Source organism: Elephas maximus, chromosome 25, assembly GCF_024166365.1.
Source record: "Elephas maximus indicus isolate mEleMax1 chromosome 25, mEleMax1 primary haplotype, whole genome shotgun sequence".
Lineage (NCBI taxonomy): Eukaryota > Metazoa > Chordata > Mammalia > Proboscidea > Elephantidae > Elephas > Elephas maximus.
Genome location: NC_064843.1, coordinates 49,709,097 through 49,781,185, shown reverse-complemented (window position 1 = coordinate 49,781,185; position 72,089 = coordinate 49,709,097).

Genomic DNA, 72,089 nt, shown 5'->3' with positions numbered 1-72,089 from the left:
CTTAAAGCTGAGAAGAAACCTGTGAGCAACATTATTGTGCTTTGGTCGTCATGTATTCATCTCTCCTTCAATCTAATTTCCTTTTGGGAACTAACTTTCCCTCATTGTGTTTACTCTTAGGAGGATATGAAATTGACCAGCCCTCCCCTTCTCAAATAGTAGACATATGACCCAAGCAAGGTTTGCTGAATCACAACAATGGCCACTATTCTTCAGCCCTGCCTGTATTCACATACTTTGCAGTATAAATATGAATTTTGCAGCTCCTCTCATCAAGATGTAGAGCCTATTTCCCCATCCCTTGAATCTGAATGACCTTTTGACTTTCTTTGGCCAATAGAATGTGTTAGAAGTGACATTGTGAAGGTTCTGAGCCTGAACCTTAACAGATCTTGAACACTGCTACATTTTTGAACCCCTGCTCAACTGCCATGCGAACAAACCCTTGCTCTCTTGCTGGAGTATGAAAGGCAACATGGAACAGAAACAAGCCATCCCAGTTGGGCCAACGTAGAACAACCAGACTCTGAATGACATGGAAGCTTACTGCAGACACATGGCTGAGCCCAGCCAAGATCAGCAGAGCCTGGTCCAGACCTCCAAAACAATCCAGCTGATGGTGGGAATGAAAACAATACAACCATTTTAGAAAACAATATGGTGCTTCCTTAGAAAGGTAGAGATAGAAATACCATATGATCCAGCAATCCCACTCCTAGGAATATATCTTAGAGAAATAAGAGTTGTCACATGAATAGACATATGCATACCCATGTTCATTGCAGCATTGTTCACAATAGCAAAAAGATGGAAACAACCTAGATGCCCATCAATAGATGAATGGATAATCAAACTGTGGTACATACATACAGTGGAGTATTACCCAACAGTGAATCTGCGAGGCATCTTACAACACAGATGAACCTGCAGGGTATTACGCTGAGTGAAAAAAGTCAATCACAAAAGGACAAACATTGTATGAGACCACTACCGTAAAAACTCATGAAAAGGTTTACATACAAAAAGAAACAACCTTTGATAGTTACGAGGAGGGAAGTGGCGGGGTGGAGATGGAAAAACACTTCATAGACAATAGACAAGTGGAAACTTTGGCGAAGGGTAAGACAGTACACAATACTGGGCAAGCCAGCACAACCTGTAAGGGGCTAGGTCATGGTAGCTCTATAGACACATCCAAACTCCCTGAGGGAGTGAACTGCTGGGCTGAGGGTCGTGGGGCCCATGGTTCTAGGGAACATCTAGCTCAACTGGCATAACAGAGCTTACAAAGAATGTGTTCTACATTCTACTTTGGTGAGTAGTGTCTGGGGCCTTAAAAGCCTGTGAGCGGCCATCTAAGATACTCCAATCGTCTCACCCCTTCGGGAGCAAGGAAGAGTGAAGAAAACTAAAGATACAAGGGAAAGATTAGTCCAAAGGACTACTAGACCACATCTACCACAACCTCCATCAGACTGAGTCGAATAAAACTCGATGGTGCCTGGCTACCACCACTCACTGCTCTGACAGGGATCACAATAGAGGGTCCCAGACAGAGCTGGAGAAAAATGTAGAACAAAATTTTGACTCAAAAAGAAAGACCAGACTTCCTGGCCTGACAGAGACTATAGAAACCCTGAGAATATAGCCCCTGGACATACTTTCAGCTCAGTAATGGGGTCACTCCTGAGGTTCACCCTTCAGCCAAAGATTGAACAGGTCCATGGAAAAAAACAAGACTAAAGGGGTGCATCAGCCCTGGGGCAGGGACTGGAAGGCAGGAAGAAACAGGAAAGCTGGTAATAGGGAACCCAGGGTTGAGAAGGGAGAGAGTTGACATGTCATGGGTTGTTGACCAATGTCACAGAACAATGTGTGTACTAATTGTTTGATGAGAAACTAGTTTGTTCTGTAAAGGTTCATCTAAAGCACAATAATAAATAAATAAAAACAATCCAGCTGAGCCCAGCCCAGATCGTCAATCCGCAAAACTATGTGCTACATAAGTGGTATTGTTTTAAGCCACCAAGACTTGGGGTAGTTTGTTATACAGCAAAAGCTTACCAAGGGACAAGAATGGAAAAGATCTATGATAAATTCCAGAGACAGCCCATGGCAGGGTTTTCAACTGCCCCTTGCTGCTGGGATTCCTGGATCTTCCTTCATTCTAGCTATTTAACAGCATCTTTGGTACTGTGGGCTACCTGTATCCTTATTATAAATTCCTTTTGCTTAAGTTTGCCAGAGTTGCTGGTCATAAAAGAACTCTAACTTATCTTAAAGTCTTTGGACCAAACTTTTTATCGTGCTGATGAAAAACCGAGGCCATTGAGGACAGTTAGTTATCTGCCCAGTATCATATATACAGTAACAGAGACCAGGACCAGAAACTAGACAACCTAACATAGAGAAAAGGACTGTCATCATTAGCCAGCCATCATCCTAGGTGAAGACATAAGACAACCCAGTCTTAGTAAAGTGAGTAACGCTAGTTGCTAGAAAAGCAATCCCTAACTCTCAGTGGATTAATACAACGTTTTAATTCTCATGCCTATAATTGTCCAGTAATGGATTTTTTTTTTATGAGGTAGTCTTCTATATGTTCATTCAAGGATGAAGCCTCCTTCTATATTATGGCTCTATCCTCCTCTAGGTCTTAGGGGCCTTTGTCTCACCATTCAGCCAGCATATGAGACAAGGTAGAAAAGATGGTACATGAGAGAGTTTTATGAGCCAGGCCTGGAAATGGCACCTATCATTTCTGTTCACAGTTCATTGACCAGAACTTAGTCACATGATCACATCAGACTGTAAGGAAAATACAGTCCAGCTCTATTCCAGGGGGGAATCTGAGAGCACAGATATGGGCAAACCTTTGCCGCAGACTCTTAGTTGATTTTGTACAGAATCACATCATTGAGCCCTTTCTGTTCCTTTGTAAACCACTCCATTCCAGAAAGTTACCAGTAAAAAAACACACTTGCTTATTATTGATTGTTGAAAAAAAACATAATGAAAAAATGTTTCTAGTGCATTAAAATATCCAGAAAGTGGTATTCATACATTCACTGTGGCTTGCTAAAAAGAAAGCTCTGTTAGAGACAGGAAACTCAACTCAGAATACACCATTGTCCCGCCACAATATTCTGTACTATTTTCATTCCTTCCACAAAACAAGCCAGGAGCCATGGGGGTGAGATTCCACAAGTAATCGTTTGCTTTTCTTTGTCTGACTAATAGCAAGTTTAGCAGTTTACTGACCACTAGATTACTCTTCAGATTTTGGCATAAAATTCGAATCACTTAGATACATCTAGGCAAAAAAACATTTCTCTCCTTCCCTCCTCCCCAATGGATTTCTTTTCCTGATTTCAAAAGAAACTCCTCAGGAAAAATAGATTTATAAAAGTATCAAATTATAAATTAGGCTTACATTTTTCTTTTCCCATGATGCATTCTAAATACAAAAAAAAAAAAACCCAGACAGAAAGCAGGACCCATCCATCCACATTCCAAGACATGCTTCAGTTACCCAATCACTGCATAATATTGCCAGGATGGAGAGACCATTATTTAGACTAGAATTCAGCTATTTTCAATATATTCCAGTTCTTAGTTGACAGTGAAGACTCTGACCAGCCATTAAGTAGCCAGTGAACTTGGCCAAGGTACCTGCACAGAGGGCACTCTGTGGTGTCTTGCTGACTGTAAGTCACAGCACTTTGAGCCAAGGACCATGCCCTGGAATAGCTGAGCTTACAAAACAAAGGCCTGGCACACAGATAACTCTCATTCACTCTTTTCACATTACTCTGTCCTTTCAGACTCTTTGACTATTTTTCTTCCTCCCCGTTCACGCCCTTAACATTTTCCTAGGGCAGAGAAGAAATCTAGTTCTCATAAAACGACTGGTTTCCAAAGTATGCTGAGTATTTGGAGATTTATTAGAAACAGTTTTCGTTCTTCATTAATCTGAAGCAAATTATTATTGATATACAGCAGACAACTCATCCGATATCCTTCAGGCATTCATAAAGGATAGTCTGAGAAATGAAAAAGGTTGATGTCTTTCTGGCAACAGCCACCTAAACTCAGCCAATGACAGCCGCTTCCAACTGGATGAAAAATACCCCATTCTTACTGTGTGTTCTGCTAACTTTCATGTAAGCGTTCCAGATAGCCTGTATTCATATGCATTTATTTTCAGATTGGGTCTCATTTATCAGACAGAGCTCTAGATACTCCATTCATACCCAAGTGATTTTCAAAGTGGGAAATAACATTTGGAAACTCTGGTGGCGTAGTGGTTAAGTGCTACAGCTGCTAACCAAAGGGTCAGCAGTTCGAATCCGCCAGGTGCCCTTTGGAAACTCTATGGGGCGGTTCTACCCTGTCCTCTAGGGTCGCTATGAGTCGGAATCAACTCGACGGCACCGGGTTTGGTTTGGTTTTTGGAACCCTAAAATAAGCCAGCTGCCATCAAGTCAACTCCAATTCATGGCAAGCCCACATGTGTCCCCATAGAACTGTGCTCCATAGGATTTTCGGTGGTCAATTTTTCAGAAATAGATTGTCAGGACTTTCTTTTGAGGTTCCCCTGGATGGACTCAAACCACCAACCTTTTAGTTAGGCAGCCAGGAGCATTAACTGTGTGTATCGCTAAGGGACTTCTTGCTAATGCTGCCATTGTACTTAAAGCTGGGCATGTTTCTTCAAATCACAGCTAAATGAGGGTTTTGACTACCTTTAAGCAATTCCAGTGACAACAGGCTAAAGTTTGCAATGCACATACTGAATACAGACCAGGAGCAAAAACCCTGTACTCAAACTACCAGATTCCCTGGCTCTTCCTCTGGAGCAACTTACCTACCTTTGGCAAGCCTCTGTTTTCTCCTCTGTAAAATGGGGATGTCGAGAGCACCTACATCAAGGGCCTCTGTAAGATTTAGATGGAAGTTTTTCAAAATTTTACTATAGCACCAGGCATAGAGAAAATCCCCAATTAATAGAAGCTTTTTTTTTTTTTTTTTTTATTGCTGGTGATACGTGAATATAAACAGCTTTGTCCCCTCCCTGCTGGCTACAGAAAATTACACCTTGCCAGCTTAGCTTCTTCCTCTCCCCTGGTCTTCCTGGGGGGGTCCAACCTTGCCAGACTAGATCTCTGGGGCTCAGGTATCACAGGATCAATACAAACAAGCAAAAGAAAAAAAAAAAAGTGCAGGCCAATACAAGTTTAGGAGTTGAAATAGCAAGCGCTGAGAAAACAGGCACTGGTAGGGTACGGGAGGGAATTTGTTGGAAGCAAAAGGGAGATTGGAGGTAATGGTCTTATTTACTCCTCATGCTATTCCAAAGCGACAAGTAAAGAATTTAGATTATTTCCATTTCTTTTTGAATGCTGGAGTGTATACGTGTATGTATGCAGGTGTGTATGCACGTGTGTGCGTGTGTGTGCGTGCATTTTACTCTGAATATTATACATGGGAAAGGACATCTTGGTGAAAAAAAACTATCTGGAGATGTCATTTGGGTATAAAATGAGCTCAGTGAGTCAGTTTGGGTCAGATGTATCTAGAATCTCTCTTTCACCCAGAAGTTGGCATCCAGGGAGCTGTGGAGCAAATGGGCTTTACGGCACTTTCATTGGCCAAGGAATTAGTTTGTTTACTAATGAAATATGTGAAAAAATATTTTTCATATGTAGGTAGATCGACGCAAGTTTTTTAATTTTGCAGTGATTATTTCGGTTGAAGCAGCACCCACAGCAGCGACAGCAGAAATGGTAGAAGGATAAGCATGAAAGTTATTGTACGGACTGGGATGTTTTTGAAAGTGAAAGCAGGTGCTATTAGTGAAGAAGGATAGTACTGCCACTTTAAAGCAGAACATACGATAACCCTGAGTAAGCATAGAATAATATTGGAAGTAGTAGTCATAACGCAAGTTTATCATTTTATAATTCTTTCTGTAGTTCATATAAGAAGGAGACAAAGGGCAGGTGTCAAAGTTAGGCTGTATCAGGTTTCTCACCTGGGCACATTCCTCATAAGGTCCTGGAATTCTAATTTAATATAGCAAAGCCCCTGACGCTCCCAGAGCTTCAGACACAATAAACACCTCAGTAGCAGGAGCAATTTAATTACCCGTTGTTATAGATTGAATTGTGTCCCTCCAAAATAACGTGTATCCACTTGGCTAGTCCCTGATTCCCTGTATTGTGTGACCGACCACCATTTTGTCATCTGATGTGATTTTTCTATGTATTGTAAATCGTACCTTTGCCCTGGTGGCATAATGGTCAAGAGCTCGGCGGCTAACAAAAAGTCAGCAGTTCAAATCCACCGGCCACTCCTTGGGAACCCTCTGGGGCTGTTCTACTTTGTCCTGTAAGGTCGCTATGAGTCAGAATCAACTCGACAGCAACGGGTTTGGTTTTTTTGATTTTTTTAATGATGTCAGTGAGGTGAGATTAGAGGCAGTTATGTTAATGAAGCAGGACTCAATCTACAAGATTAGTTCTGTTTTAGGTCAAGGTCTTTTGAGATATAAAAGACAGATATGAGCAGAGAGACAGGGAGAACTCATACCACCAAGAAACAAGAGCCAGGAGAATAGCAGGTCCTTTAGACCCGGGATCCCTGCTCTGAGAAACTCCTAGACCAGAGAAGATTAATGAAAAAGACCTTCCTCCAGAGCCAACGGGGGGAAAGCTTTCCCCTGGAGCTGACACTCTGACTTCAGACTTCTAGCCTCCTAAACTGTAAGAGAATAAATTTCTCTTTGTTAAACCATCCACTTGTGGTATTTCTGTTATTGCAACACTAGATGACCAAGGTATCCATCAACCCCACATTGCTCACTTCAGTGCCTTGTGCTTTAAATATTCAGCAAGAATTATAAAGCCATAGACTGGTCAGACTAATCCACTAGGAAAAAATAAAAATAATGTCCTAATTAAGACAGTAGTATTTATAAACTTGATGTTAAATATGTTCCTTTTCCCTTCCTAGAAAGAGAAGTTTTGAAAGAAGTCAAGGGGAAGTTTTTACTTTTCACATTGAGCATCTTGGTATGCCATTCAAAGATTATTTTATTATCGGACTCTGGAGTTTAATGATTTTCCTAGAACATATATGAAGCACATGAAGATGACATGACAGAACTTAATTTCGAAGACAAGAAAGAGAGACTCCACTGTGAACCTCTGAAGGCAATTATAGTATAATATCTGTTGTTTTCTACTTGGAAATTGTTAAAAGAATATTTTTGAAAATACTCACTGCTTGGGGGACACTGAGCTTCTGTTGAGGGTGATAGGAAAATTTAGAAATGGGTAATAATGATGGTTGAACAACATGACGCACATAGCTAATGTCACTCGATTGCACACATGACGAATGTTGAAAAGACAAATTATATACACACACAAACACAGTCATATATATATATTTCTTACTAAGGAAAAAGCTGAGGACATAATGTAGACATGTTTTCAGCCAAATAGATACGTTTATAATATGTAGAAGGGAAAGGATAAACACAAAGACAGATAAATCCCATTTTTGCTAAATGAATTCACACAAGTTCAGATCACTGGTGATGCATTTTGGGGGCTGTTTCTTCTTTTCAAGGTCTCTTCCATCTTCTCTGGATATCTGAACCACATCTCTCTCTCAGTCTCTGTATAGGTTTCCAAAAACTTTCCTTGGATTCAATACTCTAAAACCACTCAACAGCATATGTTCACTACCTTGGGAGTATTTGTGGTCATGTAATTCCATAATCATATTCCTAAATGATATGTCTCAATTCATTTAAGTTGGATTTAGCACTCAGCATGAGCTCCCAAAGATGTCCGTGAGAATAGTCAAAGATGACTTCATTGTCTAAGGATGAACTCACCAGCTTTTCAACGTCTGCAGAGAGAAGGTCCATTTCGGCGGCAAACAGAGCCTCAAGGTCATAAGAAATTAAACCATCTCTAAATGTGAAAATAAGTGTACTCTTATTTTATACATGAATGTGGAACAAGAGACTTACGCTGCTTTTTTGTTTTGCGTTGTCATGGAAAAATAAGAATTGAAGCATTGCTTTCCTGAAGTTAGGATAAAATCTCCAGGGCAACACACTAAGGTGAAAGCAATGTGTGGGTGCCTGACAAAAAGTTCTAAGTTCTGATCTGTACATGACCTATTAAATATTGTTGAATCTGAGCAAGTCTTTCCATGTGTGTTCCCAATTCTATGGTCATTTTCACCTCTACTTAAATTATGCCCAAGTGGTCTATTTTGTGTCATTTCTAGGAAAGTTTTGTTAATGAGTTTTATTCTCTGATTCTGTCATTTTATTTTCTCCTATCGCACGCTCATATTGTACACTCTATTTTTAGACTTGCAATGACAATATTTGAAAGATGATTCCATTTTGCCAAATGACATTTTTCATTGCAATCTTTTTCTATCTGTAATTTATCTTCCAAAAGCTTTCAAAACCATTCTTGGGCTATTGTCATAAAAACCACATCATTTACTTGATAATTTCTGACATTACTGCATTTCACCCAGTTTAGTTAAGAACGGCAGCTGGATCATCCCATCCATGCCAATTCTATGTAAACATTGTAGACTCAAACTCTTAAGAAGTTTGGATAAGTATCTAGTTGCCTTCAGGCTGCATGTCAAAAGGGAAATAACTGCACAACATTTGACTTAGCCCTCTTTTCTACCTCCTAAAAGCTCATCCTTGCAAGATGAAGATTAAAAAAGGAAGATGAAAAAAGGTCGGCAATAAAAAGACAGCATCCAAGAGAAACAGCTCTAAGGTGATGTTGAAATATGGCTGCCTCCAATGGGAATTAGCATAAACTTCTAGGTACGCAGAAAACCCAAACTTGGGCTGGGTGGAGAAAAATAAAGATTCAGTAAGAAAAAAATGATTGTCAAAAGAAAAAAAATGTGGTACCACAGGGAGTAGGGCACTAGGAAAATTGCTTGAGGGTGTAACCACAAATGGCAGCTGAACCAAGTTAGGTGGAGACCAGAAATAAAGCAAAGCCTTTATAAGCAGACCTGCTGATATATAGATCTCATTGTTATGTAAGATGCAAGGAATGTCTCCCATGGCCCACGCCCTCCTTAGCAATCAACCTGGTCCCAGGTTAAGATGCAAGTCTTTTCGGGTTCTTTGGATTTATAAGCATATCCATGGTAGAAATAGCTGTATTGGAAGTTTGGCCAATAACTCCCACCTCCTGACACCCTCCGTGCAGTGGAAATTAAAGCAGGGTAAATATTCCTTTCAGTAATGCTTTTGATAGGAAAATTGGACACTGGACCATGAAACTTTGCTGCAGTTCCCAAAGAAAGGTCAGATGTAGGACCCACACCCTGTCCTCAGTGAACTTTCTCTAAGTAATGCTGCTTCAGGACGTGGAAGGAGAATTCTGAGGCTAGATTAGAGGATTCCAAGTGAATGGAGTGCCTAAAAGTAAACATGTTTTCCCTCCTCATGAGTTTATAGGAATTTAGCAGGTCCTGCTATTTATCGTTTGCTACATTCTGTAATAAACCATGCAGCTCCCCTAAAATATAACCACATGCATCATATTAAGATCATCTGAATTTCTGTAAAGTTTAAGGAGAATACAGTGAGGTTAGAGCAAAACTATGTTCTCCTCCTCATCTATATCCCCAGACTCCAGGAGGGTGGGGTGAGATGGATTATGAAAGCTGCAAATCAAAGGCCTTGACTTATGCAAGAAAATTCCAAAATGCATCCTAACAACAGATATTTGTTCATAAAAATAATAAGCAACAGGATTTCAGAAAGGCCCATAGGACTTCAGAGAAAGTAGGCAGACCTGGCCTGCTCCAGAGCAGTGAGGTAGCATAAAATAGAGCTCATCTTTTTTCCTTCCCATCCTTCCTTTCGACTTCCATTCCTAGAAAGCAACTGGAGTCCACTGGCTCCCTTCAAAAAAGGAGCCCTGCCATCTAAGATGCATCAATGAGTCTCAATCCACCTGGGTCAAAGGAGAGTGAAGAACACCAAGCTCACAAGGTAATTATAAGCCCAAGAGACAGAAAGGGCTACATGAACTAGAGAATACATCATCCTGAGACCAGAAGAACTAGATGGTGCCCAGCCACAACAGATGACTCCCTGACAGGGAACACAACAGAGAACTCCTGAGGGAGCAGGAGAACAGTGGGATGCAGACCCCAAATTCTCATAAAAAGACCAGACTTAATGGTCTGACTTAGACTAGAAGGACCCCAGCAGTCATGGTGCCCAAACCTTCTGTTGGCCCAGGACAGGAACCATTCCCAAAGCCAACTCATCAGACATGGATTGGACTGGACAATGGGTTGGAGAGAGATGCTGATGAGGAGTGAGCTACTTGCATCAGGTGGACACTTGAGACTATGTTGGCATCTCCAGTCTGGAAGGGAGATGGGAGGGTAGAGAGGGTTAGAAACTGGCAAAACGGTCATGAAAGGAAAGGCTGGAGGGAGGGAGAGGGCTGACTCATTAGGGGGAGAGTAAGTGGGAGTATGTAGTAAGGTGTATATAAGTTTATATGTGAGAGACTGACTTGATTTGTGAACTTTCACTTAAAAAACCAAAAAACCCAAACCCAATGCTTTCACTTAAAGCACAATAAAAATTATTTAAAAAAAAAAAAAGGGAGCCCTGGTGGGGGCAGTGATTAAAACCCTCAGCTGTGAACCAAAAGGTCAGGGGTTCATACCCATCAGCCCCCCTGCAGCAGAAAGATGTGGCAGTCTGCTCCCATAAAGATTATAGCCTTGGAAACCCTATGAGGAAGTTCTACCCTGTTCTATAGGGTCACTGTGAGTCAAAATTAATTCGAGGGCAGTGGGTTTGGTTTTTGGTTTTTTGACTTCGTTCAAAGATGTTAGGGGAGAGTGGCTCATTGCCCTTGAGCTACACAGAAAGGTATCTGTGGTAGTCTTAGGTTAGATCTCTGAAAGCAGAGCCTCATATAGGAATTCTTATGCAAATGATGTATGGAGAGAGGACTCACAGGAGAACCCGTAAGAAAGCAAAGGAAGCAGGATAGGGAATGGGGAAAAGCCAGGCAAAGGTGTGATTCCAGGAGAGTCTAGCTTCAGCCTGATCCCACAGGGAGATCGGGACAGTGAATGGCACCACATAGTTGGTCCACTTTGTTGGAGGAGGGAGAAGCTGAGAGCCTTTAGCTGGATAGAGATGGGAGCACCAACCCACTGAAGGGAGTCTGGGTGAGGCATCTCTAATATCTGGTATAGGAGTTCCGTGTGACCATTGTACAAACATGGAATATCTTTTAAGAATGTCAATTTATTAAACGATTTGAGAAGCCATGATTCAACTGGGGTTTTGTGTTTGTTTTCCTGTTGGCAAAAAAAAAAAAAATCTAATATTAGGTTAGGGAAAAGTTACATGTATTTTAAAGACAGAGCATGTAGTTTCCAACATCGAACTAATCACATCACACCTCTGACCAAAATTTTCCCAAACTGCTTCTGGGCATATTTGTGGTCTGTTCAGCATCTCTTTGGGGAAATAACCATTGGACTTAGGTAGGCCCCACGCACCCAGTTCCAGGGCTGATCATATGAGCAGTCAGTCAAAGCGCTCCATCCCCTTGGCTCCAGTGACTGGTTCAGAGAAAGGAACACGACTCCAGCACAACCGGTGAGATTTTTTCCCTGAGACTTTTAGTTGAAATATCATGAAAACATTATCCTATTTTTGCAGGCATTGCTAGATGTAAAGCCTAGACTTTTTGGTGCCATATTTGCCTATGAATGAAGCTGACCTAGAAGAACTGGAATTGAGAAACAACTGGATATAACTGTGCCTGAAGTCTGATACAACCCTAGATTTCTCAACTGACAGAGCCTGTAAATTACCTTGTAGTTACTTTTACCTGCAAGAATCTGATCAATAGAGTTACTCATAGCTGTAGTATACATTCTAAATTCCTTTGTATGAAAATCATGGCCTTCTACTGATCCACACAAATCCTGGTCTTATTAATCCTTCACCTATCCCAACTCATGCCCAAGAAATACGAACAGCTCACCATTCTACAATCACGTAATGGTTTCATTTCATGTCACCAGGCCTTTGCACAGGCTGTCCCCTTTGCCTGGAATGTTCCTTCCCTATTTTATCTATCCTTCAGACCTCCGCTATATTACTCACTCTTCTACATGCTTTTTTGATGGTTTCAGCCTCCTCATGGATTGTGTGGCAACGGCTGGCTGGCCTAATTGCCTCTTCATCAGACTCTAAATGTCTTCTAGGAGGGATATGCTTTTTCCTCCTTGTAGCCCCAGCATGAAGCAAAATGTCACATACTCAGCAGAATCCCAATATATGTTTGAGGAAAAAAGGAATTAAAAAACAGAAGGAAGGAGGAAAGAGAAATAGAGAAAGGAAGGGAACAAAGGAAGAATTCCAGAAAACTCCGAAATATTCTAAGAATCCAAAAATGCATCTTTACTTATAGAACTTGAGATACTTATAGAGAGCAATGATAGATAAACTTTGAGGTAGGAGTTTTTCTTTTCCCCCACAGAACATACTCTTGAAATACTTTGTATATTAATTACGCCTTATCTGTGAGCTATGATCTACACCATGCCAACCAAAATATTTTTATATTAATTGATTTCTACTCCATAAAAATGCCTGTAAGGCCAACAGCTAAAACTTGCTGTCACTCTCCCAAAAACTCAGAATATATTGCTTCTCACTGACATTAGCAAAATCGCCCATCATAAAGGACGAAGTCATAAACTGTGCTAGGTTGACGCTTGAGCTCCTTCATAGTCTGACCAGATACTTAAAATTACCTAATCTTCAATTTCTTCATCTATGAAATGGGAATGACATCACTTCCCTTATAAGATTGTTATAAAGAACTAAATGAGATGGTGACACAGAGTAAGGGCTTACTAAATATTGACGTTATCCTCACCTTCATAACTAGCTTCACTATCTCTTGTACCCAGAAGACTGTGCATCTATCGTAGTCTTCACTCCCCTGTTCCTCCCACTTGGAATGTCTGTCCCAGTCGTTGCTCTTCTCATCTCCTATCCATCTCTCTAAACCAATCTTAAGACCTACCTCTTTAAAGAACCTTCCTGACAATAAGTGTTGCTTCGCACAAATCATTTTTTAATCCTTGTAGAATCCATGTATAAAGAGCAGAGTAAAAAGACTTTTAAGTGACCTGTCAACAGCGATAAGTATAATATTTTGATCGATGAATTAGAGATTGGACGATTGCCTTACACCTAAAAGTAGTTACTTTCTTATCTCGGGTCCTATCCTTTAGTGTTCTGTGTGATTTTTAACATTCGTGTTGAATTCAATATGATAGGTCGTCTTTTATCCAAAAGTCAAGTCATCAAAGAATTCAAAAAACTAAATTTCCCCTTATCAACACTAGTCAATTATAATGGCTTCCCAAAGGCTTATAAAGGCCTTGGGAGAGGTCAGAGGATTTAGTTTGCCAAAATTGCATCAGTTTATTCTAAGTCTTTAATCGAGAAAATCCAGATGTGGTAACATGATGAGTCCTGGTTAACCAAATGGTTAACAATTTACCACAATGCCCTGGTTCTTCAGCCATTCCTAAATGAGATTTCCCTGTAAATCCATACCTACTTTTCACCAGGTTTAGTGAGAAAGTTATAGCACTGCAGTCAATGTGTGATAAATTCCATCCATTCACACCGGGAAATGTTAATTATCTGCCAGGTTTCTGTAACCCTTCTTCACACTCCTGGGAGAGGGGAACTTCAGAGTGACAAGTGATTGTGAGGTGTGTCCTATACTAACCCTGGGAGAAAGGGGCCCCTCTTCACTCACATCACTTCCTCTCACCCTTGGGGTAACAAAGAATGTCAGGGAGCTGTGGAGGAGATATTCCAGGCTCAGAAAATTCAGGTCAAGTCTCACTGGGAGGAATTTGCTGAAATGTTCCAACCCCTTCTTGTTGTTGCTGAATGTTTTTGCCCTGGGAATTGTTGTATACCAAAGAGAATATTGCATGGAAATCTTTTGTACAATACAAAGACTCTTAGTGTGTTGCTTTTTGGAGAGTGTAGAATGGGCCCTGTAAGAGTAAACTGGATAGCCATTCCAATTCCTGATCTTTGCTACACATCCCAGTTCTGAGACAATATTAATCAGTTGACTTTCAGGTTCCAAGTAGCTGTCTGTTTTGTCCTCAAATTCTGCCAGATGGAAATTGGTAGAAAATATTTAAGAACTACATTGTTTCTAGGCTCATATTCATAGTAAAAGATGATGATGATGATGATGACACCTATTTTGTCTATTTATTGAATACTTAAAAAAAAACTTACTATGTGTTAATTTGACTAAGAGCTCTATATGCATTACCCCTTTTAATTAATAATAAAAATAATCTTTTTTTGTTAAGCAGATTCCGATTCATAGCAATTCTATAGGACAGAATAGAACTGCCCCATAGAGTTTCCAAGGCCATAAATCTTTACAGAAGCAGACTGACACATCCTTCTCCCACAGAACAGCTGGTGGGTTTGAACAACCAGCTTTCAGTTAGCAGTCAAGCACTTTAACTACTGTACCAACAGGGCTGCTAAGAAAATTAATAATAACAACAATAATATAGCTAACACTTAGTTGGTACCTACCTACTGGGTGTACCAGACACCATGCTGCAAGATGGACATGCATTAATTCACTATCCCTGTGAGTTCAGTACTATAATTACTGAAGCCTTATTTTACCAATGAGGAAGTTGAGGCTCTGAAAAGTTTAGCAATTTGCTGAAATTTGCACAATGCAAATAATAGCAAATCACCTAAATCCAGAAAATCTTGGTCCGGAGTCCTCATTCTTAACCTCTAGGTTTTGTGGTGAGGTTCTGAAGATAAAAGCCTATGATATGATCTATGAGAATAACCACATAACTTATCATGCAAAGCAGGGCTTTTGAGAATGAAAGGGGCTGCTGCGAATAGTTAAACCAGGCCACAGATGTACATCAGAACTTTCCCAGGCAAACCAGCACTTAATAGTAACTCTACTATACGGCCTTGGTGGTCTGGCCCCTACCTGCTTCTTCAGTCCCACAATATACCCTACTCATTCTCTGGACCCCCATCCTACTGCCCTTTTTCTGCCCTTCAACATGCCAAGCTGTCCTTGGGTACATAGCCATTTCTGCACAAAACGCATGTTCTCATCCCCTCTCATTCTTCCCTACAGTTGCTCATCTTTCAGCTATCAATTCATGGAAGTCCCCCTGGACTTGTCAGGAATGCTCTTATATGCTCTATGGGACAGAATTACTATGATTTTTTTGTAAATATTGATCTCCTCTACTCCTCTAAATGTTCCACACAGACTGACTGTGTCAGTTCCCTCTCTGTATAGGTTACCCTTGCATCTGGCATAGAGTAGATGCTTAACAAATATTTGTCAAAGAAAAGTAATACAGACAAAAGAGAAAGAAGGAAGGAGGGACTTAAATGACAAGACATTGTTTTTTTTTTTTTTTCTCATTACATAGATATAAATTAATTCATTTATCAAATATATATTGAGCGCCTCATCTCTTCCAGGTACCATTATAGGTGTTGAGGGTATAGCTGGAATTAGACATGTAAAGTTTCAGAGTGTCCATTCTTGATGACAGTGAATAAACCCATACACAAGTAAATAAGCAAGATGGTTTCAGATGGTTCAGAAAGCAATCAAAAAATAAAAGAGTGATGTAATAGAAAGTGCCCAGGAGCTAGATTTAAATCTGGTAGACAAGAGAAGCTCTCAAGGAAGGTGACATTTGAGATAAGTCCTGAATGATGAAAATCCAAGAAAACATTATAGACAGAGGAAAAGTGGATGCTCACCATGTAGGATAAAAAGTCTGGTGTAGCTGAAGGGCAGAAAGACTAGGAAGGAATGGCTGAAAGGGAGGTTGAGGAGATGCAGGTGCCACTTCATATAGGACTCTTCAGCAATGGTGAAGAATTCATATTTTATTTTATGTGCAGTGGGAAGTGTTAGATTTTAAAGAGCAGAATGAACTGACTTGATTACCTTTAAAAAATATATGTATATTTTGTTATTTTGAATGGGCCATCCTTTCCGGTTTCTTCGTATGCCTTGTTGAAACCAAGACATTTAGATGTTATCATTTAGCTGTAGAAGTCAGATATTTTCCCTTCCCGGGGTTTGAATTTGTTTTTTAGTTGTTGAAGGTTGTAGTAGTCCATCTTCTCAATGACTGTCCCTATTTTTGCAACAAATGCCTCGTGGAAGTACATGGACACCAAGGACTCTGCTCCTCAGCCTATGTCTAGGTAGTGTTTCTCAAAAGAGATTTCCTTGTATTCTGGGGTGGGAGAGAAAGATACTTCTCCGAGTCTTTGCAAATTGGCTCTGCCTGGGCCTTCTTTCAATACTTAGGCTGACTTGTAGTCTACTTAGGGGTCAACCCAAGGTGAAAGCATAGTCTTCCTAGGTATTTTCTGTACATGCATTTTGCTCTGAGCATATGTGTGGCTTTCTTGATTTCCCTGCATACACAGTGCTTTGAAAAGTCACAGTCTTCAGATATTGCCCACTGCTTCCCTCCACGCCATGTGAGCTCCAAGGTAGGCCAAACAGAAAGGAGTGCCCCACTTCAGTCCTTCAGGCATCCCCTGGACAGATCAGAACAGATGCACAGTATAGGCCACCAGTAAGTTCTACTCTGTTCACTCCAGGTTCAGAGTCAGGCCCCACCTCTGAGAGTGTGGCGGGCACTGTTGCCACTTCAAGGTTGCCAAACTGTCAAGCCAGGGAGGGAAGGGGCACAGGCAGTAGAAAATCAAAGCTTGGCTACCAATTCAGAGCTGCCTTTTTTCTTGACTCAGTATTCACTTAGTTGATGCAACCCTCTGACAGCTTTCCAGAGTTCTTGCAAAGTCGAGTCTTTCAATTTCTGGTTGTTTTCCTTGGTGATCCTGAGGAGGATGGGAGCATGGAACTGCTCATGCCAGCATCTTCTAGGAAGTTCCCAAATTGAGAATCAGTTAGAGGAAGGCAAGGGCAGAAGCCGAGAAAGTATTGCAGCATTCCAGACTGGAGATGGGAGGGTGGATGAAGAGGTATTTTATAGAGGTGTGGTCTAGCAGTGCTTCTCCAACTTAAATGCACATATGAATCACCAGGATCTTGTTCAAGAGAAGATTTTTTATTCCTCAGGTCTGGGATTCTGAATTTCTAACAAACTTTCAAGTGAGGCTAATACTGCTGACCTGAAGACCACACTTGAGAAGCAGATACAATTTGCTGAATTATTGCTTTTGGAAGGTATAAAAAGAGGAGAATCAAGGGCTATTCCTGGGTTTGTTTGGTTTCTTTCTTTGAGAAATTATATAGCTGGTAGTGGCATTTATTGAGACGGGAGGTTTATCACCATGTCTGATCTCTAAGTTACCTTACCACTGTTTGGTAGGGTTAGAAAACTTTTTAGGAGAGTCGAACAGCAATTCATTTTGGCAAAATGGTCAGACTTGGGATTATGATAGTTAGAAGCAGGCTTCTGCCACAGAAGAAAACTAACACATGAATGAGGCGAATTGAAGCTCTTAACAGTAAAAAGGCAGTTTTCTGATGAGACATTTGCATTGCCAAGTTTTTGGTTAAAAAGGGTGGCTTATGGATCATTCTTTTCCAAGAGACATCAGGTGCCCTTAAAGGGTGGTAAAAAGTTGGGTCATAGAACAGCTGAACTAACTGGGACAAAGGAAATTATTCTTATATTTTTTGCACGTATTGCCCAACAGTCCTTCACTTGTTCCTAACAAGCCCACAGCCCTTATATTCTTGGCAGAGCTTATTTAACTCTGTAGACAACAATTCTTCATCATTAGACTTTATCCATGTTTTCCAGAAAATTAAGCCTGGTCATTGAATTTCTAAGCAACTGTTAAGTAGACTCACAAATGAAGCCTTTTTATATTTACAAATCTGAAAGTTTTCTTAGAATTCTCTGCCCTTGCTCAAACATATTGTGCAAAGTCGAATGAAATTCAACTGGCTTCAGATGTGCATCATAAATCGAATCTGACTTTATAAGTTATGGGCCTTCACTGGTTGCTCCTAGAAATGGAAAAACATGGCAGGTCCAAGACTCCCCATACAAGTCAGTTTCTTTTCTTCTTTGTCTTGTGCATCTCCTTCCTCTCAGGGGCTCTTCACCTGACGCCTGTTGCACGGCTCATCTCTGGGGCTGGGACGTGCAAACACATTTGGCAGAGTTTAAAGCTCCCTCAAAATGGTGTTTCCAATAGACCCTGAGTATTTCTGATTTGGAGGGGCACTTTGAGCTGGAAAATATGATTTTCTGGCTTGAAGAAAAATGTCTAAAGACTTATAAAAATTCCCATAAGACTCTTTGGATATCAACTAGCTCTTACCAAAGAACTTTGTGCAAATGGATTAGAAACATATGGATTAGGTTCCCCTGATTTAAACATGGGTTTCAAATGTTGAGGGTAGGAGGGGTTAGGGCCAGTGTGGGGAAGATTTTGATTGAAATATTTAGAAGCTTTGTTAAATCAAAACTATTTGAAAAATCCATTTTTAGGAAGAAAATTAAAAGTTACTTATATCTTAGTTCATCCAAATTTTAAATGTTAAGTTTGTTCTAGTTGAGAAAGCCATCCCTTGATCTTGTCCTTCAAAGATGACCCGATAAATCAAACAGAAAACAATTGTTTTCCTAGGCCTCTTTTATACAATTTCATTGTGTTCCATTCACCAGCTTTGATTGAGGTCAATGGCAGATTATCTCTCCTCCTCAGGAATAAATTTTAGAAAGTATTTTCCATGATCATTATCTAGTGCCATTTTCTAAACATGGCACCTTCTACTGGAGAAAATTAAGAAAAACACATCATTATTTAGCAATTGGGAAATATATTTGCACTTAAGACTCATATCCTCAGCACCCATAGAATGTTAAGAAGAGACAGTCTACTTACTTCTTGATTAGTTTTAATAGCAATTGGAGTAAAAACAAAACCAAAATAGTGACCTTGATAACTCTCCCTGTGTATAGCCAAGGTCAAGTCCAACTTACATTCTTTTCTAAAAATGCTACATTGTCACATTGCCAAGGACAAAGAAAAGTTGAGCCCAACTCTATATCTTTCAAAATCTTGGGAATGTTTTAACAAAGAAAGGAAAGTTTTTCATAATTAGCGTATAAGATATCTGAATTCAGTGTCTGCTATGCTCCTGGACTTTAAAAACAGTGGGTTGTTCTTTAATCCTGTTTTTCCTTGTTTAGTCCATGAATCTGCTTAGCAAATCCTTCTTTCAACAGGCTGTTAAGGCAAACTTAAGTCAAGGTCTGACAAATTGCCATGTTTCCCATCTTAATTCAGGCCAAAGAACTCATTTCCACAATTTGAATGCAAAATCATGAAACTGCTTGCAATGCTGGCTTTTCTCTATCCATTATGATCACCTCTCTGTCTATTGCTTACAGTTCTCTGAAGCCCACTGGAGGCCCTCTGGCCTTCTTTCTGTTCTGCAAACACATCAAACTTCTATGCATCTGAAGGTCTTGAAAATCACTGTTCCCTCTGCCTAGATGCCGGGCCCTGAGATCTTTGCACAGCTGGCCTGGCTTCTTCTTGCCATTCTGGTCTCTGCTCAAATGCCCTTCCCTGAACACTCACCTGAAGGTTGTCCCACTGGGCGCACCCTTTGTCCCAGCCCTTCCACAACCTATTAAACTGTTCATTTCCTCTCAGGAAATTATCACTCTCTGAAGTTATCTTGTTTATACATTTATCTACTAGTTTCTGCCACTCCCTCCAACACTGGAGGCTTTATGAAAGTAAGGATCTTATCTACTTATCCACTGCTCTATGTTCAGCTCCTAGGAAAGGTACTTGCACAGAGTAGGCACTCAATAAATATTTGTTGAATGAATGAAGGAGCCATGTAACAATTGCTACTAGGGCCTGTTATGGATTGAATTATGTTCTTCCCAAAATATGTGTTGAAATCCTAATTTCTGTACCTATAAATATGACCCTGTTTGAAAATAGGGTTTTTTCTTTTGTTGTACCAGTGTAGGGTGGATTCTAAACCTAATCACTTCTGAGTTATAAAAAGATCAGTTTAGACACAGAGACACAGGCACATGGGGGAGGACAGACACCATGTGAGGATTGTGTACAAGCCAAGAAACCAAGGAATGCCCAGGGCTACTTACAAGAAAGAAATCAACATGGCCAAGAGCATGATTTGAACTTTCAGCAGACAAAACTGTAAGAAAATCAATTTCTGTTCTTTAAAGCAACTCATTTGAGGCATTTGTGTTGTAAAAGCACTAGATAACTAAGACAGTGCCTTACCCAGATCCCTGGGTTCCTTTTACCAGTTCCCTGCACTAAGCCTCAGCTGCCGTGAGGTCCTTGTTGCAAACACTTTTGCCTACAACAATCTCAGGAGGTTTACCCTTGAGCAATTGGAACTCACCAGGAGGAAGCTTACAATTCCCCCTGAGGCATCCCATAGACAATGACTGCTGGTGCAAAGAGCTAGATTTTACCTGAAATCTCACCTCTGCTAGGCTTCTCCCCACTTCCTGTCCTACTTCTTTCACTTTCTCCTGAGAGGGCTCCCTCAATAAATCACCTTTCTCTAAATCCCTTTTTGAGACTCTGCTTCTAGGGAAACCAACCTAAGACAAGCCATAGATAAAAGTTCATGAAGTCAGCATTCATCCCACTGATGACTGTAGACAGTGTCCCACTAGCATTCAATCTGTGTTTATAAACAATTCCTACTGTGTGTTCTGAATGCTACTGGGGGAGTAAATGTGGTCCAGGGGTCCTTGAGGTTTTTGGGAAAGCTATTTGCACATCAAGCTTAGTATATATCTTAGTGGTATGTCTAGTACAATTATATACCAATACTAACAAATGCATGCAGATGTTTTCATACTAACATACACTTCATTATAAAACATTGTTCACGTTGGAGTTTGGTTATTTTATATTTTATCAATTTCAAATACTCTCAGGCAAACAAATTTTTGTTCTGTATTAAACAGGGATCCCCATACTTTGCAAAGTCAGGGATTACTGGTTTATAAAATAAATTCTCAAACTAAAGGAAAGGGAAAATCCTATGACTAGAGAATCAGCCTAAGGTCCCAAGGTCCAACTCTAAGAAAAAATTGCCTTCTCTCCCTCAGAATCTCTTCCCCTATCCTCTTCTTAAATATTTTCATCTAACTATTTTATTACCCGGAAACCCTGGTGGCATAGCGGTTAAGTACTACAGCTGCTAACCAAAAGATCGGCAGTTTGAATCTACCAGGTAAAATTACTCCTTGTAAACTCTATGGAGCAGTTCTACTGTGCCCTACAGGGTTGCTATGAGTCAAAATTAACTCAACAGCTAGTTTGTTTTTTTTTTTTTTTTTTTTTTTTTTTTGGTTTGGTATTGTATTACCTGACATCCTGTGAGTTAGAAATTCATTTGTGCTAATAAGCAATCTCATTTAAAAATGCTAATGTTTCTGGAAAGGTTAGGGTGTCACCAACCATCCCCACTTTAGTAAGAAATTGTGAAGCCATTGATTCAATGAATATTTGAGAACCCACTATGTACAAAGTACTAAGCTAGCCATGGATATTAAGTTCCATAAAAGACAGCCCCTCCCTTAAAATAATTTTTGTTCCTATCATCTAGCTCAAATAAGGTAGAGCAGTGAAGGGATAAAACTTGGGGACTAAAGGAATTTCATGAGGCTGAAAACAGCATGGAGGGCATGAAACACTTGGAGATGAAGAAAATTAGAATCACATATAATCAGGAGCAGGTGAGAAAGAGAGGTTCCAGGCAATTAACCAAAAAAACCAAATCCTTTGCCATCGAGCTGATTCCAACTCATGGCAACCCTATAAGACAGAGTAGAACTGCCCCATAGGGTTTCCAAGGAGTGGCTGGTGTATTTGAACTGCTGACCTTTTGGTTTGCAGCCATAGCTCTTAACCGCTGTGCCACCAGGACTCCTCCAGACAATCAGGATAACCAAAAAAAGTTTTTTTTCTAGTCAGAAATGTCATCTGAGTCCAATCACACAACAAAGAAAGGGCAAGAAACTCTCTCCTGTCTCTGCCTGCTGTGCCATGACTGAAAGTTCTTGTTAATACTACCCTTACCTTAAAATTCTTTGACTTAAAATTCAAGTTAATACTATCTTTGAGCCCCTTTATATGTTATATAAATACTACACACCTTGAACAGGACTCCAACCACACACAACTTTGTTTTTATGTGTTTTATATGGGTTTTCTGTGGGTAAAAGCCTTCTGTATGCCAAACAACTAACTTAAAAATGAACTTTCAGATTCATGACCTATTCATAAGTGAGGACTGACCTTCCTGACTGAAGGCAATTAGCTATTTTTAAATTTAGTTCAATGAATATGGATGGAGTCCTTGCTCTGGAGCCAGTACTGTGCTAAGAGAAATGAGATAAAACAGTATGACTGCCCCCAAAGAGAGTGGCAGATGACAATAATCGACGCAGTTCACCCTGTCCCATATCCACACCTTTTGTCATATGATTTTGCAGCTCCTCCCACTAAAGAGTCTATTTCCTCATCCCATTAATATGGGTTCTACCTTGTGACTTACTTCAGCCAATTAGGCCTAGGACTCAAGAGACTGTGTGCATTTCCATATGTTCTTGTCTTGCTTTTGCACCACAGGACAAGCTCAGGCTAGCCCATGGTTCTGGAAAAGGATGAGAGACACATGAGTCAGAGATGCCCCAGCTAAGCTTCCCCAGCCACACCCAACCTCAAACAGAGCCCCCAACCAAGCCACAGATGTGAAAGGGAGGCCAGTTGAGATAATTCAAGCCCCAGCTGACCCATATATTTGTGAGCAATAATAAACATATAATATAATAAATTATTACTATTTTTAAGCCACTGTATTTGGGATTTTTTTTTTTTTAACAGAGCTGTAGCTGACACAGGAGACTTATTATCTAATCTAGGATATCAAGGCATATAAAATTAAATGATAATATGTGTTTGTTTTACCCCAAGAATGAGAAGATCAAGGAAAGGAGTTTCCTTCTTATTTTGTTTCTTGTTGTTGTTGATTTAATCCTAGGGCTTAGTGTAGAACATGCATGAAATGAATGAGTAAATTAATAAATGTCTAATTCTTACCAGTGGAAACCCTGGTGGTGTAGTGGTTAAGTGCTATGGCTGCTAACCAAGAGGTTGGCAGTTCGAATCCACCAGACGCTCCTTGGAAACTCTATGGGGCAGTTCTACTCTGTTGTATAGGGTCTCTATGAGTTGGAATCTACTCAGTGGCAGTGGGTTTGGTTTTCTGGTTTTGAATTCTTACCAATGATGGATAGTCAAGTAAATATTAAGAGGAGGAAAAGATCTTTGAGGGATAAAGTTCAGCCAGTGAATGGGGTAGAGTTGAGTGTGTATGTTGGGAGTGGGGGTTGGAGAGATACTCTATGCTTACAGAGTAAACCACAACTCATCCTACTTCCCTGATCTATGAACACATCTTTTTAACTCCTCACTTACCATCCTGAACCAATTTCCCTTCTCTCTTACGTTAAAGGGCACAGTCCTGGGTGACCACGTAAACCATATCCTGCTTTAAAAATAAAAAAAAATACTCTGTGTATTGCCTTGCACACTCTGAGCGCCAAGTCTGTCAAGTGTTTTTGGCTACAAGGGGCTGGCGTCATGTGGCTTGAAGCCCTTTAAACCAGGGCAAATGCTTACTCAAGCAGTGTGCATCAGAAAAGAGGCTGAGATCTCCTCTGACTCACCACAGCCTACCTCTCTTCAATTACCTTTCTGGATAGCAATGCTGGCTTTCAGACCTATTTATTAATACATATCTTAATGTGCAATTCAATCTATAGAGCAGTAGGTCTTTGTCCGCAGGCTTGTGGTAATTCTATTCATTGAATATGAGCTATGATTTGGGAAATGGGCCAGCGTTTTTCCCTATGAAGTAACCTTTGTATTGGCTAATAAAGCACTCCCATGTTCAACACAGGAAGCCTTTGTTACCACATATAACTCACTGGTTTCAGATCTTATCTGGGGATTTGAGGGGAAAGTTAGGGATTCACTCAGAAAGACACTTATCTATCACCTATGCACTGGGGATATCAGTAAAGCACCTCTTCTCAAGGAACTCAAGCTTTGGGATTTCAAAGAAGTAATGATGAATAAGTTCTGCCTGGTGGGATCGAGGAGGCTTTGGGAAGGAGTTGATGCTCTTTCATCTGACCCTTGAAAGACAAGGAAGTGGGAGAGGAGGCAAAGGCATCTCAGGCATTCATAGGAGCCTACGCAAAGATACTGAAATAAGAAAGCATATGGCCTAATGGGGAATGGAAAATAGATAAATAAAATTAAAACATAATGCCTGCACACCTGTTAGAGCCACTGGCCATTAATGCTCTTCTGTGAAGTGCCTGTTCAAGTCCTCTATTTTCTGTTGGATTATTTACCTTCTTTTTATTGATTTATAGTAGCTCTTTACTATGAGTCCGAATCAACTCGACGGCAGCAGGTAAGGTAAGGTACCCAGAGACCCAGTGCCGTCGAGTCGATTCCGACTTATAACAACCCTATAGGACAGAGTAGAACTGCCCTACTGAGTTTCCAAGGAGCGCCTGGCGGATTCGAAGGTAAGGTAAGGTTTACATATTCAGTATATCGGCCCTTTTTCAGACATGCATCTTGCAAATATCATCTAGTCTATGGGTTTCCTTTTTCTCTCCATGGTGTCTTACAAAAGACAGAGGATCTTAATTGAACATAGCCCAGTTTATCAGCTTTTCCTTTATGCTTAGCACTTTTTGGGCCTTGTTTCAGAAAATTTTTCATAACCACACTATTCATAATTGCCCAAAGCTGGAAGCAACTCAAATGTCCATCAGGAATAGAATGGATAAATAAATTGTGGTATATCCCTTTAGTGGAATACAATGCAACATTGAACATGAATCAACACCAACCACACACACAACATGCATGATGCAAACATACTGCTGACTGGCACAGTAATATATGCTGTCTGATTCTATTATGTAAAGTTCAAAAAGGCAAAACTAATTTATGGTGTTAGAAGTCAAGGTAATGGTTACCCCTGGGGGATAGTGCCTGGGAGGGACCTTGAGGAGATTTGGGGTTGCTGGTCATGATCTGTTTCATGACCTAGGTACTGGCTTCATGGGGATGTATAGCTTATAAGAATCAAGCAGCACATATATTTTTCTATATTTGTGTTATACCTCCATAAAAATATTTACATTTAAAGATATTGAAAAAAGACACCTGAGGGAGAAAACCAAAAGAAATACAAACCCATTGCCATCAAGTCTCTTCCGACTCATGGCAACCCTATTGAATGGAGTAGAACTGCCCGTAGGGTTTCCAAAGAGCAGGCGGTAGCTTCGAACTGCCGGCCTCTTGGTTCACAGTCAAACCCTTAACCACTATGCCACAAGGGCTCCACCTGAGGGAGAACAGTGGCAAAATATTAGTCTGGAAGAAACATGGATTCAGATTTGGAAGTTCCCTACTCAGAAGCTTGAAAATTTTTTTAAAGTTTTTCATGTCTGGGCTTCAGAAGGGTGAGCATGCTGTGTGGAGGACCAGCAGAATGTGGATGTGATTGAGACAAAGAGACCAGTTTGAAAGTGCCACAATAGTCCAGGTGAGAGATGAGGAGGGCTGGTTGGAAGCAGAGGCAGTGACAGTGGATTGAGATGGCCTTGGATTTTCCCACTGAATGTGTTTTGAAAAGACCAGAAGCACCTGCCCAACAAGTGGGGTGTGGGGTGAGGGGGAATGCCTACAAGTCTTTGACAAATGTTGAGTTTTCAAACAGTGTTAGACCTTGATAAACACACCTCTCTCCTGGATTTATTAAGCCCAGCATGTTTGCCTGGCTTCTGTCTTGGGTTCTAAGACATGAATGATGATACTAATCCACATACAGATTAGTGGAAAGTTATAGAACTGAAACAATATTGTTTGAACACATTTTTCCTTTCCTCCTCTCCCTGCCCCCCTCTGCACATTACTCAAGTCTGCTTGCTGGGTGGTTTCTACTCATCTTAACTCGCTCCTCTGTCTGCGTGCTCATTAGGAGAAAGAGTGATTCCTTTTCTTGGAAATGAGGAGCTCAGGAAGGCAGTAAAGTGTAAAGGGAACTCAGGTAGGCAGCATGATGCAAGATGGAGCATGGCCAGGCCTCTGGGCTAAAACAGTGCCAACAAGTCTTCCATGACAAGGCATCAGGACTGCTGTCATGCCACCTCTGAGAAGCAGCACAGGTGGGACAAACTCTTTGTTGTCTTCAATGTTCCCTGCATTATGTTTACCAGCAAATATTTATGGGCATCCCTGGCTGAGCCGCGCACACAATTTCATGCTTCATATGAAAAAGCAAGAAGGAAGCAAAAAAATCTATACCCACTGGTTGAAGTGAAATCATGATAAAAAGAACTAGGGAGCACTCCACTCCAGGCTGCCTCAGGCCCTGCAAGAGTAGGCTTTGCCCACTCAAGGGTCCCTAAAGAAAATAGAGATGGTACATAGAAACGTAAATGCCGTTTCCCCAAGAGCAAAATCACAAGCTGAGAGAAGACAAAGCTTTTCTGGTCAAGGGGTTGAATTTGGTTTCCCAATCTTTTCCTTTACAGCATATTCTCCTTTCAGTGTCTCCTTTTTGAGCTAATATTCTTATGCTCTTTTCCAGACTTTCTATGAAATACTCTCTCTTTGCAAATCACTTGAACTTTCTTCAGCGCTTCAAGTATTGCCACTTATGAAACAATGGACAATGTGGCCCAAAACCAACTCCAAACTTCACCTCCCTGAGCTTGCCGCGTGGCCCTTTCTGGGAAGCCCAAGACCTCAGAATTAAGTCACTCTGCCCAGAAAAATCCCCACTAAGCTTAGGCCATAGAGCGTTATCTCTATGTGTCTTTTCTGGAGAAGCATGGCCTATGCAGTGCTTCGGCCAGCTTCAGGGGGCTCCCACACCTACCAGATAAAAGTATCATGGATTTCTTACATGAGGAAATATGCCTTCTTCCACCGACTTGGGATAACTCCTGAGTTTAACTCAAGCCAAACACTACCAGTTCAAGTGTGGGAACAACATAATAGTGATTGAGAATCCATGAGAAGGAAGACTTCTCCTAGGCCAGGTTAAGCTTGCAACCCCCCCAGGACTGAACAGCCTCCAATTCACTCACTAAGTAACATACCTCCCTCATATTCTGGCTAAAGAGACATAGGGCCACCATTCATGTACCATGCAGCCGTTCGATCACTTGTAAAAGTTGAGCTTTGAGTGGCCATATAGCTTACCTACACACGAGTGTGGTTAACCAGGCCTTTCTCCTCATGAGATACACCAAATCAAACCTGTTTCTCACTGAGGTGAATTCTTCATTGTTTCAGAGATTGTGAAGAAGTATATTTTTAGCCAGATTATACCTAGTCATCTAAAATTGAATCACTGATATGGCATTTCCAGTCTTGGGATAACAATGGCACTAGAAGTTTTCCCACCTTTTCCTCCCTCCTGTTGCACAAGTTATCTTGGAGCCTTGCTTAAGTTATATTCTGAATTGGTTGAAGCCATACCTAGAAGTATTTCTGAGACACGTCCATCAAAGCTGTCTTTTTGCCTAAAAGAGTGTTGTACTACTCCAGAGACCTGAGGGATGAATTCATAAGGGTCCAATGTAGTCACAATTGCTTTCCTTGAAACCTCATGTTTATCTTTAAAGTTCATGCAAGCTTTATATTCTGCTGTAAATTATCTGCGCTTCTGTCAATATAAAATTAATACTATAAATTAAGTCGTTGTACTAGATAAGTTGCACTAGGTTCTGTTCCTTAGAAGGCCTCACATGGCTTTGAGAAGCAAACAGCAAATTTCATAAGAGCCTTTCAAAAAGGGACATCATAACTTATCTTAACCAAATGCTTAAACAGTTTGTTGAATTGAGTTTATAGAAACATGCTTATAAGATGTCATATATAGATTGGGGTGAAGACAGAGAAGGAAAGAAGGTTGAGAGATGATCCCTTGCCTCCTTCTACAGGAGAAAGAAGCTAACTCTGCAAAAGAAAAAAAAAAAAAAAACTGTATTTCACTCCTTCGTCAAAACATCAGGATGGATTGAATTCAAGTGGGTGGCTGGTTCTTCAGCATTTGCAAGCCCAAGCCTATACCTGCAGTAAATTGTATCTCTTACCTCTTTCTGTGATCCTACCCTGGAAAAAACTGCTCTATGCTCCAGCCCAGCCAGAACTTTATAAACAGGCGATGTGTACTTATCCCAATTCATTCCAAAAGATATTCCTTTGGGCAATCTTCTTGGGTGAGTATGATAGGGATGAAGGGCTGAGAAAACAAGATCCAGCTGACAAGCAAAGAAGGCAACTGTCATAACACAAAAGTGGATTTCCACAGTCAAAAGATGTTAGGCAAGAATTTAAGGGGGAGGCCATCTTGTGCCCTGGAAGATTCTAGGTTTAGTTGGTATTCATCATTATAGGAGTCACATGGGTTATCCAAATCTGTGTAGGCTCGTGTGGGTCACCAGAATCTATGTGTAGGCTTTATATTTTACTACACATCCAAGCTAACACATACATATTTGTTGTACAGACCTCAATAATGCATAGCCCATTGTTGCTGGTTCATATATGCCATTACCTAAAGCCCTGTTATCTCAACTTCTAGTCATGTCCTACAGCCCCTTCACCCAAAGACTTGAACAGAATCAAAGCTACACCTACCTCTGATGTTTGCTAACCCAGAAAGTCCAATTGTAACATCTCAGAATCTCTGGAATTGCTCAGAACCATGAGTAATTCCTCCTTCCTTACTATCTTAAGTTGGAGCCTAGAAACAGAGCCCAAGATGGAGATTCAGGTGGAAGTAATGTATTGAGGAAAGAGAAAGAGAATGAGGGAAGCAGGTAGAGGTGTAACTAAGGTATAGCAGTAGGGTCGGTGCCCTGGGTACCGCCCGTGTGCCGTGGGCATTGCTTGAGGCAGGGTGTCAATGAGCAGTTTCTACTGGCCATTGCAGTTTCCATCACCAGCTGTAAAAGATCATTCAGCAATTTAACACTAATCGCCCTAGGTGCTATTTTTTATAGACAGGCCCCTGGAAGCCGACAGGGATGGGGAAAGGGTGTGGTCTCAGCTGTAGCCCAGCCTCAGCCTGATCCCACAGGGAGCTCTGGCGCTTGGGTTGCACCACAGAGCTGCCTCCCTTCCTTTAGAGGCAAAGGGTCCTCGTGTACCCCTGTATGGGGTCAATCATTGGCTATGGGCCGCCCCTAGAGGCAGGGGAGTTGCATAACTTCCCAGGCAATTCCATGCTAGGCAACTCCCATTTGGCCCAGGGCAGTTCTCCAGAGAAAGAGGCAGCTGTAAGCCATTAACAGCCAATGCTCATGGAGTGTGGGATATGGGAACACCAGCCTGGTAAGTGGTCTGGGTGGGGCAACAACAGCATCCTAATACTTACCATCCTAATTCATCCCAAAAGCGATTTCTTTGGACAATGCTTATGCTCCTTATGCTTGCTCTAAAACAATCCAGGGGAGCAGAATATGATCATATCCTAACCCATGGTATCTATCAAGAGACTACTGTGTGTCAGGTGCTTTCCTAAATGTATCACGTACCTTAATTTCCACAATAATCTCAGGAGGTGGTCACAATTATTATCCACATTTTATATATGTGAAAACTAAAGGACAGAGTAATTAAAGAGCTGACCAAGCTAGTAAATGGCCAAGCCAAGATCAGGACCCTTCCTCTTAAATTGTCTCTTGAGGGTTAGCAACAAAAGATAGAGAGAAATAAATCGCCAAAGGTTAGCAACAAAAGATAGAGAAAGATAAACTCAGAGCTAAAATAGTAAATTCCTTTGCATAAAGCACCACACTCAACACTCAACTAGCAGAGAAAAAAAAAAAAACTTTTGAATTATGGATATAAGAGCTTGAGAATGGTTAATACTTTTTGTGTGAGTGAATTTCAAAACATACTAGAGTTTTATCCAGTGGGTTGATGTTCACCATTTGAACTTTTATCATTTAAATCCCATGAAAGTGCAGTTGCATAAGACATGACTCTGTGCCAAATGAAATAATAGCTAACATTTGTTAAGCACTTCCTATGTGCCAGGCACTGTTTTAAGTAGTTTACATGAATTAGAGCATGTCATCCTATGAACCCCACCATGAGGCAGCCCTGTTTTCAGATAAGAAAACTGAGGCCCAGAGAGAATAACTAATTTGCCCAAGGGCATGTAGCAAAAAAGCATCAGGGCCAGATTTCAAACCAAGCAGTCTGGCCTTGGAGCTGCTATCCCTAACTTGACTAAGATGCTGCCAGGAGAATCTCGGAGTGTTGGAGCTAGAAGTCTAACAGAGAGTCCAGCTTTCCCAATTTAGAAATGAGGAAACTGAAGCTCAAAAGGAGTTGGGTGATTTGCTCAAGATCACATAGACCCAGCTTCTTAATTTCCTACTGGTGCTATCCATCTTTTAATAAATTCTGTCTAAAGAAAAAAAAGTATAAACTAGAAATATTATCACTTACTTGCCAGGAGTTCAGGGTGTTTTTAAAAATGTTTGAAGTATCTTTCTTTACCCTTTTCTCTCAGGAAGCAGACAGCACCAAGGGTTGATGTTCAGGAAGGTCAGAAAGAAACACCCTTGTCCTGTACCAGCCTCAGAAGAAACTACCTCCTGTCCATACAGGCTGTTGCGTGCCTGACTGGTGTGTACCCTTGTGGTGTGACTTCTGAGCTGCTATTTTATCTTCTGGCTGGAACTTGCAAATGCTAATTGGGAGTACATCTCTTTAGGGAAAGGAAAAGAAGACAAGAACCAGTATTTATGAAATATCCACAAAGTGCCAAACTCATTGCTAGTAGTTCTGTGTATGCTATGGAAATAATTCCTCAAAGCAATCACTGGAATCAGCATGTGTATCAGTTAGCATTTGCTGCATAACAAACTAACCCAAAACTTAGTGGCTCAAAACACAACCATTTATTACTGCTAATGTGCATGAGGGTCAGCTGGGTGATTTTGCTGATTCGGGCCAGGCTTAGCTGATTTTAGCTGGATTTATGCCTGCAGTTAGCTGCCAGGTTGGCTGGGGGCGGGCTGGTTGAGGGTGCTCTCAGCTGGAGTGACTCATTTCTGTTCCACATCCTACAGAAGGATATTCCAGGCTGGTTCACATGGAAGTAGCACAAGTACCCAAGGCTTCTTGAAACCTAGACTCAGAATGGACACATCATCACTTCAAAACAAGTCACAAGCTGGCCGAGATCCAATGACAGGTGAGCCAGACTCTACCTGTTGATGAGAGAAGCTACAAAGTCACTTGTCAATGGCCTGGATACAGAGAGGCATGGAAAATTGGGGCCTTTTTAATGATCAATCTACCACAGATATCCTGGAATATTCTAGGCCATTTAAGTTGTATGTTTCCCCCCAAAAGTAATATTTCCCTTACATGTCTAGTCTACTTGTAAAGACATCTGAATTCCTTTTGTTTCACTTGGAGAAAAACTCACCAAGGTGTCATTGGGTTTTAAGGTGGCATATAGAATTTCCAACTTGTACAAGCAAGACAAATGGCCATCCAAACCCAGGAAAAGTTTTTGGCTGTCATGCCACATAGTAACAGGATAGAGCTAACTAACACTGTCTTCCTTCTCCCTGCCCACACTATCACTTACTGGTTGAAAGAAGCAGCAACTAGACTGGAAGCTTGCTATTCCTGCCTGATGGGTTTGGTAAGAGACCTTTTCAACAGTTGAGGATTAGCACCAAGAAAAGCCCTGTGGCCTCAACCAAAGCGAAGCACGCCTTTTCCTGGTGTGTGGTTTTAAAAGCAGAAAACAAAGATGCATTAAAGGAAAAAAGGAAAGAAAAAAAACTTTAAATCAGAGATCCCAATTAGCTTTTAGCCCAGATGAGAACTCTGATTGGTTAGCAGAAGCTGCCATAAATGCTATATTGAAAAGGAATATTAGGCTTCAGGCAGTTCTAATAAAATCAGTATATTACAAGAATTTTCTCTCCGGAGGAGATAAAGTGTCTTAATGACATGGTGCCTATATCCTAATTCACATTAAGATGAAATGTGCTCAAACCCCCGCCCCCCCAAAAAACAAACCCGTTGCCATCGAGTCGATTCCTCCGATTCATAGCAACCCTATAAAACAGAATAGAACTGCCCCATGGAGTTTCCAAGGAGCACCTGGTGGATTTGAACTGCCGATCTTTTGGTTAGCAGCCATAGCTCTTAACCACTACACCACCAGAAGTGACTAATTCCCACCAAAAGGCTAAACTCACAGGGTAAGCTCACCCTCATTCACTAGGCCTCTTTCCCAGTACCTCTTCCTCTCAACTTCTAGCTGGGCTGTTTTTCAGAAAGATTAGCACGACACGGTTTTGATCATCTGTTGGGTTTTATCATGGCTCTAGAAGATGGGCACAGCTTGATATTTTAGGGCTTTTCAGGTGGGTAGATTAAAAAAACTATGGATCTACAATGAAGACACTCTAATCCAAAAATAAATACATTTGTTCAAACCAAACCTAAAAGCTAGGAGGAATGATCAAAAACACAAAATTAATTCGAGAGTATCACAGCAGAATACACCCTCTCTTTGCTCACACCAGGCCTATATTTACATGTTTCTCAAAGTAACATCCTCTATCTACTGAGTCAGGAAGGGTCTGAGACCAGATCCAGATGGGCAGGGTCTGCTCTAATTTAAGAAGAAACATCTCAGACCTAGAACAAGGCTTATCAACAATAGAACAATTGACAATATCACACGGTAAAATGAAAAGGGCCCAAAGACTGGGGTTCAAATTTTGCCTTTGCCCTTGCCATTGTGCAAGTTTTAACACTCTTCCCCGAGTCTCAAAAGAGAGATAATATGTCTATCTCAGGGGTGGTGGTGAGAATTAAATGGGCTAATAGATAAAGTACCCAGACTAATACCTGGCACACAGTCAAAGCCCCCTAAATGGTAACTATTACCATCAATATCAAGGATTTATTAAATTTCTACTATGTTCCAGGAACTTTGTTTCATGCTGTGTGTAAGGAATAGAGAAAAGAACCAAAGTTTAAAGACCTGCGCTTTATATTTGAGAAATACAGTGTCTATTTGGAAGACAAGATGAACATGCTTGAAATAAGAATTGTGGAGTACAGTACATAAATTGCTCAAGTAGACTCCAAGAATACTGAGACTCTAGGATCATTGCTTCCATTTCTTGAGAAAAAAATGAATTACATTCTCAAACTTATGAACAGTTACATTTTCTTAAGACAGTTTGAGGTAACTTCACCATCCAAACTTGCTTCATTCTATTAACTTTTTTTAATTTGTACTTTGAATGCCACCAAATCATTGTACATGACAGATATAAAGGATGGGCCATCTTTAGCTAAGAGAATGAGGCTACCAGCTATCACCCTGGTGCCCCATCTTTTACTTTCCACTCCATCACCCACCCATCAGCTGGTATATCACAGGCCCTCAATGAGGTAGAAAAAAATTGACAACAGGCCAAGCCTGATGCTTTCAAAACTTTTCCCTAGATGCCAGTGCTTCTGAATAATCATCCTTTCTTTCCATTACTGAGATGTCATTATGCAGGCGAAGCATGTTCTCAGTTGCCCACAGTAGGCAAGAGGCAGGGATACATTGTTCAAAGATAATTCATGTCCTATTAAATGTCAAAACTTCGCTCACATGATCCAGCCACTGTCTCACCCAGTTGCAGGCTGGAAAATTCATCTGGGCATCATCTCTGTGAACAGTGGGGAGTGAAGGTGATCACAGAGCCCCACCAACTAGCAGGAAACAATGACCGAATCATGAGATGAAGGACTTTGTCAGGTCATAAAAAGCAGTGATTGAAATTAATTGCTGATAAAATATGAAAGAGTCTCTTGTTGCTGGAGGTCAGGTACTAGGACAAAGTACAAGTCTTTCCTGAGAAACTTGGGAAAGGCATGCCACCAACTGGTCCATGTTGCAGGCAGGCATTTGCGGAGAAACGATAGCATAAAGCCATACAGGACTGAGAGAAAACGCAAAAGGTGGAGCCCCTCAGGTGGATGAGCAGTCTCCCTAGCCAATATGGCTCCTCCAGCAGATAGCTGCTTTGGGATGATTTTTCCAACCAAATTGTGATGGGGATGTTGATGGTGAAGGAAAAACCCAATGGTTGTTTGGTTCTCACCACAGCCCAGAAAAAACAAGACACAAGGAGTTAACATGAGTGAACACTCTGAAGTCCTTGGAATAAAGGTTTTTGGAATAAACTACCACAGCCTCCACCAGACTGAGTCCAGCACAACTAGACGGTGCCCAAATACCACCACTGACTGCTCTAACAGGGATCACAATAGAGGGTCCTGGACAGAGTTGGAGAAAAATGGAGAACAAAATCCTAACTCACAAAAAAAAAAAAAGATCAGACTTACTGATCAGACAGAAACTGGAGAAATCCCGAGAGTATGGCCCCTAGACACCGTTTTAACTCAGTACTGAAGTCGCTCCTGAGGTTCACCCTTCAGCCAAAGGTTAGACAGGCCCATAAAACGAAACAAGGCTAAACGGGCACACCAGCCCAGTGACAAGGACAGGAAAGTTGATAATGGGGAACTCAAGGTTGAGAAGGGGAGAGTGTTGACACACTGTGGGATTGGCAACAAATGTCACAAAACAGTATGTATATTAATGGTTTAATGAGAAACTAATTTCCTCTGTAAACCTTCATCTAAAGCAAAATAAAGAAAAAAAAGAATTGGAAATAAGTTTAAAACTCAGATTATACCAAACATAATTAAAAATAATTGGACATTCCTAAATAACTTAATGTTTCCGAAAAGCTAGTCATGGGCTAAATAAAATAATCAGAGGGGACCTGTTAAAATAGTAATTCCCAGGCCTCAGCCTATGTTGCTTAAATCAGAATTCTGGGGGAGCAAGCCAGAAATCTGAAATTATAGAAGTTCCCCAAGTGATTCTAACTCAAAACTGCTTATTTAAGTCATAATTTTAGTCCCGGTAACAAATAAATTTGTGATTCTATCCTGTGTAGGAGAAGCACTGAACAGTGAGCTGGAGAAACAGGGCTCAGATCAGCCTGTACCTCTGAGAAGCTGTGCATGCGTAGACCGCTGGTACCAAGTTCGGGCTGTGGGCCAGCACCAGCTGCATCTACTGGAATTGGTTAGAAGTGCAGAATCTCGGGTCCCCACTCCAGACCTACCAAAACAGAACCTGTGTTTTAACAAAATGTCTGTGTGCACATTCAGGTTTGAGAAGCACTGTCTAGACCAAGTCATTCAGCATCTCGGACTTCATTTGGAAACTGATGACCTTAAGCCAGATGATTTCTACACCATTCTCCAGCCCTACCACTGTATGATGGCCATCAGATTACAGATGTAAAAAGAAAATATAATAGAATATAATGCCAAAAAAGAGAGAGTTTGAGATTCTATGTGTGTGTGTACCTACATGTATATGTGTATAGGAGTCCCTGAGTGGTGTGAACAGTTAAGTGCTCCACTATTAACCAAAAGGTTCACTGTTTGAACCCACACAGAGTCACCTCAAAAGAAAGGCCTGGCAATCTGCTTCTGAAAGATCACAGCCATTGAAAACTCTATGGAGCAATTCTACTATGCAACATACGGGGGTCTGTTTGTTTATATGTGTGTGTGTATATATATATGCACATATATACATACATATATATTATATGTATATATAATATATAGTTTTTTTTTATATATATAAGGTAAAACCCTGGTGACATAGTAGTTAAGAGCTGTGGCTGCTAACCAAAAAGGTCAGCAGTTCGAATTCACCAGGCACTCCTTGGAAGCTATATGGGGCATTTCTACTCTGTCCTACAGGGTCACTATGGGTTGGAATCAACTCGAAGGGCACCAGTTTTATTTATATATACAAGGAGCACTGGTGTTCCAGTGGTTAAGCGCTTGCCTGCTAACCGAAATGTTCAAACCCACCAGCGGCTCCATGAGAGAAAGATGTGGCAGCCTGTTTCCATAAAGATTTACAGCCTTGGACACTCTATGGGGCAGCTCTACTCTGTCCTATATAGCAACCCTATACCTATAGGGTCGCTATGAGTCGGAATCGACTCGACGGCACTGGGTTTGGTTTTTTTGTTTTTATACCTATATACCCTATACAACTACAGCTGTAGTTTGCTGTAGCTCTTAACCACTGCACAACACATGAACACACACACACACATACACATTTTAATAGAACCCATTTGTCTAAGAAAGTCAAATACCAGGGTAGACCCTCCCTAATCTGAGACCATGAGATCCTAGTCAATCAGGAGCAGTTCCTCGCTGGGGATGGGAAACTAAGGAATTGAGAAAGATTGTGGACTACCCAAAGTTCCAGGTCAAGTCCAGGCGAAAGGAAAGACTAGAATTCAGGTGTCTGCACTCCTGGCCCTTGGACCACCCTGTCTTGTTGTCTCAGCTGCATTGGGAAAAATTAAGAAAACAAGAACAGGACATAATAACAAAGACAGCAGGTGTTTATAGGAGGTGGTATATGGACGTGGCTCCTCAGCCCCATCCTTATCCACTTTACTCCTTGGGTTATTATTTTAACATTATTGAAATTTAACGTTACAGCCTCCATATTCTGACAGCCTTCTTGCCCTTCCCCACCTACAGTCCATTTGATTCCTCTTTGGGGAGCGTAGGCTCAAATGGATATACTCTTCTAATTCTCAAGGGTCCAATTTTACGAATCTTGTTTGGCATCCTTCTCTTCCGGATTTGAGCACTTAGTTACCTTTGTTGTAAGCACTCAGTGACCGAATGCATTTATTCTCATCATTCTGGGCCCTATTCTCCATTGGAGCACCCTGGGTGGAGGTTGTTGGTTCCTGTACTGTCTGAGAGCCACAGGTTCTGTATGTATACTCTGTGTTTTCCATACCGGGAGACTGACATGTTAGGAACTCAAATACTTACATACCCACACCAAGCTGCATACAAATGCAAATTTCTTATTCCTTCTAATTTCACAAGAAATTCATGAACGCTAATAACATTCAAACATCACAGAGACAAGTAACATAGAAGGTGAAATTTCCTTTTCTCACAGGCCTCCAGAAACAGTCCCTGTCAATAGCATAGCATGTATCTTCCACTGTTTTCAATTTTTTCCATGCGTGCCTTCCTTAAAAACAGGATCATATCATACATGATATTTGCAGTTTGCTTTCTTCACTTTGTAGCATTTAGCTATCTTTTCCAGTTGATTAATAGTAACATTTCTTCTTCATGTAGTCTTCACGGTGTCTCAAAATTTCCCCTGTGATGTCTCTGTCAATGGACTCTTGGACTATTTTCAATTTTTCTCTCTTACAAACTGCTGCGCATTCAAATATATAACACCAGGATAAAATGGCAAGGTCTTCGGTTTATTCTGTTTGGTGAATGCTGATTTTTTTCTCCAAGTGCATCTTTTAGTCTTAAACTGTGATAACAGTGATGGCGGAAGCCTGGATTTGTTGTTGTTGTTGTTGTTAGTTGCCATTGAGTTAGCTCTGACTCATGGCAACCTTATTTGTGACAGAAGGAAACGTTGCCCAGTCCTGCACTGTTATCATTACCATTGACATATTTGAGTCCATTGTTGCAGATAGTGTGTCAATCCATATCATTGATGATTTCCTTCATTTTTCTTGGCCCTCTGCTTTCCAAAACACGATATCATTTTCTAGAGATTGATCTTTCCTGATAACTTGTCCAAAGTAACCAAGCCGGAGTCTTGCCATCTTCTCTTCTAAGGAACATCCTTGTTGTATTTCTTCTAAGACCGATTTGTTCATTCTTCTGGATTTATAATAGGAGGGTACGAAATTCTGGAATTATGACTCACCGTCTGAGAACACTGCATGCCCATTGAGGGGTTCCATCTTTGCTACACACCATACCATTATCCTGTACAGCATCATCACTCATCCCTGGAGAGCTGGTTCCTTCATTTAGCAAGGATCCACAGAGGGGCAAACACAGCTCTAGGTGCTGACACCACAAGACAGACATGATCACTGCTCCCAAAGGGCTTACAGTCTAGTAAGGAAATTAGAGAAGTAAACAGAGGATGTCACGAAGGTAAATGGTATGAAGAAATATTACCAGGTGATGAGCTGGAGAATGACCAGATAGAGTAGGGGAAGGTAATTGTCGACAGCTTTTTTTGAACAGATAACATATTCACCTGGTTAAAAACTCTAAAAGTGTTAAAAATAAGTACACATCTATTTAGAATCGACTCAACAGCAAGTAACAACAGACATCTATTAGATGGCTAAAATCCAAAACACCGACAACACTAAATGCTGGCAAGGATATGGAGCAACAAGAACCCTCATTCATTGCTGGTGGGAATTCAAAATGGTATTGCCACTATTGAAGACAGTTTGGCATTTTCTTACAAAATAAAACCATTTTACCATATGATCCAACAATCACACTCCTAGTTATTTAACCAAATGAGTTGAAAATTTGTATCCACCCAAAAGCCTACACAAGAACATTTACAGCAACTTTTTCTCATCTATTTAAAAATGTAAAAACCACCCTAAGCTCATGGGTAGTGTAAAAACAGGCAGTGAGCTGGATTACACTCACAGGCCTTAATATGGAAACACTTGCCACTTATACTCCCACTAACTGTATGTGAAAGTCAGTTTGCCCACACCATTGCCAATACTGGGTATTATCAAACTTTTCAATCTTTGCCAAGTTGAAAGATTCAAAAGTTAGATTACAAATGGGAAGTGGAAATTACCCAATAAAAATACTGCATCTGAGTTAACTTCACTGTGTATTTCTATTTTTGTGATCAAAGCAGACCATCTTTTCTTGCAAATTTCCCTTCGTATAAACTGATTTTTATTCTTTGTTCATTATTTTTATGGATATTAGTCTTTTTATCAGTTTGTGTGCACTCTTTATAAAACAGAGAAATAAACATTTTGATAAATAAAGTTGCAAATATTTTTTCCAGCTTGTCATTTGTTTTGATTTTGTTTTGATTTTGGTAGTTTTTACCAGATGCAAATTTCATGTGGTTAAATTGATCAGTCTTTTATTTTATGCTTTACGGGTTTTCTGTCATGGTTAGGAAGACCTCTCCCCCTCTAAAATTATAAAGTGATTTTTCATTTTCTTGAGTTTTTACATTTATATTTTTTTTACACTCCCATCTTTGACTCATTTGGAATTTATTCTAGTGTAAGATGTGCTACTTAGTTGTCCTAATTTTATTCTTTGAATTATCTTTCTTTACTGATTTTAATCTTCATCTTATATTCAATTCCCATATGTACTTGGGTCAATTTCTGGATTTTGCATTCTGTTCTGCTGATGTCTGCTTATTCATATGCTAGTATCGTGCTGTCTTAATTAACAGGCTTTTGTAAGATTTAATAACAGATAGGGTAGTTACCTCTCTGTATCCTTCTTTTCCAGAATGTTCCTAATTATTTTTGATTGTTTCTCTTTCTACATACATTTTGGAATCAGTCTGCCTAGTTTAAATAAATAATCTTGTTGGTATTATTGGAACCACAAAGAATTTATAATTATCTAATGGCGAATTGGCATCTTTATCATATTATCATCCTATCTATGAACATAATATGCCTTTCCATTTTTTTCAAATCATCTTTATGTCTTTCAGGTCTTTCATTTCTACTTCCAAAATTGTTCATCCATGTTAAAATGTTAAAAATAAAAAATCCATGCTTTTACATGCAATGAAAGTGCCTGTTAACCAATTATAAATGATAAGTGGGAATTACCCAGGGAAAAAAGCTAGTCTGAGACACTTAGACATGGATCTTCATCTGGGATAATGGGACTACCCAAAGCCAAGGGAACAGAGTTGCTGTCCCAGTGGGCCTGGAAGGCGAAGCTGAAGCCCAGGGTTGAGGGGTGTCCACCCAGAATTTAGAGAGCGTGGAGAACACCCAGAGTTTGAAAGGTAGGGCCACTGGTCAGATGGTCTAGTTCTGCTGAGTTTGGGAATTGCTTGGTGCCAGTTATCCCTTCTATCCGTTTGTAACGGAAATATCTACCTTATGCCTATTCTACCGTTGCACTTTGGAAGCAGATAACTTGTATTCTAGATGTCACAGGTTCACAGATGAAAAGAAATTTTGCAGAAGATGAGATTTTGGACTAGGAGTCAATTTAAGACTTTGGGATGATATGATGGGGTGAATGTGTTTTACATGTGGCAAGGACATGCATTGGGGGGGGTCAAAGTGTGTAATGTCATGGATTGAATTGTGTCCCAAGAAAATATGCGTCAGTTTGGCAGGCCATGATTCCCAGTGCTGTGTGGTTGTCCTCCATTTTGTTGTCTGATTATCCTCCATTTGGCGATGTGTTGTGAATTCCAGCCTCTATGCCTGTGGTAATGGCCCCATTTTGGAGTGAGCTGTCTATTATATTAATGAGGCAAGATTAGGTCATGTGAATGAGGAATACTTTTTTTACGTTAATGAGGTGGGATTAGGGTGGGATGAATCTTGAGTCACCACCCTTCACCATCCTACAAGAGATAAACACAGAGAGAAGTGAGCGGAGAGAGAGGGACATGACCACCACCAAGAAAGAAGAGCCAGGGATGAAGAATGGCCTTTTGACCCTGGGTCCCCAAGCTGAGAATCTCCTAGAGCCAGGGGAAGATTGATGCCAAGATGCACGAAGATCTCCACTGAACACTGGGCCCCCAGATATCAAAAGGAAACAAGAACTTTCCCCCAAGGCTGACAGAAGGAGAAAGCTTTCACCTGGTGCTGGCACCCTGATTTTGGACTTCTAGCCTCCTAAACTGTGAGAGAATAAGTTCCTGTTTGTTAAAGCTACCCACTTGTGGTATTTCTATTATAGCAGCTCCAGAAAACTAAGACAGAATTACACTAACATTTTTAGTACAAAGTTGTTTTTTCTCCCTTTACTCAAAAAGACAAATTGGCACAGCACATGACAAAAAAGAATTTTCTACTGGTAAAAGGATGGATGGATGGACGGACGGATGGACGAACGGAAGGGTGGGTGGGCGGGTGGGTGGTTGGGTGGTTGGGTGGATGGACAGAAGGATGGACAGATGGATGCATGGGTAGAGATATTAGATTATTGAGAGAACTTTGGTCTTTCTGTACACCTTTGATCTATTCCTCACATGTAGACAGCTTTAATTCAATTCCACTAATACCGTTGAAAGGCAAAACCATCAAAATGTCCTTTCAAGATTCCTTCCAATTTCAGGATTCAACAAAGTTATATGGAAAAACAAAATATTGACTGGGTACTGGTTTTCTTTCCTTATTTTTCTGCTCTTCTTTATTAACTGAACAGAACCCAAAACAAATTTAAAAAATTAAGATTTAGTGAGGAAGGAAGAATGTTGTTCTTAGGTGCTTTCTCTACTGTGGTTTCCTTTTAATTGATCTCTTTCCCACTGGGTCACAATCCAACTGACAAAGTGTTGTTGCAGATGGAGAGAAGAAGTAAAACACTGAGTTAAACCCCTGATTGAGCTTATATTTTCTAGTTAGCTTGTTAAAATGCTATGTGTTATGGAGGAAAGAGAATGAATGGGGTGTGTGGGGGTGTGCATAGATGGTAAATATTTTGTTTGTTGCATTTTAATGACACCATCTTGGTTTCCCTGTGAAAACTAAAACATGAGCTGAGTTCATTGACATATATTCACTGGAAACTCAGGGCCCAGCCCAGAATCACTGCTCCAGCTCCGGCATGTTAGGACCAAATAGCTCACTCCAATCAGATTATACATTTAGCAAAGTGAAATGCCAGGTAGAAGAAACTCTCAGTGCCCTGCCCTTATCCCCTCAGCACCTCCACATGCAGGAGATGGCTTACTGCAAACCCCTGTGCCTTTCTACTTTTGGGCTTTTTTTCTGGAACAAAGTGTTAGGCTGTTTCCCTGTGAAAAGCAGCCCCAACCAATGACTAGTGTAAGGTGGTAGATAAATATCCCAGCTCACTCACTCCTCAAGTAGGACTCTGATGCACATTCTACACCAGTTTCCAAAGTCCCCCAGTAGGATTACATGCCAGTGGCTCATATTGGTACATATCTTGATAACATTCCTGTATTATCTCCCCCTACCTCCATGTCCTACTTTTCCACTCCCCAAATAAACTACTTGACCTAGGTTCTTTATATGAGGGTCTATCTCTAGGAGGAAACCCTGCTGGTGTAGGGGATAAGAGCTACGGCTGCTAACCAAAAGGTCAGCAGTTTGAATTTGAATCTACCAGGCACTCCTTGGAAACTCTATGAGGCAGTTCTACTCTGTCTTATAGGGCCTCTATGAGTCAGAATCGACTTGACAGCAACGGGTACCTCTAAAACACCTAAACAGAGACAGATTATGTCACCTAGTACAGTGCCATGTACACAAACTACACCTAAAAACATGGCAATAAATTAATGGACAAAGCAGAAAAATCTGACGTAGATTTGTGATGGTCAGAACTGGAACGTATATGTGCCTTCTCATCTCCGTCCTTTTGTGCCTGTCCTTCGTCTCACCTGGAATGACCTTTCTGCTCCTCCTTAACCTATTCACATGGGACAAATCCTCCAAGGCCTGTCCTAAGCTTTACATCGCCTATGACACCTAAGGAAATTACGGCACTCATAGCCTGTAATTCACAACTGACTGCTTGATCATATGCTATTTTGTGTAGTCTCTAACTATAGCACGTGTGGTAGTCTTGTCTGCCTAACTAAATTGGATTTTCCTTGGGAATAATAGCCAGGTCTTGTACCTCTCCAGTCCTCTTGGGACCTAAAACAGCACGGTATATACAATTACTTGCCAGGGTATGACTTATGCTTTTCAGTAATAAAACACAACATGTGCATGACCGATAGTCATGGATCATCTTTAATGGTCTTCAGAAAGGCCGCAGTCCTCTCATGCAAATTGCCTTGGCAGACGCAGGTATCTGGAGCATGCTTCTTGGTGATCCTTCCCAGGGACTCGAAAAAAGACAACAGGCCACAGCAACACCTTGGTTTATACACACAACTTCCCCTCACTGGTTTAAAGACATAATAAAAGATAATGCTTCTAGCCCATAAATAAAACGTACTTAAATGTAATTTTGAGAAAATGTGTCCCAAGGGTGATTGAAGTCTTTCTCTCTCTGTTGTGATTGTTGCTGTTATAAAAAAAAAAAAAAAATAGACAACCATAAAAGAATCAAAAGGGGAAACCTTTTAAAGGCTTACCCCAGGGTCTGGTACCTCCCCACTTTATTTTTCTTAGCCTTAATGCCTAAGGAAAACAAACACTTATCTATGTGCTAATGGTGTTTATTCCCCCATCTGCCTTGGAATGGTGGCAGTACGCCAAGCCCTGAGACAGTTAGCTAAAGTGGCAAGTGAACCAAAGTAAACTCCATCATTGATTATACCCACAACTTATACTTTTAGGGACTGGAAATATTCAGAATCCTGAATTTCTTGTCCCCATCTTTGTTTCAAACTCTCTGCCATTGTAACATCTAGGCAGTTTTTCCCACTCTGTCGGTGGTTCGGATGCCTTCCATTTTGCTTAGAAACACATGTCCACGTTTATGACCTCTCAGGTACCATAGCTGAAGGCAGTCAAGAAAAAGCAGAATGTTCCTTTGCTTCTGCTGTGTTGATGGTTCTGACCTCCAATTGCTTATGCTGGCGTTGCTCTCAAGATGAAGCCTTCAGCCTTGTGGCTGGAGTCACCCCTAGCACCACACCTTTGCCATAACATCTCCTACCACGTCGCACCCAGCACCACTTTGGGAGCAGTGGAGCGCTGGGCTTGCTTTCCACCCCAAGCCATTTCAACTTCCTGCTGATTGTCCCTGACCAAAGCAAAGTTCAACAGTCCTGTAAGTCCTGTACTGGTAGGAGGCCCCTGAAAGATCCCAAGGGAAGAGATGAGCATTTCCTGCTGTTTTTCTGTCTCCCTTCCAAGCAGCCAAGCATACAGAGGAAGTAGCTCTACTTTCTCCTCTCCTTTCTCTAAGTCTTAGCGTTTTTGGCATCTACACCAGAGCACACACCCAAAGCAATCTTGTCTGCAGCAAGATTATCCCTCGGTGGTGATATAATTCTTAATGGCACCTCAGTATCAGCTGTCCAGTAGCTTTCAATCCTCCCAAATGCTTGACAATAGACTTCTTCACGTTAAGCCTGAAAAACAAACAGTAATTAGCTTACGGAATCTAATATCCATTTAGATGGGCTTCAACTCATTTGTAAGGGGCTCTTGATGACTGGGGTGAATGTGGAACCAGCTTCTGTTTTTACTAAAAAGCTTCTCAACATGTAGGATTCGTAAAAGGATAAGGTTGGGAAGGTTTTATTTGCAGTCATCCCTCTCATTTGTATAGAACTTGTTTTCCAAGTCACTCTCACATCCATTATTTTATCTGATTCTCAAAAGAACAGACTGAAGGACTTAGTAGTTAGAAATGCTGGTTCTAGAACCATAGGCCTGAGTTTGAATCCTAGTTTGAAAACTTTGAGTGTGGCTTTGAGCAAATCCCCTACGTTCCCCCATACATACATTTTCCTATCTGTAAAATGCAGACTGTCATCCTACACAGCTTATAGAGTTGATGTGAGGGTGAAATTATCTAATGTATAGACACACATACACACACACAGAGGTGCCCTGGGTTGGTTCAGTGGTTAGCCACTTGGCTGCTAACCAAAAGGTCAGTTGTTCAAACGTACCCAGTGACTGTACAGGAGAAAAGAACTGGCAATCTGCTCCCATAAAGATTAAAGCCTAGGAAACCCTATGGGGCAGTGTGACTTTGTCATGTAGGGTCACTATGAGTCAGAATTGACTTGATGGCATACGAACACAACTATATATATATATATATAGAGAGAACTGGTAGCAGAGTGTTTATGCATTCTGCTGCTAATGAAAAGGTCAGTGGTTCAAATTCACCAGCTGTTCCTTGGAAACCCTACAGGGCAGCTCTACTCTGTCCTGTAGGGTCACTATGAGTCAGAATCGACTCGACAGCAACAAGTGTATACATACATATATATGTATACATATCTATATACACGTATATACATATATATACACATATATAAACCCAGTGCTGTCGAGTCGATTCTGACTCATAGCGACCCTATAGGACAAAGTAGAACTGCCCCATAGAGTTTCCAAGGAGCACCTGGTGGATACATATATACACATATATCGCATTTGAAAGCTGTGCCTGTTACATAATGAATGCTAAATAAATTACCACGACTACTACTACTGTGTCGCTGAGTAAAACTATGCTGCATAGGGTTTTCAAGTCTGTGCCCTTTTGGAAGGAGATCACTAGGCCTTTCTTCGAGGTACCTCTGGCTGGGTTGAAACTGCCAACTTTTTGTTAGTAGTTGAGCACTTAACCACTCTCACCACCCAGAGACTCATTTATACTACTGTTACTACTACAATTTAGAGCTGACGAAATGAAGGATTAACAGATTCCGTGCCTGGCCTAAGCAATACCATCATTAAGTGAGGAGGTTGGGTACTGTCCTAGGCTGGGTTCCCTCAGAAGCAGAACATTACACAAGTACTTGGGTGCAAGTCCCTTACATGAGAGATGAAATGTCAGTAGGAGTTTGGTGAAGTAAGGCAGGGAAGGAAGGAAACAGCAAAGGTGTTTTTAGGAGCAGGTTACTGTTGTGGGCACAATTCCACTGGGGACCCTCTAAATGACTATGAAGAACACTCCGCATACCTCAGAATTGTCCTTCTGAGCCATGGGGCGGGGGTGGTGGCTGGGGAACTTATCCACTAATTTCAATCCCTCATTGTTGAGGGCTGCTTCTAGACAATGACTTCAAGCCTGCCCCATGGACAGGTTGAGCATGCTCGCAGGACCAGCTGCATTTGGGCTTAAAGACGCAGAGAGTCGTCATCATATATTAGAAGCATCTGCAAGTGAACTCCTGGTGTGACCAAAGGAATATGATCAGGGCACCGACATCAATGACTGCAGGTATACAATTCAAGTCTTACAGCTCTATGACAATCTTGAACATTCAAACACAACTAAAGCTAACTGAGGCCAGCCTAGCAGGACACATCCTGAATTAACTTCTGGAGAAGGACACTATGTGATCTTTCCTGATAGCTTGTTCTAAAACCCAAAAACCAAGCCCACTGCCAAGTGGATTCCGATTCACAGCAATCCTACAGGACAGAGTAGAACTGCCCTATAGAGTTGCCAAGGAGTGGCTGGTGGATTCGAACCACTGCCTTTACATTAGCCTGTCAAATTTTATAGCATCCCTAAATACCATCAAAATCCCTTTTGGTAAGCATGCTATTCTGTATTGGTTTCCAACAGGGAGAAAGAAAGAGTAATGTTGACAACATATTTTAATCAGTCAAATAAAAACTATTAAGAAGAAGTTGTGATACTGCTTTAGACCCTGCAATGTGGGTTTAGGTATGTGGAGGAAACCCTGGTGGAGTACTGGTTAAGAGCTATGGCTGCTAACCAAAAGGCTGGCAGTTCGGTTCCACCAGGCTCTCCTTGGAAACCGTGTGGGCAGTTCTACTCTGCCCTGTAGGGTCGCTATGAGTTGGAATTGACTCTATGGCAATGGGTTTGGTTCTTGTTTTTTAAGTATGTGAAGAAGGAAATGTTCTCTGAGCTGAAAATGGAATAAAGTAGGTGAAAATGCTTATCTTCGAATAAATTTGCCCCTCTGCATATGAGTAGCTCCATACAGACATTTCCTGGTCCATATTTTTAGAAAAAGCAAAGTTTTTCACAAAGTAATTTTCAAGTTGCCTACTTTACACTTGAAAGACACACCTGAGCCCCTCGAGGCAGGAATCAAACTAGGTTTCTTTTGTCAAACACCTTCCCTTCATAACCCTTTGTTCCTCCAGGCAGAGCTTTGATATCATCTTATCATCCTTCTTCCCAAAGGAAAAAAATTCTGAAATCAATTTATAAGAGCCATCCACCATCCATTTCTAAATAAAGGAGGAAGGAATACCAAATCAAAATAAACTTCTCGCAAGCACTTTCTTTGATTTCTAGCCAAACTCTCCAATGTGGACAAGATACGGTTTGTGACAAGGAGATGGTAGACTCTGGCTTTTATTTATAAGGTCAGTTAAGCCCATTTGCATTAGGCATCATTATGTTTTTATATGTGAAGGGCTTATTTTCTCTATATTTGGGCAAAGCCCACAGGAGTATCTGAAAACCACTACCTCTGAGGATAAACTATGATATAGACCAGAGAAACTCTTAGTTGAGGTAACTGAAGCCAGGGATTCACAGTGAAACTGCACTGTATTATTTCATTTTTCAAACCTACACATTCTCTTACACCCCATTCGCTGGGTGATTTATGTTCAGTTGATTTTGCTACAGGCCTGGAATGTTTACACAAAGGCTTAATAGACATTTACTTTGGAAGTTACATTGTGAGATAGAATCAAGGAATTGGCCCATTGCCGGAGTCAGAATGGGAGGCCACCTGGAAGTAAATGATCACTTCGTGAAGACCAGAAGCATGTAACAGAAGGTTCCAGGAGAGTGGGGACTTCATGTAATAACCACATTGCATTTAGACATACACTTTTGAAATGACTGAGGAGAAAGCCATACATAACAGAGACATCCACGAATAGAGATGTCCAGGATTACAATTATTCAATAACTTAACACTAATATCATATTTTGCACTGTACTTTATAGTTTATATATACTTTTACAAAACATTTAATGTTCTGCCAAAAGGTGCCTGGAACCACACATATCAAATAATCTGCTTTAAATATTTCATTCATGCTGAGTTCAACTTTGAGGTAAATACACAAGAATTATTACCCTTATTTTACAGATGAGGAAACTCAGAAAGTGCAAATAACCACCTTGCTCAAGATATAAAGTATAACAGGTAAAAACCATAGTATAGTTCAGAATCTCTGTACCCCTTCAGTAGCTGCATCAGTATTCCACAGCTACTTAGATTAAACCATTAGTTTTTCCATGATTTGACAAAATCCACAAATACTTGCTGAGCAGCTACTACAGCATAGTGGGGGATAAAAATAAATACAATCTCCTTGAGATTAAAACCTAATTTAGGAGGAGAACATGTTTCTTTAGGTTGCTTATTTATAAATACTGAGAAGGGGTAACACTTTCAAAGAAACTCTGTAATACACAGGCAATAAACAAGTCAATATATGGTGGAAAATGAAACAAATTTCAGCAAAGTCAACCCCCACTCATGGCGGCCCCATGTATATCAAAGGAGAACTGTGCTCCCTAGGGTGTTCAATGGCTGATTTTTTGGAAGCAGATTAGCAGGTCTTTCTTCTTAGGTACCTCTGGGTGGACTCAAGCCTGTAACCTTTCAGTTAGCAGCTAAGTATGCTGACCTTTTGCACCTTTACCCCTCCATATGATATGGGTTAAGGAGGAGTTACTGTTTTAAAGAAGTTGCTCAAAGGAGTCCTCCAAAACAAAGTGGTATTTGATAGACCCCTAAAGGAGGTGAAGGAGTAAACCATGCAGATATCTGGGAGAATAGCATTCCAGGGATAGAAGACAGCAAACGCAAAGTTTCTGAAGTGGAAATTGCTTGGCTCGTTCAAGGAGCAGCAAGGAGGCCAATGTGGTTGGAGCAGAGTAGGCAAGAGGGAAAGACTGGAAAGAGAAGGAAGAGAGGAGCAGGGCTCCTGATTATGTAGACCCTTCTAAGCCATGGTAAGGAATTTGACTTTGACTATGAATAAGATGAAATGCCATTGGAGGGTATTAAACAGATAGTTGACATGGTCCAATTTATGCTTCAAAAATGATCATCCAGGCTTCTTTGTGAAGAAAAAACTCTAGGGGGACAAATGCTGATGCAGAAAGGCCAGGCTTAGGAGATAGTGGTGGAGGTGGTGATAAGTGGATGGATTCAAGAAATATTTTGAACATAGGCTCCATGGAATTTGCTGCTGAATTGGAAGTAAGGTGGGAGAAAAAGAAGGGAGTCAATGATTACTCAAAGTGTTTTAGATTGAGCACCTAAAAGAATTCATTCACCACAATGGAGATGAGGAAGACCAGGTTACATCAGGTCAGTTTCTATCCTTTAAAGTTTGAGATGTTCATTAAACATTCAAGCAGGGACGTTGAAAAAGCATTTGGATATATTAATTTGGAATTTAAGTGAGACATCTGGGCTTCAGATATAAATTTGGGCATCATAAGGATTTAGATGGTATTTAAAGCTTGAGACTGGATAAGGTCACCTAGGATGTCAGTGTAGGTGAAGAAGAGGGCTAAGAGCTGAAATAGGTGGTGGGGAGCCCAACATGTAGAGGTTGAGGAGATGGGAAAAACCCAGAGAGGACATCAAGAAAGATAAATTCTCAAAGTAGGAGGAGAATAGTGTAGTGATCTAGGCACCAAGTGGAAAAAGTAGCTCAAGGAGGTAAGCATCAAGAGAAATGAGTGCATGTTTCCACAAAAAAAAAAAGACTTATTCAAGAATGTTCATGGAGATTTATTCATAATACCCCCCCAAAAAAAAAAAAAACAGGAGCAACTCAAATGCCCATTAGCAGGAGAATGGATAAACAAATTACGGTAATAGTCATACAGTGGAATACTACTTCCAAAACCAAAAAACCAAACCCAGTGCCGTTGAGTCAATTCCGACTCATAGCGACTGTATAGGACAGAGAAGAACTGCCCCATAGAGCTTCCGAGGAGTGCCTGATGGATTCAAACTGCCAATCCTTTGGTTAGCAGCCGTAGCACGTAACCGCTTCGCCACCAGGGTTTCCAAATACTACTTAGCAATGAAAAAAAACAAGCTACTGCTATCCACACCAACATAGATGAATCTTCAGACATAATGAGGGGCAAAATAAGCCAGACTCCAAAGAAAACATACTCTCTGATTCCATTTATATGTAATTCAAAAAAAGGCAAAAATGACTCTTTAGGGATGTAGTTCAGAACAGGTTGAAAGGGAAAAGTATTGACTAGGAATGGGGTCTAGGAGAACTTTTTAGAGAGATGGTGATTTTCTATATCTTGATCCAGATGGTGGTTACACAGGTATAAAACCAAAAAAAAAAAAAAAACCAGTTCCCATCAAGTTGATTCCAACTCATAGCTACCCTACAGAACAGAATAGAACTGGCCCATAGGGTTTCGAAGGAACGGCTAGGGGTTTCAAACTGCTGTCCTTTTGTTTAGCAGCTGTAGCTCTTAACTACTACCCCACCAGCATTCCCACACAGGTATATACATACGTAAAAACTGATCAAGCCATAGCCTTAAAATTTGAATGTTTTGCTGTATTCAAATTATACCTCAATAATGAAAAGGGGGAAAATGAGGGTATAATAATGATGTTAAATGAATAAAGTAGAAGGACAATAAAAAATAAATGGTCCTTGCCCTTGAAGAGCATTTTTATCAGCCTAAAAATGAAAAAAGAAAACGCATAGTTTCTCTCTTCAGAACAAGAAGACTGCATAATTATATCTCTTTATGCTCCTTTCATAGGGTCTCTATGAGTTGGAATTGACTCGACGGCACTGGGTATGCTCCTTTCTATAAAACTTCTAGTCTCCATCTCCTCATGTCCACTCTAGCCAACCATGAGCTCCAGGTTGATAACTGCCTGATAACTGGCCCTTACATACCTTCCAGGAAATAGGGGAAAATGTTGAACCACTTGCCTTGGTAACCAAGGCTTTTCTATGGCTAGCCGTTTGGCTCTGTCGTCCTCCATGTCCCTCCCAGTTACCCAGCTCCCCCAGGTGCTATTGCCTGAACCTGCCAGCACTTCTCTGCTATGTCCTCCAGTGATTAGGCTGCCCATTTCAACCAATTCCCTTTCCGCTCATTGACTCCTGACCTACTTCTTATTCTGAACTCGTACAGTTGTTTTTATCTAATTTTTAGCAGGCTTCTGGGGTTCTAACTCATGGTCTTGCTTGAATCTCAAATCCACCACATCTCATCTGTTGCTCTAATGGGACACTACCCCACTCCCAATACGTTTCCCAGGACAACTACAAAAACTCCTTCATGGATGGAGAGTTTTTTTCCACCTCCACAGCCTTTTATGTAGATAGGATTTATCAGGCTGTTAGTCATTAAAGTAAAAACTTTGTAGCCAAGACTTAGCCTTCTCTGCATCAGAAAGCACAGAAGGGAGAGAAGTTTCTGCTGTGAATAAGATGGCAAATTGGACATATACCTACTTCTAGTTGGAACCTGTCCCCAATGGCAAAGTGACTCTTTTCCCTTGGCAAGACTTTCCTAACTTGAGCAGTCTGCTTTGACTGCCAGATTTTTGTTTTCAAAGAACCAAAAAAGATGATATCTCGTATGCAGTTCTCAAAGAATTTTCTTCTGGGCAAAAATTAAAAAATGACTTAGGAGCCAACATGGGACCCAATACTGAAATGAACTTCTCAGCTTGATCCAGGCCCAGCTCTGTCCACCAGATCACACCCTCCCCAGCAGCCCAGCAGGCTCCTGGGTGGCCACAGGGCAGTAGGTCACAACAGCAGTATAGTGGGCTGATTCAATTTTTCCACAGCAGAGTTAAAAGAGAACCTGACTCAGGGTTTAGGAGTATCCAAAACTAAAGCTCCATAGCAAAATGCAAGGGATGGGGAAAGCTAGTGAGGTTTCTGCTATGTGTATTACTGCCCCTGGATTGTTTTCAGAACCAGCACCATGGGCCTGTGACATGGGCAGCTACCCAAAGGCCCCAGTTTAGTGTTCTGCTGTCACCGTCTTGAAATTCTTACTAGTGTTTTAGCAAGGGCCACACATTTTCATTTTGCACTGGACCCCAAAAATTATTTAGCACATCCCGAGTGTTTCAGCTCAGTTTTCAGAAAACTAAACATGGCTGGTTAATTTTAAATACTCTAGCCTTCTCTGCAGTAGATTGAACTTGATAAACTGAGAGGCCCAAACCTATGCTCAGAATCACATTAGAGACCACTGTTTGGGTGTGTAATTGGAAGAACATTGGTCAGTTAGATTTCCAGATTTCAGACTGAGAAACTCTTCTCCCAAACAAAACAAAAAGAATTATCTCCACACATTAAAGGTCTAGGTCATTGATAAGAATGTATTAAAAGGAAAGATTTCAAGTAAAACTTTCATCCCTGGATTGGCAACGACATTAGACATATACTCATTGCTCTAAAAATAATTCATCAGTCATAACGCTGAATGGTGGAAAAACACATGTAATCTGAGAGCCTTCAATCCATCATTTACTAGAGGTCAGGCATGGTAAAGGAGCTGAACTAGGTTACCAATCAACTCCTGGCCATGGTACAATGAAGCAAATAGTGAAGCCTGGATAATCCACTGAAAAGTAAATGCTTCTCCCTGTCCTCACCCCCAAATGAGTAAGGGATACCTTTCCATAGAGACCCATCTGATGCCTGATTATTCCTCAAGATTTCTCTCTGCTCTCAGATGAAGCCCTTCTAAACTCTCCTCCTCTGCAAAGTCTTCCTTGACTATTAAAAAGTAATTCAAAGTTGTTTGTTGTTTTCCCTATGTCCTCCACCTTCAATAAATCTCTAAATACAGAAAGCATCTCCTGGCCCTTGTCAGCATCAAGGCCAAAGGGGGCAGGGGCAGCAGAACAGACAAGGCAGACATTGGTAGCAGGGCTTGGTGTCAGGTGCAGCCCTTCTTATCACCCACAGTGTCCTCTCTGTCCTGGAGTTCACCACAGAAGCCTTCTCAACCATATTTGTTCTCTTGCAGCTCTATTTCCTCCCTTGCCCCTTCACTCTCATAACTGACCTCTCCACCTACTTCCCTGGGAAAATTGAGAACATCTGATGAGAACTCCCACAAGTTTCCTCCCAAACTCCTCAAGTTTTCTTTGGATCATCACTCAAACTTTCCTCCTTCCCGCCCATCTTGGAAGAAAGTCTCCCTGCCACATGGACAGGTTAACCCCTTCCCCGCCTCCCATCATGCTGGGCCTCCCTGCAATGACGGTGGTCTGTTTTCCCTCTCTAATGGCTACTTCTCCAATTCCTCAACATATGCTCAAATCTTCTCGCCCAAAAATACATAAACACAAACATAAATAACACCCCATCTTGATCTACTCTTTGATCTCTAGTCTTTCTTCTTCTACCAATCTCCCTCCAAGCCTTCCACTTCTCCTCTTCTCTTTATGCCCTCAAGAAAACAATACATTGTCTGAATATCATCTAGCACTAAATCTAGATAGATAAAAAAAAAAAGCCCAGTGCCCTAGATAGAGATAGATAGATGACAGACAGACAGATAGATGACAGACAGACAGATAGATGACAGACAGACAGACAGACAGACAGATAGATAGATAGATAGATGAGAACTGCCATCAAGCTGGCTCTGATTAATGGTAACCTTATGTACAACAGAACAAAATGTTTTCCAGTTTTGCATGTTCAAATCCATCGTTGTAGGTATTTCACCAGACATGCTATCCTCCTGTAGTGATTGATTGCTCCTGATGACGTGTCTAAAGCCAGCTAGCTGGGCAATGTTCTGCTGTGATCCACAGGGTTTTCATCAGCTGATTTTCAGAAAGAAGCCCACCAAGCCTTTCTTCCTAGCCTATCTTTGACTGGTGGCTCCACTGAAACCTGTCCACCATGGATGACCCTGCTGGTATATGAAATACCGATGACATAGCTTTCAACATCACAGTAACATGCAACACACCACAGTAGAACAAATTGATAGACAGGTGGAAAACCAAAAGAACTCACTGCTGTCAAGTCAGTTCTGACTCATAGTGACCCTACAGGACACAGTAAAACTGCCTCATGGGATTTTCAAGGCTCTAAGCCTTTATGGAAGCAGGCTACCACATCTTTCTCCTACAGAGTGGCTGGTGGATTCAAACCACTGATCTTTCAGTTAGCAGTCAAGCACTTTAACCACTGTGCCACGAGGGCTCGTTAATTTAGAAGGTGCCAAATACATGTGGGTCCCCATTCCTCAGTCCCATGCCTCTTGGCTCATCTTCCCTCCTGTCTACTGAAATTGTCTTCTCAAAGATCAAACAAAGGCAAAGGCATATGTTTGCCAACCACCCTGCCTACATTGCCAGCAGCACTCTTGCCACTCAAGATGAGTCCTTCTCTTGCTTGACTTCCTTGATACTAGTGTTCCTCCAGCCTTTCCTGCTATTCATTTTAAGGGTCCTTGGCCTGTTCTTTGCTCACTGCACTGTCTATTTTTATCCCATGATGACACTCATTGCTTCCACCCTCACTCTGTGTTTCCCGAACCTATCTTCCTGCTTCTGACCTCTCTCTTAAATTCCAAGGCTCGCCTCCAAATATCTGCTTAATACCTCCAGCTGCCTGCCTGGCATCCCTGGAAGCATGGCTACTAGCTCCTCAAACTCTAGTTATCCAAAGCAGAACTAATGTGAAACACTAGAGACCATTTTCAAAAACTTTCAGGAAGCTTCTTATATGGCTCTTGTTGGAAGCAGGAACTGATATCAGACTGAGGCTCAACAAGCCTACAGGTGGAAGCAATAGATGATTTTATCTGGCCAGAGGAAGACTGAGACAGAAGACAAGGTAAGATCCTGACCTAATGCAGCAAATCTTTTGTTTGGCACTGTATGTTTGCTTCTTCGTCCTTCTGAAGTTTATACTTCGTGAGAGACATCACCAAACTAGACAAACATTGCCTGAACACCTAGAGATAGAAAACGAAGTACTTATTTTGGTACAAATCAATGCACAGCAGCATCCCATGGAGCAGGAGGTGATGGGGGCTACTCGCTTTGGCATAGTGGATCAAGAAAAGTTGGGACCTCTTTTCCTCTTCTTCTTCACACTGTAAATGCTCTAGTCCCATCAATTAAATGGCTTGTGCCGGCTCTATCCCTCCAATTATCTGTGGTCTGTCAAGTATCTTTCTGTGATCAAGACTCACTTTTCTTCGTGTAAATGCCTGTGTCTGTTTTCCTAATCACAACATCCCCCAAATTCCAAGGACTCTTGTGAGTGATGCTGTCATGGAAGACACCGGAGCTAACATTTACCTCCCTACGTTAGGAAAGTTAGGAAGGGTTAATAAATCCTTGGCTATGCATCATGCATCCCTCCTTCCCATAAGAGGGCAAAACAATCTCTCCTTTAAACAAAGGAGAATGAAGGAGCATTCCCTTCCTCCACCAGGAGCCTAGACCCTCCCAGCCAGGGCCTCCTGCTAATTCCAGGCCTCATCCTGAAATCAGAGAGGCCTGGGCCCCCGGAATGCTCCCCACCCCTCTGGGCCTGACCTGTGGCATTCACAGTTTCTGAGCATCCTAATCTATTCCATATTCAAGGAGGCTCTCCAAAGTGATGGGTAATCATTCTTTCACACATACGGCCATGCCACGCTTTCTTTCCCACTCACATCCGTTTGGGGTTGAGAATAAGAGGGAATCAAGTTCTTCTCTTCCTGGCACTCTGTAGCTCCTTGACCTTTGTTTAATCAAGCCTGTTCCTGTGGCAATAAGCCATGAACGAAGTGGTCTGCCCAGGAGAAAGTAGGTAGTTATAAAATTGCCTTCTCTGAGTTTAAAAATGGAGTGTCTGAACAAAGACACAACATACTGCTAATGAAATATAAGGGGCAAGAAGGAGCAAACACTCTCAGGTATGAATGATTGTTGGGAAGCCTACAAGTAGAGGAAGACAACTGAATGATCCCAGCAGTTTCCCCTAACAGCCGTTTTGTTTCATTTTAATTAAAACTCTATCAGCTTTCAGGTTCCTCCACCAATGGGGAAGTTGGAATTAAGAGTGGACAACTCATTTGAGAAATTTTGGGACTTGAAATGAAGCAAGTACTGCTCCAAACAAATTTGCTTGGCAAAAAACCTAGGTTCCTTAACCCAATCTACCAGGAATTCCTGACTCTACCTCTCAGCTTCTGCTCACGTCCTTCATCACCACCTTTTTAATTCAAGACACTGTCATTTCTTGGCTGGAATGCTACAATAGATGACCTACTAAGCTCTCTGCCCTCATAATCCATTCTCTACATGACAGCCAGAGAAAGCATTTTAATATCTGAATTACCTTCTGCCATGGATTGAGTTGTGCCCCCCAAAAACATCCGTCAGCTTGGCTGGGCCATGATTCTCAGTATTGTGTGATTGTCCACCATTTTATGTGATTGCCTACCATTTTATGTGATCTTCCTATATGTTGTAAATCCTATCACTATGATGTAATAAGATGGATTAGCAGCTGTTATATTGATGAGGTCTACAAGATTAGGTAGTATCTTAAGCCAATCTCCTTTGAGATATAAAAGAGAGAAGTGAGCACAGAGACATGGGGACTTCATATCACCAAAAAAGAAGCACTGGGAGCAGGGTGCGGCCTTTAGACCCAGGGTTCCTGTGTAGAGAATCTCCTTGTCCAGGAGAAGATTGAAAAGAAAGACCTTCCTCCAGAGCTGACAGAGAAAGAAAGCCTTCCCCTGGAGCTGATGCCCTGAATTTGGACATCTAGCCTCCTGGGCTCTAAGAAAATTAATTTCTCTTTGTTAAAGCCATCCACTTGTGGTTTTTCTGTTATAACAACACTAGATAACCAAGACTCCTTTCAAAGGCTTTCCATTTCCCTTTGAATGAATTCTAAACTCATTACCTAATCTACATAATTTTTCTTAAGTTGTCCCCTTCCCACATCTCTGCCCTAATTCTCTAACACTCTCCCCCTTACTCACTAGGCTTCAGCCATGCTAGCCCCCTGGCTGTCTTTTATCATATCAGGCTCTTTCCCATTGTCTTAGGTTGGGTTCCCAAGATGCATTATCTTAGTTAACTAGCACTGCCGTAACAGAAATACCACAAGTGGACGGGTTTAAAGTACAGAAATTTATTTTTTCACAGTTTTGGAGGCTAAAAGTCCAAATCAAGGTTTTGACCATGTCACTTCTTTCTGTGAGCCTCTCTCCTAGTTTTTGGTGTCTGCTGGCAATCCTTAGCATTCCTTTGTGTTCCTTGACGTCTGTCTTCCCCATGTGGGTGTCTCTGTATCTATTCTGGTCTTTTTATAACTCAAAAGTGATTAGGTTTAGGATCTACCCTATATTGTTATGACCTCATTAACAACAAAAGAAAAATCCTATTTCCAAATAGGATCACATCCACAGGTACAATTGCCAGGAATTCAACACTTATTTTGGGGGGGGCGGGGAGGGGGACACAATTTAAACTGTAACATGGGGATTCATGTGCACACAGTTTATTGAGGGAGGGCTCTCAGGACAAACCTGCAAGATAATGAGAAAAACAGTACAAGGAAAGGGAAGAAGCCAGGCAGAGATATGGTCTTTGCTGGAGACTAGGCACAGTCTGACCCCATGGGGAACTCTGGAGTGTGAATGGCAACATAGAGTGTCCCTCCTTGTTCCAAGGGGCCCAGCATCTTATACCACTGTACCAATCAGTCATTGGCCATTGGCTACCATAACCCCCCAGGAATTCTCCTTCAGCTGAGGGCAATTGCAATTGGGAGCAGTTAACAGCAAACACAGCAGCTGGCGGATGGGTACCTTGACCCAGGAAAGAGACTCTGGGCAGGACACTTGCAGTTCTGTAGACCCACCTTTAGAGCTTTTTTAGCTACTTCTTCCACCTGAAACACTCTTTCCAGATCTTCCTGTGTCTGGCTTCTTATCATTTGCATTTTGGTTCAAATGTTAGCTTTTCTGTGTGGCCATCCCTGACCATCTAGCTAAAGTAGCCACTCTGGCACCCTGCCTTCCCAGTCATTCTATCTCATTATCCCATATTAATAGTTCAGGGCCTTTTTCTTATTTGAAATAATATTTTCTATTTATTTTTTACTTACATGTTCATTGGCTGTCTCCCCTATGAAGTCCATGACAGCAGAAATCCTGTCTTGTTCACCAATCTAGTGAAGTTAGAAGATTCTGGAGTCAGAATTCCTGGCTCAAATTCTGACTTGACCATTGACTAACTATGCAAGCTTGACAAGCTAAAAGGGTTATTGGGACGATAAAATGAGTTTATGTAAGTAAACTGCTGGAAGAGTGTCTGAGATACTAGTCACTCAATAAATTCTAGCTTTGAAGATGCCTGGCATATGGATGGATAGATGGACGGATGGACGGATGGACGGACGGACGGATAGACGGACAGGTGGGTGGACAAATGGACGGAGGGACGGGTGGACGGATGGACGGATGGATGGATGAGGGAAGGAAGGATTTCCCTGGCATCTCAACATTCTACCCTGCTCTGCCTACATGATATGTGGCAAAGGCTATTGACATTTCTTTGACTTTTACCCTTTAAGGATACAGAAGTTCTTATTCTCTTTATCGGTCACCAGTATTATTATTGTTAGGTGCCATTAAGTTGGTTCCAACTCATAGCAACCAAAACTACAACAGAACAAACACTGCCTGGTCCTGCACCATCCTCATAACCCTTGTCATGGTTGAGCCCATCATTGCAGCCACTGTATCAATCCATCTCATTGAGGGTCTTCCTCTTTTTCACTAAGCCTCTATTCTATCAAGCATGATGTCCTTCTCCAGGGACTGGTCCTTCCTGATGACATGTCCAAAGTATGTGAAATGAAGTCTTACCAACCTCGCTTCTAAGGAGCATTGTGGCTGTACTTCTTCCAAGACAGATTCGTTCATTCTTCTGGCAGTCCATCATATATTACAATATTCTTCAACAAAACCATAATTCCAAGGCATCGATTCTTCTTCAGTCTTCCTTATTCATTGCCCAGCTTTTGCATGCATATGAAGTGATTGAAAACACAATGGCTTGGATCAAGCACACCTTAGTCCTTAAAGTGACATGTTTGCTTTTTAACACTTTAAAGAAATCTTTTACAGCAGATTTACCCAATGCAGTGCATTGTTTGATTTCTCAACTGCTGCTTCCATGAGCATTGATTGTGGATCCGGGTAAAATGAAATGCTTTACAACTTCATTATTTTCTCCATTTATTATTATGTTGCTTATTGGTCCAGCTGTAAGGATTTTTGTTTTCTTATGTTCAGGTGTAATCCATACTGAGGGCTGTGGTCTTTAATTTTCATCAGTAAGTGCTCCAAGATTCCCTTTCAGCAAACAAAGTTGTGTTATCTGTATAGCACAGGCTGTTAATGAGTCTTCATCCAGTTCTGACGCTGTGTTCTTCATACAGTCCAGCTTCTCGGATTATTTGCTTGGCATACAGATTGAAGAGGTATAGTGAAAGGATACAACTCTGACACACATCTTTCCTGAATGTAAACTATGCAGCATCCACTTGTTCTGTTTGGCTGCCTCTTGGTCTAAGTACATGTTCCTCATGAGCACAATTGAGTGTTCTGGAATTCTCATTCTTCACAATATTATCCATAATTTGTTATGATCCTCACAGTAGAATGCCTCTACATAGTCAATAAAACACAGGTAAACATCTTTCTGGTATTCTCAGCTTTCAGCCAAGATCCATCTGATATCAGCAATGATATCCCTGGTTCCATGTCCTCTTCTGAATCTGACTTGCAGTTCTGGCAGTTCCCAGTCATTGTACTGCTATAACTGCTTTTGAATGCTCTTCTTCAAAATTTTACTTGCATGTGATATTAATGATATTGTTCTACAATTTCCACATTCCGTTGGATCACCTTTCTTTGGGATGGGTAAAAATATGGATCTCTTCTGGTCGTTTGGCCAGGTAGCTGTCTTCCTACTTTCTTGGCATAGACCAGTGAGCACTTCCAGTGTTGCATCCATTTGTTGAAACATCTCAGTTGGTATTCCATCAATTTCTGGAGCCTTGTTTTTCACCAGTGCTTTCAGTGCAGCTTGACTTTTTCCTTCAGTACCATTGGTTCTTGATCATATGCTATCTCATGAAATGGTTAAAGGTCGATGAATTTTTTTTTTTTTTTTTTTTTTGGTACAGTGACTCTGTATTCCTTCCATCTTCTTTTGATGCTTCCTGCATCGTTTAGTATTTTCTGTGTAAAATCCTTCAATATTGTGACTCGAGGCTTGAATTTTTTCTTCAGTTCTTTCAGCTTGAGAAATACTGAGCATGTTCTTCCCTTTTGGTTTTCTATCTCCAGGTCTTTGCACATTTCATTATCATCAGTAGACACTCAAAATATCCAAATTACTTTTATTTTTCATTTTTCTTGATAATACTTGAAGAAAAGCCAATACTCCCATCTTTACCACATTCATTGCCAAGTCTATAGATATGAAGGTTCAATATCCTAGCCCATATCATACTAAAACTTCAAGGCAAGCCCTCAACCCCCAGCCATAAGCAGTCGCCCTTTCAACAATCCATGCCCACTGCTAATCTCAGGCCAACCCTGCCATGTGATTAAATAAGCTGGCTGGATCCACAGGAAAGGAAGCTTTCAGTAAGCTTCAGCCACCAAATGAGCTGTGGTTTTGTCTGTGGCCTGGATGAAATGGGCAACAGAATGATTAGTTCAACTCCCATCTGGAAGAGAGTTTTTATGGGAAGTAGGAAACAGGGGTAGTCATTAAACAAATATAAACTAGCCACTTTCTGAGAATAGGCAGTGTGGGGAACAGAAAGATGAACCATATCATAACATGAAATGAAAAATAAAAGGCCCAGCCCAGTAGTTGTGACAGGAAGATAATTTTAGTCACCAAAATTCCTCTTAAGAAGTACAATGTACTTGTCCAGATAAAAAAAGGTTAATAAGACATTTGGAATTTAGGGAAACACACCAAGTGCAACCTTGAGCTACTAAACTGTCATTGGGAGACCAGGAAATGTATTTGTCCCCAAGGGATGAGAAGGAGAGGAAGAGGAATTAGGGTACAGATGGGAGCCAGAGAGATTATGAATGGCTCCCCACAATGACATTGACCCCCAACCTTCAGTATGGTGCCTAATTCAAGAATTCCAAGGGTTCTGAGAGTTTTTATAGAAAGCAGTGAGGTGTTTTCCATATCAGCTAACTTGAAGTGATACAGATGCCACACACATTCTTCAGGAGCCAGAGAAGACCCTGGAGATGAAAGAATCATGGATAGCATTAGTCTTTTGCAGGCCATGAGAGGAGTTTGCACCAAGTTAACAAGATTCCCCAAGGGACAGGAGGGTTCAGAAATCATATGGACCACATCTAGATACCTGTGTAATCAACAAGAAGATATGAAACAAATACCCGCAACTCAATGACAGTCTCATTGGTTCCATTTCCAAAACAAGGCCTAAGATCTTCATCACAGGACTAAATTCAAGACAATGGACCATATTAACCAATGACTAAAGACTCAGAAATAGCACAAGGAAGGGCAGGCCAGTGGAAATCACCCAGCAGCTCTTCTCTTTCCACATATTCTTCCTGGGTGATCTCACTCATTCTCTTGCTGTCAATTTCCAATTATTGTCTGAAAAATTTCCAAACCAGTGTTGCACACAGTAGTCACTGGACACATGTGGTTATTGAGCACATGAAATGCAACTAGAGCAAATGAAAAGATTATTTTATTTTACTTTACTTGAATTTTTAAAAATTGACACTTGATTCACTTATTAGAAAGCTTTTAAGTACATCTTGAACTATTTGGGTATGTGGAGCTACTTCTTCAACAATAAATTTATCAACTGTCAATGACAATTTAGCATCCAAATTGAAATGTACTATAAGTGTAAAATATATACTGGATTTAAACAACTTACTTTTTTTTTTTTACTATGAAAAAAGTGTAAAATTCCCATTAATAACTTTTCTTTGTTTTTATGTTGAAATAACAATATTGTGGATATATTGCATTAAATAAAACTAGTGTTAGAATTGATTTCGTTTGCTTTTTTAAACTTGTTTTAATGTGGCTTCTATGACACTTAAAATTACATATGTGTTTTCATTATCTTTTTATTGTACAGACTTAAGAAATCAAGTGAAACAGATGAAACAGTGACCACAGGTTCCTGAACTTCAAATGGAAGTTTGAAGAATGGACTGACAACCAGTTGGAAAGAGAGAACAAAACTAGAAGGAATATGGAGATTCTCAGAGCATCCATGCCTGGCATGGATGACAGTGTGGTCATTTTGAGATGGCAGCACACAACATCCCCAGGTGAGGCATGAAGGAAGGCAACTTCACAGAAAATACAGCTGGAGACAGAGACACTGAATAAACAAGCCTGGAAAGAAATGAGGTAGGTAGGTTGCATGCTGGGTCCTAACTAGCCTGAGAAGTAGTGCCACAGATTTGAAGCTAGGGAAACACAGGGAAGTTTCCCTGGAACAAAGGGAGGAAAGCTGAATCATTGGAGTCTCAGGATGAGGTATTGATAAAACAAGGAGTGCACTTATACAGAAGTAACTAGTTTAAGTGCAAGAAGGTGGGCAACAGTTTCAGAGGCCCTGGCAAATGCAGAGAAGAGAGGAACCAGTTTGCACAGAGAGGTGCTCCTGCAGACCAGCACCTCACTTGTCCCACCCAATCTGTGTGGCAACCTTTCCTCCATTTACCCTGCCTGGGCCACATGGGGACACACCCTGGTGGCTCCCTCACTGCTTACGCTGCCCACCATGCACCCACCCAACACATGAAAGGAGGAACTTCCGGTGTCCTGCCCACCACACACTCCTCCCACATTCTATCTATTCCCTCAGGCTGTCCAAGCATATGCAGAGTCCTCCAGCTCTCCCCCCATCACTAGGACACCAATTCATGACTAAACAGAGGGCCTGCCTCACCTATTAAAAGTAATACCCTCTCCCTGAGTCTGCAAAGATGACCTGTCCTACTCTCCAGAGGCCACACTAACAACATGCACCAATGCAGAAGGACCACACAGTCCCACAGGTGCTGTGGAGGATCCTAACCACCTGACACCTAGAGCCTCACAACAGGGAATGGATAAGCTTGCACACTTCCATGCAATGATATATGGAAAGACATACACACCCAACAACAGAGCACTCCTGTGTGTATGCAACCCATTGTACCCACCGGTGAGAGAAAATTACTCCCAACCAACTGGCAGCACCACAGTCATACACAAGCCAATACTACAAAACAACAATAATTAATACAAAGGAAGGTAGACAATATAAAGAGAAAGGGAATAAGTTAACCTCCAGATATATCGGATATATCAAAACAAAGCAAAAAAAGACAAATATACGATCAATAAAGAAATTAAAAAAAAAATACATAAGCAAAAAAAATAGAATCTTAATGTCTCAAACACAGTAATCAATTACAAATCATATAGAAACAAGATAAGATGGCTCAAGCAAATAAGCAAAATAAAGGGATGGAAAACCTTTCTGAGGAAAAACTGATGATGGAACTACCTGACAAAGGACTCAAAAAACCTAGTATCAGGACTCCTTAAACAGATCAAGGAAAATAACACAGGAGAATTTAGAAAAACAAAACAACAAAGTCAAAAAAGAAATAGAAACCATATAAAAAGCTTCATAATAAAATATCAGATATAAAAAACTCATTGCAAAGACAGAAGTAGATTTGAAACAATTGAAGAAAGGATCAGCAAAATAGAAGACAAAACACTTGATACTAATTTGTTCGAAGAATGAACAGAAAGAAGGCTGAAGAAAAACAAAGAAAGGCAGGGTTAAGCGGGACACCATCAAGAGGAACATGTGAATATCAGGAATTCCAGAAGCGGAAGACTTAAAAAAGAGTACAGAGGTAATTTCTGAAGACATAACGGCAGAAAACTTCCTAAATATTATGAAAGATGAAAAGATTTTCATTCAAAATCTCAACAAATGCCACACAGGATAGATCCTAAAGGAAATTCACCAAGACGTATTATAATCAAAATTTCCAGAACCAAAGACAAAGAATTTTGAGAGCAGCTCATAGTGAAATATCACTTACAAAGCAGACTCAATAAGACTAAGGGTTCATTTCTCATCAGAATCCATGCAGGTAATAAGGCAATGGGGTGACATATACAAAGCCCTGAAACAAAAGAACTGCCAAACAGAACTATTTATGTAGCAAAATTGTCTTTCAAAAATAAAAACAAAATTAGACCACTCACAGATAAGTAGAAATTAAGGGAATTTGTAACAACCAGAAATACTAAAAGGAATCCTTTGGATAGAAAAGCAACAACAATAGACAACAATCGGAGATAAAGACACATGACAACATCACCCAGATAACATGACAGGTAAAGATTTCGCAAAAGTAAAATAAAGCTACAAAATTGATCACAGGGAACCAGAGATATAAAGTTGTAATTGATGAGAACTTCAAAACAAAAGAGAGGATGAATGGTGTAGTTACAGAACTTCCACATATAGAATCAGTTAAGGCAATTTCAAGATATAACAGACTGTTTTAAAATATAGAGCGGTAAATATAAATTTCCCAAAGTAACCATAAGGAAAATTAGTAAATCTACTCACCAAAATAAAAAAGAAGATCAAAAACACTCATTAAACAAACAAGTAAAAAAATAACAAATGAAAGGAAAAGAAAATGCATCTACAAAAAGAATTCCGCACAGAAAGTAAAGAACAAAGAAACCATTAACACCACACACAAAAAAAAAAGCATAATAAAATGGCAGCACTAAATTCTCACCTATCGATTATCACACTGGATGTAAATGGGTTAAATAACACTAGTCAAGAGGTAGACAGTGGCAGAATGGGTAAAAACACATGACCCATTAATATGTTGTCTACAAGAAACATACCTTAGACACAAAGACATAAATAGGATAAAAATCAAAGGATGGAAAAAAATATCCCAAACAGCAATCAAAAGACAGCAGGAGTGGCAATATTAAAAAAAAAATATCTGGCAAAATAGACTTTAAGTGAAAACATTATAAGGGACAAAGAAGGATATTATATAATGGCTAAAGGGTTAATTCACCAAGAAAACACAATAATTGTAAATATGCACCCAGTGCTAGAGCCCTAAAATTTATAAAAACAAAGCCTAACAAAATTGAAGAAAGATATAGAAAGATCTACAATAATACTCACTGCCAGCAAGTTGATTCCAGTCAGTCCAGGTAGCTGTCTTCCAAATTTCTTGGCATAGGCGAGTGAGCACTTCCAGCACTAAATCCATTTGTTGAAATATCTCAATTGGTATTCTGTCAATTCCGGAAGCCTTGTTTTTTGCCAATGCCTTCAGCGTAACTTGGACTTCTTCCTTCAGTACCATCGGTTCTTGATCATATGCTACTTCCTGGAAAGGTTGAATGTCGATCAATTCTTTTTGGTACTGTGACTCTGTATATTCCTTCCATAGTCTTTTGATGCTTCCTGCATTGTTCAATATTTTGCCCATAGAATCCTTCAAAACTGAAACTCAATCTTGAATTTTTTCTTTAATTCTTTCAGTTTGAGAAATGCAGAGCATGTTCTTCCCTTTGGTTTTCTGTTTTCAGGTCTTTGCACATTTCCTTATATTACTTTACTTTTTCTTCTCAAGCTACCCTTTGAAATCTCTTCAGCTCTTTTACCTCAACATTTCTACTATTTGCTTTAGCTACTCTACATTAAAGAACAAATTTCAGAGTCTCCTCTGACATCCATTTTGGTCTTTTATTTCTTTCCCGTCTTTTTAATTACCTTAATTACTTTCTTCATGTATGATGTCCCTGATGTCATATCACAACTCTTCTGGTCTTCTGTCATTGGTGTTCAATGCATCAAATCTATTCTTGAAGTGGCCTCCAAAATCAAGTGGGATATGCTCAAGGTCTTATTTTTGTTCTTGTGGACTTGTTTTAATTTTCTTCAGCTTCAACTCAAACTTACATATGAGCAATTAATGGTATGTTCCCTAGTCGGTCCCTGGCCTTGTTCTGACTGATGATATTGAGGTTTTCATCTTCTCTTTCCACAGATGTAGTTGATTTGATTTCTTTGTTTTCCATCCAGCGATGTCCAGGTGTATAGTTCCTGTTTGTGTCGTTGCAAAAAGGTTATTTGTGATTAATAAGTCATTGGTCTTGCAAAATTCTGTCATGCATCTCCAGTGTAATTTTTATCACCAAGGCCATATATCCCAACTACAGATCCTTCTTCTTTGTTTCCAACTTTGGCATTCCAACCATCAGTAATTATCAATGCATCTTGATTACATGTTTGATCAATTTCAGACTGCAGAAATTGGTAAAAATCATCAGTTTCTTCATCTTTGGCATTAGTGATTGGTGCATAAATGTGGACAATAGTCGTAGTAACTGGTCTTCCTTGAAAAAGGCATATGGATATTATTCTATCAATGACAGCATTGTTCTTCAGGATAGAACTTGAAATGTTCTTTTTGACAATGAATGTGATGCCATTCCTCTTCAATTTGTCATTGCTGGCATAGTAGACCATATGACTGTCTGATTCAAAATGGCTAATATCAGTCCATTTCAGATCACCAATGTCTAGGTTATTGATCTTTATGCATTCCATTGCATTTCTGACAACTTCCAATTCTCCTAGACTCATACTTCATACAGTCCACATTCTGATTACTAATGGATGTTTACAGCTGTTTTTTCTCATTCTGAGTCATACCACATAAGCAAATGAAGGTCCTGAAAGCTTTACTCCACCCATGTTATTAAAGTTGACTCAACTTTGAGGATGCAGCTCTTCCCCAGTCATATTTTGAATGCCTTCCAACCTGAGGGGCTCATCTCCAGGCACTATATCAGACAATGTTCCACTGTTATTCATATGGTTTTCACTGGACTATTTTCTCAGAAATAGACCAACAGGCCCTTTTGCCTCATCTTTCTTAGTCTGGAAGCTCTGCTGAAACCTATCCACCATAGGTGATCCTGCTGGTATTGGAAATACCAGTACCATGGCTTTCAACACCACAGCAACACAAAAGCCACCACAGTATGACAAACTGACAGACACATGGGACACAGACCAACATCCCTCACGAATATAGATGCAAAAATTATCAACAAAATTTTATAGAACAGAATTTAGCAACATATTAAGAAAATCCTATATCCCGATTAAGTGAGATTCATACCAGGAATTCAAAGATGGTTCAACATTAGAAAATCAACCAGTGTTATTCACCACGTAAATAAAACAAAAGACAAGAATCACATGATCATTTTAATTGATGCAAAAAGCATTTGATAAAATCCATCACCTTTCCTGATAAAAACTCTCAGCAAAATAGGAACAGAAGGGAAATTCCTCAACAAAATTAAAAGCATATACACAAAACCAACAGCCAACATTATTTTAAATGGAGAAAAGTTGAGAGCATTCCCCTTGAGAAGGGAAGTGAGACAAGGATGCCCACTGTCACCACTCTTATTCAATATTGTACTGAAAGTTCTAGTCGGAGCTATAAGGCAAGAAAGGTAAATAGAAGGTGTCCAAATTGGAAAGGAAGAATTAAAACTTTTTTTATTCACAGGTGACATGATCCTATATATAGAAAATCTCAGAGATTCCACAAGAAAGCTACCAAATCTAGTAGAAGGATTCAGCAAAGTGGCAGGGTACAAGATAACATACAAAAATCAGTTGAGTTCCTTTATGCTAAAAGGAAATCAAGAAAACAATACCATTTACAATAGCCCCTAAAATGATAAAATACCTAGGAATAATCCTAATCAGGGACTTAAAAACCTATACAATGAATACTATAAAACACTCATGGATTAGAAGACTTAACATTGTAAAAACATCAATGCTACCCACAGCTATCTATAGATACAGTGCAATTCAAATTCCAATAACATTCTTTACTGAAATGGAAAACCTAATCACCAACTTTGTATGGAAAGGAACAAGGCCCTGAATAACCACAGCAATATTGAAGAAGAAGAACGAAGTAGGAAACTTCACACTTCCTGATCTCAAAACATATTATACCAAAAAAAAAAAAAAAATCCATTACTGCCGAGTCAATTCCAACTCACAGCGGCCCTATAGGACAGAGTAGAACTGCCCCATAGGGTTTCCAAGGAGCAGCTGATGGATTCGAACTGCCAACCTTTTGGTTAGCAGCTGAGCTCTTAACCACTATACCACAAACATATTACACAGCCACAGTAATCAAAATGGCCGGGTACTGGTTCAATGACAGACACGTAGACCAAGGAAATAAAATTGGTAATCCATAAATAAATCCATCCATCTATATGCCGCTGATTTTTGACAAGATGTTGAATTTCATTCAATGCGGGAAGAAACAGTCTCTTTAACAACTAGTGCTAACAAAACTGGATATCTACTTGAAGAAAAATGAAACAAGATCCATACTTCACACCATACATAAAAACTAACTGGAAATGGATCAAAGACCTAAATGTTAAAGCTAAAACTATAAACTTCCTGGAAAATAAACTAGGGTCAAAGCTACAGGGCCCAATTAAAACAAAATGATTATCAAACACAATTACAAATGCACAAACATCAGAAGACAAATTAGATAACTGGGACTTCATAGGAAACCCTGGTGGTGTAGTGGTTAAGTGCTACTGCTGCTGACCAAAAGGTTGGCACTTTGAATCCACCAGGCGCTTCTTGGAAACTCTACCTGGCAGTTCTACTCTGTCCTATACGGTCGCTATGAGTCGGAATTGACTCGACAGCAGTAGGTAGGGGACTTCATAAAAATTAAACACTTAAGATCATCAAAAGAGCAAAAAGACAATCTACCAGGAAAAAAGTCTTCAGGAACAATATATTTGTAAGGGCCTAATCTCTAAAATATACAGAAAACTTAAATAATTCAACAGCAAAAAGACAAACAGCCCAATTAAAAATTTGGCAAAGGACATGAGCAAACACTTCACCAAAGAGGACATTCAAGTGGCCAACAAACACATGAAAAGATACTTGAGATCATTAGCCATCAGAGAGATGCAAATGAAAACTATAATGAGATACTATCTCACTCCTGCAAAAATGGCACTGGTTAAACAAACAAACAACAACAACAAAAAGAAAACAACAAATGTTTGTGAGGATGTGGGGACTTTGGAACCCTTATTCAATGCTGGTGGAATTGTAAAATGGTACAACCACTATGGAAAACATTACGGTGCTTCCTCAAAAAGCTAGAAATATTAACACCTTTTTTTTTTTTTTTTTTTTTTTTTATCCAGCAATCCAATTCTTAGGTATATATCCTAGAGATCTAATAAAAGAGACACAGGCAGACATATGCACATCTATGTTCACTGCAGCATTATTCACAACAGCAAAAAGATGGAAACAACTTAAGTGCCCATCAGTGGATAAATGGATAAACGAAAGTGGTACATGCATACAGTGGAATACTATGCAACCATAAAAAATAATAATGAGTCCTCAAAACATAACATGGATGGACCTGGAAGACATTATGCTGAGTGAAATACGTTAATCACAAATAGTTGATCACACCTTTATAAGAAGACAGAATAGATACATACATAGAGACCAATGCTTATTGCTAGTTAGCAGGGATGGGTAGGCAGGCTTGGGGGAAGCACTGTCAAGATAGTAGATGCTTGTTATTTTCAGTGTTGGGAAAGATAGCATTGAATGTAGAGGTAATGCACACAACATGCCAAAGATAAAAGATATCACTAAGAAAAGCACAAGAGAAAAGGACGTTTTTGGTAAAGGATATGACAAATAAAATTTTGTAACAACAACCAAAAAATATGTGTGTAGGTACACAAATATGTATATAGGCATATATGTGTATGGGTATGAATATATGTATACATATGTGTGCACAAATAGAAGTATTTATTGGCATATGTACATATAGGTATGTATGTGCATGCATGTATATCCATATATATAATAAAATACATGGGGGACAGAGTTACAAATACTTCTTAGACATAACCAAATACCTCATGAGATAAATTTTCTGAGTTTGAAGACTTAGAACCACAGTCTCATGAAACAACTTAGTTATTTGGCATAATATAGTTCATAAAGTTTATGTTCTACATCCCAATGTGGTGAGTAGTATCTGGGGTCTTAAAATCTTGCACTCAGCCAATAAGATACAACTATGGGTTCTTCTTCGTTGGAACAAAAGAGAAAGAAGAAGACCAAAGACTCAGAGAATCGTCTACAGGACTAATGTTAGGTGCCATAAAGTTGGTTCTAATGCATAGCAACCCTATGCATAGTGATACTGCCCAGCCCTGCCCCATTCTCACAATTGTTGCTATGCTTGAACCCATTGTCGCAGTTGCTCTGTCAGTCCATCTTATTGAGGGTCTTCCTCTTTTTTGCTGACCTTCTACTTTACCAAGCATGATGCCTTCTCCAGGGACTGATTCATCCTGACAAGAAGTCGAAAGTATGTGAGACGTAATCTCACCATCCTTGCTTCTAAGGAGCATTCTGGTTGTACTTCGTCCAAGACAGATTTGTTTGTTCTTTTGGCAGTCCATGGTATATTCAATATTCTTCTCCAGCACCACAATTCAAAGGTGTTAATTCTTCTTGGGTCTTCATTATTCATTGTCCAGCTTTCGCATGCATATTAGGTGATTGGAAACATCATGCCTTGAGTCAGGCGCACCTTAGTCCTCAAGGTGACATCCTTGCTTTTCAACACTTTAAAGAGATCTTTTGGAGCCCATTTGCCTATACAATGCATCATTTGATTTCTTGACTACTGCTTCCATGGGTGTTGATTGTGGATCCAAGTAAAATGAAATCCTTGACAATCTCAACCTCCTGTCCATTTATCATGATATTGCTTATTGGTCAGGTTGTCAGGATTTTTGTTTTCTTTACGTTGAGGTGTAATCCATACTGAAGACTGTGGTCTTTGATCTTCATTAACAAATGCTTCAAGCCTTCTTCACTTTCAGCAAGCAAGGTTGTGTCATCTGCATAACATGTTATGCAGATGACAGGACTAATAGTCTACCCAAACCCACAGCCTCGTTTACCAGAAGAACTAGATGGTGCCTGGCTACCACTACTGACCATTCTGATCAGGGCCACAACAGAGGATTTCTGATACAACAAGAGAAAAATATGGAACAAAACTTAAATTCTTAAAAAGTTCAGGCTTACTGGACCCACTGAGACTAGAGGACTCCCCAAGACTGTCACCCTGAGATACTCTTTAAACTTTAAACCAAAATTATCCCTAAAGACCACCTTTTCGCTAAATAACAGTTGGCTCACAAAATAAAGAATATCACCCACGAATAATGAACTCTTTTAAAAAATCATCTGCATGAGTCCTAATGGTCAAAAATTACTCTAAAGCAAAGATGAGAAGGTAAGGGGGCAGGGAAACTAGAGCACTGGAAATGGTATAACCAGAACAGAATGAATGAGAATGATGACATATTGTGAAAAATGTAAGCAATATCACTGAATAATTTTTGTAGAAATTGTTAAATGGGAATCTACTTTGCTCTGCAAACTTTCACCTTAAACACAATCAAATATTAAAAAAAAAAAAAAAACTAGAGACAGGAGTCAGTGATGACTGTCCCAGCCTCCCTGTCCACCAATAAGATGATTCTAAGGCATGGGTTTAAATCCAAGTTGCCCAAAGTAGTTACTCACTCATTCAAAAAAAAAAAAAAAAAACCAAGTCCACTGCCATTGAGTTGATTCCAATTCATAGCAACCCTACAGGGCAGAGTAGAACCGCCCCATACGGTTTCCAAGGAGCACTTGGTAGTTTTGGACCACCGACCTTTTGGTTAGCAGTCATAGCTCTTAACCACTACGCTCCTTTTTTTGGCTTT